We start from the raw sequence: 71122 nt of genomic DNA, 5'->3' as shown, positions 1-71122 counted from the left end.
AATACTATCTTATAAAATATTTTGCCCTTTTTTAGAGAAAAGATGATTTGAACTACCCAAAATACCTCTATTCTTTATTTACTAATTTAAACATCGCTACCTAATATACCTATAATAACCTTTAATCTCAACCACTTATTTTTTCCCTCTCCTCAAATCTCAACCACTCATTTTTTTTTCTCCATCCATAAATCATTTTATTCCTCTAATTCATTCAAAATCTTTTATTTCAAAAACCGTATATCGATAAATTATAAAAGTTGTATGGGTGTTCTTAAAATTTCATGATTTTTCATTAGAGATGTCATTTGATATACTTTCGACGAATATTTAAATCCGAGAGCGGAGCTCGTACGGCTAAGGCATTTGGCCATCATACTTTATGACTTGACCTATCACTTCCACCATCTCACAGCCGCAACGTACGGGCACTGTCTCTCGTATTAATATAATTAATTTAAATACGAGTAGTAGTTTAGTATATAGTATCTGTTTACTCACCTATTCTTGGCAGCAACATAAGCTGAGTTGATCACACCAAATTCTAAATTCCTTGATGAAAGGGTATGACGTGAGACCATCCCGGTCTTAAGATCGATCCTAACTTTTTCCAAGGATCCATGTATGAGATCCGTCCTCCCTAATGCGTGCTCTATTGATAATATATTTGATGCAATCAATACCACCGATTCTTCGGCGACATCCTCTTCCCATGCATTAACCGCATGCACAATATTCAACCCGGGCACCTTGAACCACCTAATCGCTAACTCATTTTCGGCATACCTTGGCATCACCCCTATTCTAGGCACCTTATCCATGTCTGCACTAATAAGAGACCATCCAATATCCGTTTGCTTCATGTGCATTGTGATTTGGTTCTCGGGAAAGATGGCATAGTTTTTGGTGATAGCGAAGTCGTGAAAGAAAGTTGGGCTTTTTGTTGAGAAGATTGGGACATCAGGTTGTTTCTCTCCTCTTTCATTGAACCAAAAATAGGTTAGAAATGGAGAAACTGGGCCGTAACGAAAAGCAAATGTTTCTTTTGTCATCGGATCATATTTTGGGTGAGCGGTCATGCTCATTAAAAGTTTGCCATCAAAGTCCTCGCGACCAAGAGTGACTATATCACCGTCTGGATTAATTTTAATGGCATAAGGCAAATCAGACTCCCACAGCGCGAATAGTTTGTTGCCAAATAGTGCTAAGTTGGTGTTGGCTAAGCCAAAACCTTTTTTGTTTGGGTCAAATTTACCCTTTAAATATCGAACAACTATGACTACCATATACGCGATGAGACTACCCAGGCTATCGAATCCTGTAAAGAAAAACGGAACAATTGGGAACCCTGCATCCTTCTCTGCATTATACTTGTGTGTCTTCACATAGCGACTGCACAATGTAGCTTTCCCTTTAGAGATACGAATAGCATGAAGCATGCCATCTCCATCAAATAAGTGATAGGGACCATGTGGCACATACTGTGGGTTTGGTCCATTGCGAAAGTAAGCTCCATCGAGGCAGCTAGGTAGTGTACCCTCGATAACCTCACATTGAGTAGGAGGGAGTTCATCTATTGGGGAAAAGTTACCTGACAGGACATGTTTTGGGTCAATCGCATTGAAGATATTAGTTGTTGGTAATGGCTCTTTAGTATCGAGTACTGATGATGTTGGCCTTTTAAATTGTTCATGATGATTAGAGCTTCCGGTGCTAGCTCTAATGGTTGTTTGTGGCTTTTTCCCATTATTTCTCTTAGCTAACACCCTATAAGCAAAGGATTGCAACGATAGCACTACCGGTGGCGAGGTTGGTGCATGCAACCTGATATTAGCAGATATAGAAAACATTTATAGGCATGAAAATGTAGAAAGGAAAGAGGTGTGGTTATTAAGTTCAAATTACACTTGATCTTAATATAGAGAGATGCCCACGTACATATAGAAACGAAACGAGATATATAGAAATCTCGAAGGGTCCTAATTATTGTCGATATCCCTTCCTTATGTCTTCTAGTTTCATAAGTATGTTGAAACAAAAAGATGCTAACTACTTTTTTTAAGTCAAAATTGTAAACCTATCAAAATAGGCCGGGTAGTTACACATTATACATATATACTGACTCACACTTTTGAGAGCAATCATATTCGACTGATTGATCATTTTGAGGTTGGTTTTCTCCGATCAAGTCAAGCAATGTGTGCTAGCTAGCTGTTTATTTACATCCATCATATTCAAGGGCCGGGGAGTACTTTCCATAAACATATATGTTACATCATCTACAGTGTATATATATACACGTAGTATATATCTTGATTTTGTACTATACGTAGTATTTCCTTATGTCCATCGTATCTTCGTTTTCTTTGTAGTTTGATTTGCTTTATGTAAGGTTTGTTGGTTTTATTCCAACATGTACTATACGTAGTATTTTGTTTTTTTTTTTCTGTTGGATCATGTTTAACTGATCGATCATCATATAAAAACTTTGTTGAGAAAATTAAATATGTTACAGTACTATTTAATTCAATTCGATCGGCCACCAAAATATCAAAATATTTCTATAATAAACAAAGTGTTACGTTATCGTTTGTGGCAATTCCCCTAAAAAACTTGTCGAAATATTGTAGTGTGAAATGATAGACGGTGCTTAATTTGATGTTTAAAGCAATGTACGTAAGTTGTTAAACCGGCTGGTGTCGGACAAGATTTTTTGCAACAAAAATCCAGTTCACGGTTTTTATCCTTTGTTTTTTATTTTAATTTTCTTATAACCATATCACATGTGATCTTTTGGTTTTTCTTACTTACCGTAAATCATCATATCAAAATTTTTGATCAAAAATAATGAAACAAGAAAGTAATTAAGGTGGTAAATCAACCATATCAATACAGTATTTTGGTTTAGCATTCTTTCCAATTTCCATCCCATAAGCACTCTCGATATTACCACAGTACTGATTTATTTTTTTGTACTTGTATATATATATATACGAGCTATATATTGGTTATATACATAAAACACAATGTAGATATAAAACTTTAAAGTCTTGAAATTAAAGTTTGTAAATTTGCTGAGTTAGAAGTTCCAGAATGAGTTGATTTTCTTTTTTGATTGTAAGCAGGGGGTCATAAGAAGAATTGAGAGCAGTGACTATAGTAATTATATGGGTTGATGCATGGTATATGGTCTAAATAGCGAGACATTCAGGTTATACTCATGAGGCGGAGGTTCAGATTTTGCAAGTGTAATTTATACTCTATTAATCCCTAGTTGTTGGGGGTGCCCAATGGAGTTTTTCCTTTGGTATCGTTGCTGAGCTCGTGGTACAGTATCCTGTTTAGACAACCGACTATATCCGCTGTCGAGTTAGGACCTCACTATTTGATGGTGAAGGAGTTTGTTTGTATTAAAAAGACACCTCTTAAAAAAAAGTTACGCGGGCTGAGTGATCCCTCAAATACATATAGTTTCCTTGTCTATGAGAACAACTAACAACAACTATATGGCCACGCCACCTCGGTAGTCGGTATGATACGCAGGGTACTTAGCTTATGATAAAACTCAAGTGATTATCGCAGCCTTGCTATTACTTCATTGCCAACAAGGATTCTAGTAATTCTACCACAAGTCCTCTGTTCTTGTCTCAAACCATCATATCCTGATACGTATGCCAACTAGTACCAGCTTTGCACTCACCCCCGCTCCACCCAACCCCAACCCACCTTGTCTCTGCCAGCAACTCAACAAGTAAAATCAACTTAATAAAGTATATATTTCGAGGATATACATAGTCAAACACGGCCAAATATATTGTTAAAACTTTCGGTCAACTTTGGGCCGGGCTAGTTAACTTAGTAAAAAGCTGAAAACAAAAGCCCAACATCTTGGTCTAAAGGCTTTATGAAAGTATGGAAACTCTGATTAATAATATGGGGCAAATGCAAATCACATAAAGACGCAACGTTATGACTTTTGAAAACTGAATGGACCCAAACCGGCTGCTTTCTGGCTCAATTGTCGCACCGGTCGGACCAGATTAAAAGTGTAAATGAAGTCACAATTAATTTAATGTATACCAAAGTCCAAAACAACCATGGCTAGATTAATAGATCATCACCTACCAAAGTCAAAAACATTTAGAGCGAGTTACTAGAATTGAAATCATTCAAAGAGTGGCTGCATGATTTGCATTGTAATCGATCATGGTTTTTATTTGCATTGTAAGCATCTTCTCTTTAACACTTTCTTTGGCTGCAAGTTAATTAGGAATAATTTGTGTTTCTTTTTAAAAGGTTAAAAAATTAGAAACAAGGAAAAAGTTGTTTGCTACGTACATCTTGTGTTATCTCTCACGTCTCATAACGGGTAAAAAATGATGAAATAGTGAAAATTATTGATGTGACGTTGAAATGACTAATTGCGTCAACCTAGATCCTGATGCTCTAAAAATGTGACTAGCTATAACCTGTTCTACTTTAGACTTTAGTCACGTCATAAAATTGTAACACTATAGGTTATATGAGATATCTCTCCAAGCAGCTAATCATATTCATCTATAAAACAAACGTAATTTACATACAAATGTGTGTGAGTCCTTTTTTTGAACGTCATATTATATGTACACACACATATATATATATATATATATATGTATATATGCAAAAATATCTAGTTTGGAGCTTTTTGGTGCAAGAATTATTGGACCATTCATTTATCATCACAACTTATTAATGTCACTTTCTCTAACGAAGAGACCATGGAACCCATATGGCACCCGGTGGGGCAACTTCACAGCAGCGACAATCTCGAGTGTAGGTGACTTAGCATCCATCACCACAAACCTCGATTCACCGGTGTTCTCATTATGCACGTAAGAAACTACATACCCGTCATCCTCATCCGCATTTGGGTTGTCGGGTTCCCTAGACACAAAGAATGGTTCACCACCAAAACAACCAGGCCCGAAAATCCTGCTAGCCACTATGCATTCGCGACGGTCTACTTCGGATAGCGACACATCTAGCTTGACAACTCCAGATATTTTAGGCATTGGATCCCCAATTCCACAATACATATACCTGCATACATGTACATAAGTTTCATATCACAAACCAATTTTTGGGAGGTTTTTTAAGATGACGTTTTTAAGACTTATACCTATAAATGTTTATAATTACACAATTATAATTGTTATATTTGATCCGTGTGTTCTAGTTGTAAACTTTTAATGTAGCATTTAAAAATAGTTCATATTTGTGTTAATTTTAGAAAAAGTGGTTATAAAACGTACTCCATATATAATCCATTTGCTTTAAAAGTAGAAATTCTAGTTGTAAAGCTAGATGACAATAAGTATAACTTCTTTAAATATCAAAACATCATCTTTATGTAATTACTTCAAGGAAGACAATTTGTGCATAGCTAGCTTAATTTGTCTATTTTTGGGTAACTTTCTTTTCAGAATCAGGGCAAGAATCAAGTATGTCTAAACGGTTTTGGTGGTGACTGGTGAGTGACTAAAAAACTAATGATGACAAATTATAAGTTTACAATTCATGAAAGGTTATCAAACAAACATGTGATTAAAAAATTATGATTATGTTTGGTAGAAGTCTTTGGTTTAATATTGTTAATTTGAAACAAACTATTGTTTCCAGTAAAAGACATATGATAAACCTAATCAAAACAGAATTCAACATAATATAATTATTTAATGTCACTTTCTCTTTATAATATAGTTTTATGAAGATTTTCGACTATCATATGAATAATAAAATATTAATTTGGTTTTAAAAAGTAGCACTGTTAAAATTAAACTAACCTGTTTTTTACAGCAACAAAAGCCTGATTGATGACACCAAAGTCAAGATTTCGGGTAGAAAGAGGGTGTCGGGTGACCATCCCAGTTTTCATGTTAATTGTCACTTTTTCCACCGACGCATGGATCAAATCCATTCTTTCAAGTGTATGTTCCACTGATAGTATGTTTGGGGCCACCATCACAATAGTATCTCCACCATCTTCTTCCCATGCATTGATGCAATGTATAGCATTAAGCCCTGCAGCCTCAAACCACTTCATCTCTGACTCGTCCTTAGCGTACCTTGGGATCACCCCAAGTCGTGACACTTTCCCAAGGTCCGCGCTCACGGGTGACCCTCCACCGATCATTTCCATTGGGCTCATCCCTATTTGGATCTCCGGGAAAATAGCGTAGTTTTTAGTGATGGCAAAGTCGTGAAGAAACGATGGGCTTGTCATTGAGAAGATTGGGACATCGGGTTGTTTTTCTCCGTTTTCGTTGAATCGGAAAAATGTTAGGAATGGAGGCATTGGGCCGTAGCGAAAAGCAAAAGCTTCTTTAGTTATTGGGTCAATTTTTGGGTGAGCTGTCATGCTCATGAATAGCTTGCCATCAAAATCGTGGCGTTCAAGGGTGATTATATCACCATCGGGTGCCAGTTTGATGGCATAGGGGAGATCTGACTCCCCTAGAGCTAAAAGCTTATTGCCAAAATAGGCCAAACTAGTATTGGCTAAGCCAATTCCTTTTGTCGGGTCAAATTGACCCGTCAAAAACCTGCCAGCTGTGACAACCATGCGAGCAGCAGAGGCCGTCATACCATTAAATCCTGAAAAAACATTTGGGATGATGGGAAAGCCCGCATCTTTCTCTATGTTATATTTGTAAGTTTTCACATAGCGACTACAAAACGTGGCCTTTCCATTAGAGATACGAATAGCGTGAAGCATACCATCCCCATCAAAGAGGTGGTATGGACCCCGTGGTAAGAATTGCGGGTTAGGCCCGTTACGGAAGTAAGCCCCATTAAGACAACTAGGAAGTGTACCCTCGATCACTTCACACTCGGTAGGAGGAAGTTCATTCACAGGTGAAAAGTTATCTGACAAGACGTGTTTTGGGTCAACCGAAACCCGAACAGGCGGATCGATAAAGTTATTAATGATGCTATCAAATGCATTAAAGATCGTGAATGGTATTGGTACCACCACTGATCTTTTGCGTTTCTCAATATTCAATGATGGTTTCGGCTTTTTTTGAGTTTCTTGACTAGACCTCTGGGTTGTGGTGGTGGTGGTGGTAATTATGGTTTGTGGTTTATCTTCAATTCTGACAGAGAATACACGGAAAGGGGAATGTGGCTGGAGCGACGGCGACGGAGATTGCGGTGGCAGTAGTGGCGAAACTATATAATTTGGTGGTGAAAATGGTGAAAGGAAAGATGAGGAAAGTGAATCCATATTGTTTAAGTGGCCCGCTAGATACCTTACCATAGAAGTGAGGACACATGTTTTTATAATAAAAACATGGAAAAGGACCCATCAGTGCCTTCAACTCTTCAACCACTACATTTTTCATTTGTTGCTTTAATAATAATAATAATAATAATAATAATAATAATAATAATAATTTGTTGTATCCATAAGAAAATCATTATCCAACTGAAATATAGTGTGTTCCTGTTGATAAAAATATCTATATCAACGTGGATAGTGGTATCTGGATATAATTAACGGCTAAGTCGTTATCTTTTTATTTTCCTTTTTTTAGTTTCATTGTTGGATTTAGGGATGTTATGGTTAGATTGGCTGTAAATATAACTAATGACTATTTTTCCTTTTTAATGGCTAGGAGCCTCGGATAGAATAACGGAGACTCGATGATGAAGGGTTTAACCATGCTAACTATCGGATCACTTAACAGTGAGAGTACAAAAACAAAGTGATTGGTGATTAACTTAAAAGGGAGAATTTCATATACATCCAATATTATTACCCAAATTACGTATTAAACTTATTAAAAGTTAAAATTTCATATATACCAAATTTTAATTTAGATTATATCATATCTATCCATTATAAAATGATATATTATCAAGTTTAATAACATTGAATCCGGCACAAACTATTTCTACTATATTTTCATATAACTAGTAGCATCAACTTTTTCAAACTGATCGATTTAACAAACTTAATTAATATTCAATTTTGCAACCTGTTACTAACTAAAACCAAGTTGTAGGTCATGTTTAGTTTACAGATTTTGATGAAATAATGATGAAATTGGAATTGAATTTCATTCCGTAGTACATTTGGTTAGATGATAAAACTTCATTCCACAAAATGCAAACATTTCATTTGATGTTATCTACATTCTTTGGGTTACTGGATAAATTTCATTCCTTCCTTTTTTTTTGAATTTTCAAAAAATAAAAAACATTCCATCAAATTTCATTTCTTAAGAATCTAATTCTTTTGACAAATTTCATTCCTTACAGAAATATTTTGTGAATCAAACACACTGTAATATATAATTTAACACATATATAGAGATCCTACACATCTAAAAGTAAGTAACTGCTCAATGCCGCATTTCGCCTGTTTTGAGCCCTAATACCTCGACGGTGTATAGGGGAGGTTAAGATGTAGGCAGACCTTACCGCTACCTAAGTAGAGAGGCTGCTTCCAGTTTCTACCTAAATGGTAGAAAAGACCCTCCAACCTTTGCATGGGATGAGGATCGAACCCATGACCTCTGTCTCCAGAGGCAAGGGTGTTTACCACTGATCCAACCATGCTGCTTTAGATCCTACGCATCTCTCCTTTGCTATTTCTCAAACAAATGTCAAAACCTATTGAAATATGTAACCAACAACTACACTTATCAGGAGGGGCATAGAAACACAAATCAGATACTATCTACGATCTACATTTATTTGACTATTTATATCAGTCACATACACACAAAAATAGGTTTTATTTAGAAGAGCATTAAAATGCAGCAAAGAGCCTGACGTTGGTGGTCATGGACTCATGGATATGGTGTTGAAGATTGCCCTCGGCTGCTCTTTGTGACACCAAAGAACTCAGCATCGTTTTATAGAGCCATCATCAGTGATATTGGTGGATAACTTATTAATTTGTAATTTAAGCACATATAATACAAACTAAATGAAATTTTATATTTTAATTGGTAGATATGTAATTAAAGTGTTATTATTAGGTAGTGGTTTCACGAATTGTGTTTTCTCCAACCTATATGAAACCTGTGAGTATTTGTACATCCCAATAATTCATAATACTTGCATGATAAATATCTGATCATGTGAAAGAAAGAAACAAAATGTACCATTTGTTTTGTGATAGAGCTTTAGTTTGCGAAGAACAAAATAATTAATTCCTTAGTATTGTCGTCTTTTCTTATTTATGTAAAGATAATTTATAGTATGAATTTTAAAAATAATTTATTTTGTTAACTTGTACTCCACAATAAAAGTTATTTTCACAAATTAAGTTTGATCTTTTATTTGTGTTGAGGACCACTTTCATTCATTGTCAACATAATTAGAATCCATCAAGATGTTTCAAAATCAAACCTTCCCCACTACATTACAACTCCGTATTATCCATTCATCAATAACACAAAATGCTGAGGTTCAAAATTTTGGTTAATTGATGTTCTCAAAAAAGAAATAATCAATGTGAAAAACAAATTAATGCATAAAACAGCTGGCATTATATGCCAAAATATGTCTTAAATTCTTCTAGTTCCATATTTCTATCGTTAAGAACTTTCGTTAAGGTGAATTAAATAGTTGTACACTTACCATAAAATTTAAATGACGAAATTTTAATATGAAAATGTACAATATCGTAACTAGCTCTAGCCATATTGGGGAACTGCAATACTAATGATCTAATCATTCGCAGACCCAAATCCCCAATCTCGTCTAAAGGATACCCCATAGATGAAACCCAAATCCCCAATCTCGTCACAGGTGTTCATGTGCATGCATAATCTAGATAGCTCCTACTTGACGAATCATTTTCCACTCTTTGCGTACGACGAACAATCATATCCAAAATTTGGGCAAGTTTCACATTGTACGAAGAATCAGCAAACTTTTTAACCTCAATTGATTTTAGTCTAACCATATATTATAAACATTTTTTAAATGTAGGTGATAGATACACCACAATTCGCGATACATCATAATGTAAAATTTCTATAACAATCGGTACATCCACGACATGCATAATTGTTCGTCCGTTAAGCAAACCAAAACATACGTGAAGCCCCTAAAACAATCTTCAGGACAGAAGATACAACATGTGGGTCATTCAAACAGACCTGAAATACAACCTGTATAGTTACCAACAAACTCCATAATCATACATCTAGGGTCACAGATAAACTAAACAGAATATGTAACCTATATATAAGAGGTAAACCCAGCTGGTAAATGATTTATCAGCTTTGCTTTAAAGGTTTCTAGCTACCTTTTGTCGGTTTTGAACGTGATCATTCTGCAAAATTCGTAAAGAAAATTAGCCAGGTGGAATGAAGGATGGTTACAGGTTGGCTAAAAGATCAAAATATGTCAGACAGTCGTTAAGGTCGCCTCCTCTTTATGATTTCCATCACCATCAGCCACATCTTCATTTAAGACAGAATTATCAACATTGAGGCGATCTCTTACAAAACGTTCAGAAGTATTTGAACTTGACTGGTGACATACTAGCTCTAGGGGTGCCTCGAGTGATTGTAAGAAGTTGAAGTATGCATATTTGATGTCAAACTGCATATCATACCCTGCGAGTAGATGTATCTTTTGATTAGGGATATACGGGACTGCACTTTATTATTGTAAATCTCTAGGAAAGGTAATCAAAATGAAAGTATACAATAATTCACTGCAATGGTAAGTCCCCTGTTGTCTGGAGTCTGCCGAACATGATGAAACCACATACTTGGCCTGCATAACCACCAAATTAAGAGTCATGAACATTTTTTTGACAAAGTATGGTAGAAATAAAATTGTTGGATTGGCACAAAAACAGTTGATCCCAACTATAAAATGGGCTCCTTTTTTGACCAAAAATTATTATGAAGTGCTCCTCTTTAGAAAAAAAATAACTAACTTTCCGAATTTAATTTTTAAGATAAGGTCAAGATAACCTAGATAAGACATAAGACTTGTTAATATTCCTATCATCACACAATTATTAGCAACATTTGAGTGTGCAGTTGATAATAGGGCGGGAACGTCAGATTAGAATTGTTCTGCTTCTTTTCGGATAGAGCGGGGACCAGAGGTCCAAGCAAGTTTCCTTTCCGTGAAAGCATGGATTGAAAATAAGTGTGCCTAGTTAATAATAGGGCAGCAATTTTAACTTAATCACTTATAAATGAGTCAATTTTATCTAAACAAAATAATGACTAAGTGTATGTTTTATGCTCTTGCTTTACACTGTATTTGAAAATATAACACTATACTATTATTTGAAAGTAACAAAAAAAAGTTTGTAAGTTAACCTGACCTACCCATACTAAAACCGACCAGTTTGTAAGTTAACATATTAAAGATTTTGGACTTTAAATGAATACATTTCGAAGCACCTTAACGGCTTAACCCTAAATACATTTTCCATATAGTTGTTCAAATATTTACATACTGTTCAAACTTCAAATACATTACCTTCTTAAGTGATGATTTAATTGCATCAATAGCGTCGACAAACAATGTTTTCCGGACAGCTGAAGACGTGGGGATTCGGGGTTAGAAGAGAATCAGCTTGGCCAGTGGGGGTTAAGTGGAGGGAAACGGGGGAAGCCGAAAGGGTGTTGAGAAGGTAAGTTGTGGAGATTCAAAGGTAAGTTGTGGGTACCTCAGTAAAAATAGCTAATGATTACTAATAGGCAAATAAGTAAATCTGCAAAGGAACCTTTTAAAAAGAGAGAGAGAATAGATGTGCTCGTTTTCTAGACAAAGACAACCCCAGATTAAAATTGTTCTGCTTTTTTTCGGATGGAGCGGGGACCAGAGGTCCACGCAAGTTCCCTTTCCGTGAAAGTATGAACGGAAAATGAGTGTTCCCTACTTAATAATAGGATGGTAATGTTAACTTAATTACTTATATATGAGTCGATTCTTATTTAAACAAAAAAAATGACTAAGTGTATGTTTGATGCTACTGCTTTAACATCACTGTATTTTAATATATAATACTAATATTGGAAAGTAACAAAAAAATGTTTGCAAGTTAACCTGACCTACCCATACTAAAACCAACCAATTTCTACCGAAACCCATTGCCCAACCTGGCTGACTCTCCCACCCTCATTTAGCCACACTCACTTAATAAGTTAATAAGGTGTGTTACATGAGCAAAGAGACAATGAATGATAATTTTATTTCAAATGCATCAAGATTTGATGTTACCCATGCGCATGTGTATGAAATTGTTACGGAAAAAAAGCTTACAAGTAAAGAATTTCACCAGCCTTGACAGTGACTTTAAATGGCTTCGGTCCATTATAGTATAATGGAAATTCTGATATTTCTTTCTCCTTGTTTTCAGGTAATGGGAAAGGATTTACACTGCACCAGGGGACGTATCTTGGTGGATTTTCAAGTTCTAATTCAAACTCCCCAGTTTCCTGTAACATTCCATACATGAGTAATGACTTTATGATTTAGTAACATCTGACGTATAAACTAACTTTGCAGGAAGTTAAAAAGAAAATTCTCCCTGCATTCTGATGGAGAAAACAAAAAGATAGACTTCAGATCCAAATGTCACATTTGTTATGTTTCAACATCAAAATGATGCAACTTCTAAAGTGTTGAGAACGATGTACATATTATTATAATATTATTATGTAATAACTGGATTGAAATGTTATCCAACACTATGAATGTACTATGCTTGATTAACAATTAAAGATTAATCAACCTTTCTATACTTGAAATCAACACTTTATCAATCAGCCCGTTTCAACATGAAACTAATCTTCTCTTGATAAGAGAACTAATAAAGGTAATAATTAGTATGTGAAAAGTAAATTGAATCATAGTTGAATAACATTTAATTATTTGAACAAAAATTTTAAGCCTTTAAGCCTTCCAGTGTTTGCAAGAGATGGTGTGATAGAATACCATTGAAAGAGAAGATATGAAGGAAGAGAAAGAAGATGATAAGCCTAAAGCAGATGAACCAAAAGGGAGTACATGAAGCTAAGCAAACCAAGGTATGGAGCAGGTGTAGGCCAAAGCGTTACGGTAGTCCCCGGCATCCATACAGGGTAAGGGAAAGAAAGCTAAACTGTTTCATAGAAGGTTCCGTAAAAAGAGGACCATGGCTCAGTTGTTGTTATAGTAGCTAGAGAGTCTCAGTCTTTCTTAGCCGGAAAGCGAGTTATCTGTGCATCAAAGAAGCAATCATTGGATAGGAATGGAAAGTACAGCAGTCGCTACTAGAATCTCAAACAAGAACCGAGATGAACTCGATGGCAGAACCCTCCAGTCTAGGCGGATTTCTTCCCCTATTCTAACTGTTCCCCTATTGATTCTCGATACCCGCTCCTTGGCACTAGTGAATTGCTATCAGAAGTCGCTATAATAAATGTCTCGAATTCGGTCTAACGACATCTTATTAATGCCCGGAAACTCAATAGCTAGCTTCCTTTTTTTCCCTTGAAGCAATTCCTCAAACAAGAAAGAGGTCTCTTCTTCCTACTATCTATCAAATTGAATTGTCGAAGTAAGGGCCTAGCGAACTTCTTTTGTAGGGAGAGTGAATAGATCTTTCTTTCCCGGAACTCTAGAGTAGCTCCTTAGCTGCTAACATGGAACGAGCCTCTCTACTTCACCATAACTTACTCTATCTACCACTTTATAGAATACTAATTAGCAGATATTTGGATTTCCTGGCTGACTACTGTGACCACTAAATCACATAATCACATAATTATTTATGGGTCAATATTAAAAGTTTTGAATAATCAGTTTGTAACAGTCGCAAGAAATAATTATCCAAGAATAAACAGACTTCCCCTCACAAACATCTCTTCTTTTAGTCGATTTATCTATTATAATTAGAATTTCTCAGACATTCAAACTGCAGAATCACCACCTAACACTAATTTCATGAATTGTTTTCTTACAGAATAATTATTTGAATTTGTTTATCCAATATCACATAAATTTGAACACATATCGAAATCCTAACACCTGGCAAGTATGATACATAATTACATACAATACAAATCATTCATAAAAACAAAATTACACATGCCTGTATACACAAAAAGATAGAATCCATATAGAATAGAAGCTGTTAGAACCATACCTCAGAATAAGAATATTTAGCAGCCGGATATTCCTTAATATACATTCTATGAACATCAGTAGGTGGAAGAAGCACAAAATGCTTCTCACCAGTAACAACAGCGTACAAATTCTCATAATGATCCTTATGAAACGAAGTTTCCGAATACTCATTCCCAATCCACAAATTTACAGCCTCCGGTAATTGCCCAATTGCTTCTGTGGCCCACGAAATATCCGAATCACAGTCCCCTGCCAACGCCCCATACTCTGCCCTAAAACAATCATTCTGCTGTTGTGCATATGCAACAAATCCTACATTTAACCCATCCTGATAACAAGCGTAAATATTTTAAATTTTGACAAACATTAGTATTAATATCAATATTTATTGCGAAACTGCCCCAGAGCTCAAGCCCATCACATTGTTGTTCAAATACATTACCTTCTTATGCGATGAATTAATCGCATCAATAGCGTCGGAAAACGATGTTTTCCGGACAGCTGCAGAGGCAAAACAGAGGGAGTCCGGGTTAGAAGGGAGTGGGACAAGAGAATCAGCTTGGCCGGTGGGGGTTAAGTGAAGGGAAATGGGGGAAGACGAAAGGGTGTTGAGAAGGTAAGTAGTGGAGGTCCAAAGAGTGGTGGCCGGCCAGTTGAGGGTGGTGGCGGCGCTGGCGGAGAGGATGAAGGGTTTGTTTTGAGAGAGGTAATGACGGAGGAATTGGATGGGGGTTGGTGGGGTGTTGAGACGGTCGATTTGTGGGGTGGTTCCTAATGACAGTTCACGAACTTCTTCCCATAGGTTTTCTAGCTTTGTTGTTGTTGAGTTCATTTGATTTAATGGAGGGTTTTTTTTTTTTTTGAGGGTGGAAGAAGCAAATTTAAAACATGTTTTTGTACTTATACCTCGGACACATCCGTCAGTTTGATTATACTTTTGACTAATGCAAAAATAGTGTGTTACGAGTGTAAACCTTACATTAACAATGTAAAAAGTAGATTTTAATGTAAAATTTTTGGGATGATTCCAAACGATTGCCTCTTTCTTTTCTATTCACTCATAACTCAAGAACACAACTTAAGCATTTTGTTAGCCATTGAATTAAATTCCCATGATCTTTTATTCAAAGAGCATGACCCCTACGTTTTGATGCCACAAGATCATTGGCAAAACCATTTTTTTAACCGGTCCCTAAATTGGTTGACAAGTTCTTGCTTTCATTGGTTCTACACAATCTGATGTGGACTAAATCCTGGTTTTTGACAGCAAGATACTAGTATATTTCATCACAGAATACTTAAAACCGATTTCCAAAGCATAACAAATAAATGATGGTGTAAAACGTAAAAACATAGGAAGTTGCAAATTTTGTTCGACTTGCTTAACACTATATAGAAGGGGAAAAAACACTATATAGCAAACAAAGTTGATCAAAGTACAAGCGGGGTTCTCCACTAATTGAGCAAACACCCAATCCATTAAGTTCTGGCCTTCGACTGCTGTTAGTATAAAGTAGCTGCAAAAATCAACAATTCTGGCCTTTGATTGCTGCTAAGTTCCCTACTCTGGTAAAATGATACAACACCTCTGTTTTTGATCAACACTATCTTGATCAAAAGGTCATGTTCTAAGTTACTATGCCTCATTTGTACCATCCAGTGAGAATCCACCTCAGGAAGAAACAGAAGCAGCAACCAAGGGCCTGCCACAAGCAAGTTGCGAGTAAGAGGATATACATATACAACCAATCTTTGCAATTGGTACTGAATCTGAAATTGAAAAGTAGCCTTGTAGTTTCATCTATTTGGCTGAGACACCCAAAACTTTTGATAGAAGTGTACCAAAATGGAACATGTTGATCAATTAAGAGGTTAGAGAGGAGGCATATCTTTCCCCAAATTCCGACTAGCGGTTCTTTTTCTCGACCAATTTGAATAATAAGTTAAGAGGTTTTGGCAACAGGTCAAATGGGTTCGGGTCAAAGCCCTTAAATGCTTTTTTTCAAAGTAGTGTTGTATAAAAACCAATTGATATGCCACCATAATTACAAAAAATCATCATATGTGAAATAATCTTTTGAATAAAAGCATGGTACCCGCGTAATGCGGCGGCGGTGGTGGGGAAGGCGGTCTAGTGGTGTTGGTACTATTGGTGGTGGTGGCGGTGTCAAGTGGTGTAGGTTGATGTAATTGTTATAGTGGAAATGTTTAGAAGATAAGGGCTAAAAGTGTCAATTATTAAATAAAGGTTTAGAGTGTAAATTAATTCATTAAGGGCAAATTTGGTATTTTATAAAAACTCTTTCCATAGTGGATGTTTATTAAGGGTAATTTAGTAACTCCATATGTAACTATTGTGTAACTATTTCTAAAAATGAGGGGGGTGATAATTTTTATAAAGGAGTACGAGCATGGTACCCGCGGAATGCGGCGGCGGTGGGGACGGCGGTCTAGTGGTGTCGGTGATGGTATTATTGATGGTGGTAAAGGTGTCAAGTGATGTAGATTGATGTAAAGGTGATAGTGAAATATTTTAGAAGCTAAGGGCTTAGAATGTTACTTATTAAAATAAGGGTTTAGAGGGTAAATTAATTCATTAAGGGTAAATTTGGTAATTTATAAAAACTCTTTACATAGTGAGTGTTTATTAAGGGTAATTTAGTATGTAACTATTGTGTAACACTTTCTAAAATTGGGGGGGGGGGGATAATTTTTATAAAGGAGTATATAAGTATAGATAGATGGAGTAAAGGTTTTGCCATAAAGATGCACTTTGTGCGAATTTCAACTGGTTTCACGAGTTTCGTTTTACCTACAAAATTTCATTCACCAGTCAGAGATAAAACATGACCCATAATCGGCTCATTCACAGGCAAGGATCATATTTTTACCTCTAGTAAGATGGATCACTTGTAATAAGCACTAGGATGAAACTTTTTTTAAAAAAATTGACTTCATCTTTTGATGGGAGTGAGATTCGAGAATTTTATACCAGGATGTTTTAGCTAAGATATAAATATACAGAAGGAAAAAGGGTTTACCTGGAGAACCAACAGTACAATGCATAGAGACTTTTCAGACATCCGGCCAAATATTCTCAAGGAAACATTCACAAGTGTCCCATCCTTTGTCCCGGTTAGCAGTCCTGTCTGAGGGTCGAACCTGGTAGTAAACAGGACGACACAGTAAAGTGTAAGCACCTCCAAGGTGGTCCGAACGCCCTTTGTTTAATATGTTTCCATTTTCACTGATGTATTTCAGTTTAACTATTTAACCCATTAGAGAGAAATTATAATCCGAATCGACCCATAAACAAGTAAAATTAGCCACTCTTAGAAAGAAAAAACACATTACTCTTACCTTGGCAGCCGATGGCGCGGACAGGGGATAATACCTGCAAGCTGTAGACATGAGATATTCTTAGTTTTTTAATATATCATTAACTCAACTATTTGAAGATGGGAAGAGTAAATAAGATCAGACCTGAGGAAGTGACAATAGGAAATTTATAATTTGAGGAAGGAAGAATATTAAGAGTGTCTCACTGTCAGGAAAAAAAAAAAAACAACATATTACTTAATAATGAAAGAAAGCATTCATCATGATATCTAGAATATATGGGTACTTATTTCCAAAAACATAATCATCTCCATGGTGGCCTAGGGCCTAGCTGTAACGCATCCTGAAGGTCTCAGTAGAGACCCAGGTTCAAATCTTACCAGGTGATATTGGAATGGTAGAGAAGAAATCTAGGAAACGGCCACAAGAATACCAGTTAGGAGAAGTACAATAGAGCTAAAGGCTCGACTTTCAGCCTGAATAGGCATCCTTTACCATTTTTATTTCCAAAAACATACCAATGTATATTAATATACACTCTTACGTGAATTTAAGTAAAGATAAGTATGTACACGCACCTATAGTGGCCTAAAATGCCAACAACTGCCATCGTCATTCCAGCAAAGTATGTATAGGTGTCACCAACAAAAACAGAAGACGGGTACCTACAATACCAAGTGTGACATTTAGACCCTATGATGCAGAAAATAGCAGTGATAAGACGAGCAGATTGGGTTGTAGGCTACTTGGGCTACAGTAAAACCAGGTTCAGCTTGAAATAGGTCTCTTGGATGGGTTGAATAAACGCCGGCCATGCTACTGGTAGCATTTTTTTGCCCTTTTTGTTAAGTTTTTTTCAATACATAATTAACATGTTGTGATTAAAAACAATACTGTCTCTGATAAGTGTTCGAAATAAAAACGATATAGAAGAGTATAGATTGAAAAAAGGCTTTCAGCTTCAACTAGTTTGACCCATTTAACCCGTGTGTCTTTTGGCTAACTTTTTTAAGTTGGCCCATTTGAGAAGAAAAAAACACAGCAGGGTTAAAATCAGCACCTTTACAGAAAACTAAACTCACACTAAAGACCCAGCAATATTATCAGTACCAGTTGAAAGAAAGCAATGCCAATGAAGTTGCAAGCAATGGTTGGACAAGGTATATGGAAAATGCATGGGCCTGTTTAGTTTCAGGATTGGGAGACACTCCAATTTGCATAATATTGTGAATCAAAATCTGCAAGTTACCATTATGGCATTATAAGTCAGATAAATTATATATTTTCAGCTTTTCGTATTGACATGTGAAATGGATCTTAATTTTGTTGTTCTTTTTAAATATAAAGCTTACTGCAAATGCAATAACAACAGTCTGTCCAACTTCAAGACCGTTTATGCCAGCATGAATGTTGATCGAGTTTGTGCAAAAGACAGCCAAGAGCCCCATATATAGCTTATAGATCCATCCTGTGTAGTATAAACCAGGTAAGAAATGAAGTAATCAAGCAACTCACAGCTCAAGACAGGTATCATAATCAAGCAACTATTTCATGATTACCTAGATCCAAAATTTCCGTTCCAACATACTCAACAAGGGGCTTTGGTATCATAATCGTTGTATGGCCAGCATAGGCCATCAAAAGAGGGAGAGCAGCAATTGATGGCAATACTAGTTTCCTGCCTTCACAATTAAAATTTAAGCTACTATATATCTCGTAGCACGCAACTAAATGAATTTTAAGAAGTAGAAAACTTACACTCGCCAAGGAATATCCAGGACATCATCCACAAACCCAAGCAAAATCATAAAGCACACGGATGCTAAAGCTGCATTATACTCGACAAGCCACTGCAAGCGTATATGGATTATATAAGAGCCTATTTACCATCAACAAAACTAGATGAAGATACAAACAAAAAAGATGGTGCCACGTTCTGAAGAAGCAAACATACCATTGAATCTGATGTGAAATTGAAATACTGAAATAGTATCGCCACAACCAAGAAAACAATCCCAACAACAATACCAAGCGACTCGGGCCTGCAATGAAGATAGTACTGTCTAGATTAGCAAACGAGATCTATGGTTAATCCCCCATACATACATTTAGATCCAATCAGCCTTAAAACTATACATAGGTCAGACAGCGATGGGACCATATAACAGATGAGACTGGGGCAATCAATGTAAAGATAAGGACCTTTTAAAATAAAGGCATGAATCATAAATTTTGGCTACTCTCAGAGTCTCAGCTGATGTTGAAGTAGTTTGATCTGATATCCCATTTGGATTCTTCACCACTGCAACTTATCTTAAACATTTGCAAATTACAATCTTTATCAAGTAACTCTAGATGATGCGTAAACATTTACAAACTTTCTTTTTCCTATTTAGATGGGGAATTCTACACATTTCATCACTCACATTGTTCCGAAAATATACAATTATTTAATATCACTCTTACTTATACGTCACTTCCCTAATTAATAAAGTATATATTCTAAAACAATCTCACTCTATAGATATAAACAAATTCAATTGGTAAGAAAATATATATAAATAGAGGGGGACTTACACTTTAATGAGACCTTGGGGAGTGCCTTTCTTGTTAATATCAAAACCATAAAGATTCCTTCTAATAACATATCTAGAAGCTACTGGAATCATAATTAGGGTTACTATAAATCCTCCGAAACTTAATCCACCATTTATAACAATCGATCTCTTAAACTCCCCTTCGATTTCATAATGATAAAATATCAAGTATAAATACGGAACTAATATAATCAAAGAAAACAATATGATCTTTGATGCACTGATTTTGGATGATGATGATGATTCAGCTGATTTTGAGTCAGATTCAGTGCTTTTTGAACTAGGTGTAGAGGTAGTAGAAGAAGGACCTCTTTTGCGAGCTGCCATGGCGCCGGATTTGCAGTTTCGGTTAAAATGATGATCGATCTATATATATGTGTGTGTGTGTGTGCGCTCTATTGGCCTCGTTGTATGTTCGCGTTGTGACAACCAATTGGGTAGATCCACTTGGCATTTTACACGTCAACATGGACAATTTTGTCAACCCCTAGGATTTAAATTGAGATAGGAAAGAAAAAAATGTTAAGAGATGACTTTGTTCATCCAGGTATCTAACAATGTTAAGAGTCATAGCTTAATTATTACCGGTGGATACATTTAAGGTTTTACTCCGAAGTAATGGATTCGGTCTTTATTAATAAACTAATAACATGTCGAAATTATCTTTGTATCTTTTAGAAAGATAAATCTTACAAATTAAATTGTTTTTATTTATTTATTTTGAACGGTCTTACAAATTACATTATTATTATATACATTCTAAAAACCAACATGGAATTTACAAGTTTTATATGTATAGAAGTACAACTCCTTTATGCATATTAGTAATACAAGTTTTTAAGCTTAAATTACAACACTTTTCTTTTTTACCTTTATCAATTTTCAGTTTATACCCTAAAGTTTTAACTTTTTAACTTTTAACATGACTTTTGTGTCTTTTTATTTTTAACCCCTAAAGTTTATATCTTTTAACTTTTGTGTCTCACCAATGTTTTTAATTTTAGTTTTTTCACACCTAAAAACCAACATGGAATTTACATGTCTTCTATGCATAGAAGTACAACTCCTTTATGCATATTAGTAATACAAATTTTTAAGCTTAAATTACAACACTTTTTTTTTACCTTTATCATTTTTCAGTTTATACCCTAAAGTTTTAACTTTTTAACTTTTAACATGACTTTTGTATCATTTTATGTTTAACCCCTAAAGTTTATATCTTTTAACTTTTATCTCTCACCAATGTTTTTATTTTTAGTTTTCTCACACCAATCTTTAGGTTCTCATGTTTTTATAAAGCAAGTTTAACAGATTTACGGATTTACCTTTAAACATGCGATTTTGACTTTTTTTTTTGTTCTGTTATATATAATCTTTTTTTTTAGTAAATAATAGTTTTAACCATCATTACATTTTACACTCATGTAACATTTAAAGTATTACAATATGTTACATCAGAGGTGTCATTATATACATTAATATAGTTTTTAGTTTGTTCCATGTTTTTTAATCTGTCTTATTATAACTATTATTCTTACACGTTATTCTTTTTAATTCTACATTTTTTATTGCCATTTTTAGACTTGAGTTCAAGAATTTGACATAAGTATGTTTGTAGTGTTCTAATACTACTATCAATTACAAAATGTATTTCACGACAACGCGTGGATCTATTACTAGGATAGTTTTATTTTTAACAACTTTGATATGCTGGTAACTTAATAACGAGGTTCTTTTAAACTTTTGCTTATCTGTCTTTTGTCACGAAATTTTCATTCTCTTTACTTTTTATCACAAAGACTTTTAACCTTTTACTTTTTGTCATATAACTTTAATTTCTTTTACTTTTGGCACGAGATTTTTGTTTTAATTACTAACTTTCATTCTTCTAACTTTTGTCACAAAAGTTTCATTCTCTTTATTTTTTATCACGAAAGTTTTGTTTTATTTGGTTATTAAATTTTCGTTTTCCTAACTTCTCCCACGAAAGTTTCATTTTCTTACATTTTATCAAATAAACTTTTTACTTTTGGCACAAAAAATTAGTTTTATTTACTTTTTAAACTTTTGTTTATCTAACTTTTGTCACGAATTTTCATTCTCTTTACTTTTTATTACAAAAACTTTTAACATTTTACTTTTTGTCACATAACTTTAATTTTTTTACTTTTGGCACAAGATTTTTACTCGCTTACTCTATACCACATAACTCTCGATTTTTTTTAACTTTTCTCATTATAATTTCATTTTTCTTACTTTTCACCACATAACTTTTAGATTTTTTCCCTTTGTCAACAAAGTTTCGTTTTCTTAACTTTTTACCATATAACTTTAAATTTTCAACTTCGGTCACCAAAACTTAGCAGAAAATTCAATTTCCGAAAAAATATCCCGCGGCAACGCGCGGGTTATTTTTCTAGTTATACTTAAAAATGAACCAACATAAAAAGTCGTCACATGTAACAATGTAAATATTTATTATATCGCGTTGCACATGCACTCTAATTGTATATATATATATATATAACATGGGAAAAAAGAATATAAGGTTATTCGACGCCTAAGCTTAGGTGTAAAACCCCTCACATACTAATATTTTATTATTTCTTGTTTAATGAATAAATGCATGGGCCTCATGAATTTTATGGATTAAAAAAAACAATATATAAATGTTAACACCTAAGCTTAGATACCCGACAACCTTATATTCTCATCCCCTATAACATTGGCTACAATAAAAGCTTTATCAATTATTAACTTTTATGAGAGTTGAATAAATCACGGACACAAGGTATAATCGATACTGACATTTTCAATCTAAAGACACCTTTTTTTTTTAGATTTGAATCAATTTTGAGTTTGTAAATAAATATTTTGAAAAAACAAAATGGTATCATCATGCAAGAAGAAAATTGTCAGGCCTATTACATAACTGAAAATTTGAAATGGAAAAGGTGTGGGGCATTGGCCGGGCACTTGGTGGCTTAAACTTGATCTAATCGAGCATGATGCAGGACATTACCATGGTGTTCATTTAGCTAAGCACAAGGAGTGTTGTAACTTACCGACCCAAGGAGTACCGTAGTCAAGTTTTACCATTCCAACAAATGCTGAAATTCACTTTCAATGTAAGTATGATGTTCTGGAATCTGGAGTGCTTACATATAAAAGAGTATAGATATATCATATATGTAACTAATTTTGGAGCCTAAAAACGTGTCTTCAAATATTAACAAATAAATTCCACTCAATCACTCATTCTCTATGTTTATCTTAACTATCCATCTGCCAATAAGTCTAACAAATTACCCACATTTTATCGTTGTCCAAACTCCCAAAAAAAAATTCCACAATTTGACTACTACACTAACCTAACAATACTGGCCTCTGAAATCTAAAAGTTCAACATATGTTACTCACATTATACGACTACAAAGAACATCCCTTTCAATCCTCCTCTTCTTGTGTGTCATCTGATGTTAGAAGATGGTTAAGAGCAACTTTTGTCTTCTTTGTTTCAACCATCAACTCATCAGTAACATCATCAACCTTCCTCTTATTTGACTCATCTTTCTGTTTTCCGTCATCTTCATTTTCAGAAGCCTTTGTTTGACCTTCAGCATCCACTTCCCTTTGGCCTTCAGAAACCGCTATCGGTTGACCTTCTTCCGTCTTTGAGCCAGTTTCCTTCTTAGCTGTTTCTTTCGGTTCACTTGGAGAATTCAACAATGAACGGATTTCTTCATTGCTTGCAAAGTCAAGAGGGCTTTTTCCAGCTTTATTTTTTATACTAATGTTTGCACCTTTTTTAACCAAATATTTGATGAGATCAAGGTGGGATCCCTGCACAGCATAATGAAGTGGAGTCATGCCCTTACGATTTGCGGATTTCACAGAGACCCCGGATGATACAAGTGTCCGGACTACTTCTAGGTGACCTTTTTGAGCAGCAAAGTGAATTGCACCCATGTCATCCATGGCTGCTGCACCAACATCTACCATTTTGTTCTTGCAAAGGAGATTCACTACCTGTGTCTGCCCAGCAAATGCTGCTAAATGTAGTCTAAGGTTCATTACCCATTGAATCAAGGAAATAAACAAGTCGCCATGTCAAATATGTTGTACGATGTGAAAAGTTAACATATCAATGGACAACGGTTAACCAAAGGCAGAGAACTTTGGTCCAATTTCTATTTCATGTATCCAATTTCATTTACAACCTAAAGAGCCCTCAAACTTTCAAAATTTTCACTTCTAGGTGATCTAGTAGATCAAAATGGTGTTGCACGCTCAAGAAGTGTTTGGTAATTTAGACCGATGTTGATTTTTAGCTGACACTAACAATACCAGATAAGTAGATAACCATTGTCAAGAACAAGATTGAAGATTAAATTGGATCAATTCTTTCAAAAGAGGTCTTTAGGACGCAAAGAAAGTTGTTTACGAGAAATAGAAATTGGATTGGTAACATTTTAAGCAAGTACTCCGTATAAGAAAAGCAAAGTGTCCTGAAATAATATTCAGGTGTGCAGATGGAGAAATTTAACATTAATGCAGAAAGGGAGATATTTAGACAATACGTCCTTTTTAGAAGCATTCAAGTGAAATTTAGGTGTATTCTAATTAATCCTCATGGCTGATGCCTTAATACCAAATCAAACCTAGTGCCAATTCATGTCTATCCTTGCTCTAATTGACTAGATCATACTCTGTTCAACTATATATACTTCCGGTAGATACAATTTTGGAGTCCTTTAATTTTATAGACGTTAGCTGCTCCGAGGCAATAAGGGAGGTGCGCACCTTATGCACACAAGACCCCGGTTAATCACGAAATACTTCTAAAATATATTTTCCTGCCAAATAAATGCTTAAATGTAAAAAGACTTCACTTGCAGCCTTACTTACCTATAGTAGTCAAAAACATGAACTGAATATCATAGTTGCCACATCAGCTATAGCAAATAAGCAAACATCAAAGTTATCGAGTCGTGGAGTATAATGTTTGTCAGCATGACAAGGTACCCGCCCAATGAGTGAAGGTCCAGGTCCGTTAGACTTCGGGAGAGTTTCACATTATTAGGCTATAATAAAAGACAGCCATATAAAAAGCCAGCAGTGTTCTATTCAAAAAGTTAATTGCCTAAGGTGCACTTCTTGGGATGGTCTTGCCTCACCTTGACATACTGAATTGTTAATTGCCTCATAGCTCTTAGATGCGCTTTTTAAAGCAAGTTGTGTTATAAGCAAAAAGTTAATCAGGCTGGTAAACAAGTAAACGTCATAGAAAAATGCTTTCAAATTGTTGGTAAAATACTACTGGAAGATATCCTTGGCCCAGTTTCTATTTCGAATATCCAACTGATTTTACACCCTAAAGAACCATCAATATTTCAAGTATTTAAATGATTTTACACCTTAAGGAACCATCAAACTTTCACTTTATGGTAATCTGGACAGCATACCAAATCACTATATGGTATTGTGGTTAACCCTCTATGCAATCACCCCGTGTTAGAAAATCAATATTTGTAAGAATATAATTACACTAGCTGATTTCCTAAAAATTCCCATACAGAAGCATTCCAAGTGAATTTACCACATGAATGATGCAATAACTCGCAATGAAACCTGGTAAAGCTCAACTTATGCCTATCTTTGCCTAATATGACTAGATAATGCTTTATTTCAACTAATCTACTTAAAATACTTACGCCAAAAATATTTCGGTTATAAACAAGCAGCCAAACTATTAAACAAGAAAATTACTTGTCTACACATGAACACAAGTACCCAACTAGAATCATCTCTTTATGCAAACAAAACAGCTACAAAATACAATATTATCTCCTATAAAGTTTCCAGTTAGACGCTTTCACTCTATGCCAATTGGGGATTGAAAAACATAAGCAGACATTATTCTATGACACCGTCACTTTACAACAAGAAAAGAAAATGTTACCGCCTGATCCCAGCATTGCAAGGAGAAATAGATAGAGCAATACTGTATAACTCGATCCATAGTCTACAAGAAAGATTAGGTTATGTACACATTAAATGAAAAAAAGAAAATGAAAATGCTAAAAAAAGTTCAATAAAGGCCACAGAAAGTGCTTAATCTAGAAACACAGTCTAATACTCTGATGCACCACAATCAAAATTTTCAATCACAAGTAATATTCTTGCCTTACTTGAAAGCTTTCGCAGGTTCTCTAGTTATTTCTCACTGAAAAACGTATCATTTTTTGTACGCAAAAGAAAACGATAACCGGATATATTTACAGCTTTCAACTATACTATGTACTAAAGCAAGACCCTACCCCTATATTCAGATTGACACCAACAGAAAGAAAACGTCCCATCACCCATTTTCCCCAACCTAAAAAGAAAAAGTGACACATCACCATCACCAGCCGAAAACGAATTTATTTGATATCTAAATTTAGATATGAAAAAACAGAGACACTGCCTAAATCTATCTTGCCACTGCTGTATTCTATTCTAGTTGTTAACAATTTTAACATCCTTTACCGATAAATCTCTTTAAACGAAAAATGCATGTTCCGCTTAAAACATTGCATAAAAAAGGGGTAGTATCTATTAAATTTAAACGCCATCAGTTACATTCGTTAGTTCGTTACACTATCATAACCCAAAGTCCGTTAATCGCACCCGACTCCGACAACAAACTAATCATCCATTACCTATAACATTCTTGTTACTAACTTCCTAGCATCAACCACTACACACACACACATAAGACACACTAAAACTACACTAAAATAGTAAGTAAATATATATATATATATACCCTATATATAGGGTGACAATCAAATGAGAACCAACTTAAAATGAGAACACTTAAAAACTACATTTTGATGCATTAAAAGTCCATAAAACTGACATAGTGCATAACTAATTATCATTATTTAAGTGTTTCACAACACATGATCCGTCAAAATCGAAAAAAATCACGTTTTTTTGTTGGATGCATCATTTTGATAATATGCATCCAAGACGGATGCACAAAACAAAAAACGTGATTTTTTTGATTTTTAAGGATCAATGTGCTGTTAAACACTTAAATAATGATAATTAGTTATGCACTATGTTAGTTTTATGGACTTTTAATGCATCAAAATGATATTTTTAAGTGTTCTCACCGTTCTTATTTTAAGACTTGTTACCCTATATATATATATATATATATATAGCATAAAACTTTAGCTAAACTATGAAATTATAACTGTAAATTAAATATAAAAAAAAAGGATAAAAAGGATACGGTGTTCTGGAGTGTTTATCTCTGGAATTAACAGATAAGGGATTAGAGTTAATAATAGTTTGTACGGAAACTATATCGCCTGATCGAGCTGCACCGTGAATATCACCTTGTTTCGAATTTGAATTCTTTCCCATTTTTCACTTTTGGAACAATTAACTGATTAGGGTTTTTTGATTGAGCTTCAACCCGTTTTCCTAGGATTCGACTCGATTTTTAAAGGGATGACAAAAAATAAATAAATTGCCGTAGTGGATGGAAAACTCCAAAATTACGGGTTATGGTTAATGTTTTGAAACCGGGCTTTTAACCGGATCGGCCCACTCAAAAATCATGTTTAAATGGTTGAGCCGGTTGACTCGTTAAGTATGTATATATTTTTTAATAAAAATATTATTAACTCTATTACAATCAAACCATAGATGGAGCCCGAAAATCTTTAGCGATGGGGCAATTTTAAAAGTTGTTTATCATACTTATAAGAGTCGTATCTGATAATGTAAAAAAAATTAGGCCCTAACTCGGAAATAGAAAATGGGCTCTCAAAAGAATTTCGATCTTCACACCAGATATAACACTCATATTTAATCTCAGTTTTTTTAAAAAATAAAAACCACACCTGCCATATAAGGTCTTATTGAATGAAAACATATTCAATCATAATGCAAGAAACCCAAAAAATATATTTTTTTTATGAAATAATTAGTTTGTGTGATATATCTTTCCTACATAACTATTATGATTATCATAATTAGTTGTTTGTGATAAATATATATAATAATTTGAAATAAAATAGTTTTGCCATAAACAATACACTATTAATGTATTATACATTTATATACCAAAAAAAAAAAAACTTTTTCTTTAACCTTTCTTCAATCTTTCTATTAAAAAATTAAAACAATTCAGGTTTTTTATTCTCCCAATGCAGAGATCTATCTCAAAATCAATGCTTCTATGACTAATTACTCGTAAAGAATAAGCTTATGACAACGAATATAATATATGATTATATGTATGTATTTCGTATTTATTTTTTCTTAGTTTTAGAAAATTTTTTCCAAATATACCATTTAATTTCTAAAAAATTATATTGTACTAAAATTGGAGTAGGTGTAGCTGACCCCATTGCCCCTATAGTAAACCCATCCATGAATCAAATGATAACTAAAAAAATGTTTGTGTGTTGACCAGATTACAGTTATCATACGATATTTATGAGTTGCATTAAACAAAAAAAATGAGACCAAACAGATCAAATTAACATAAATGTAAACGTAAAAAAAATAAGATATATATAAAGATTAAAGACATGATCAAAATACATACCAAAATATAAATATAACTATTATAGTATCCACGCAATACGGCAGCAGTGATTGCGACGACGGTTTAGTGGTGTAATCGTGTAAGTTGATGTAATGGTGATAGTGGAAATATTTTAGAAGATAATGATTTAGAGTGTAAATTAGTAAGATCAGAGTTTAAAGTGTAAATTTAATTCATTAAGGGCAAATTTGATAATCTTTAATAACCTTTTTCCATAAGGGATGTTTTTTAAGAGTAATTTTGCATCTAACCATTTTCTAACACTTTTCAAAAATAAGAGGTTGATAATTATTATAAAGAAGTATAGGTATGTGAACCGGTTGACCCGTTAATTTTTTTTGCTTCTTTGTTATAAACCTATTATTAACGCCGATAAAATCAAACAAAAATATTTAAATATAATTATTTCCATTCAAAGATAATATTAAACAGTGATAATAATAACAGAAACAAAAGGAAAAAATACATAAAACGGTAACCTATGTACCTAAAATTTCTAAAAATGAGAATCTATTTAGTTTTAATTTATTTAAAAGATCCACTTTTCATAAATTTCCTAATAAGATGTACATCGTTAGTTTTTGACGTTAGGCCTCCGTTAAGTGTCACGTTACCCATGCCACGTCATCATTTTTGCTTACGTGGCATTGACAACATAAAATATATTAAACAAAAAATCCACCATTTTTCATGAAACTTGAAGAGAAATATTGATATTTATATACAAAAATGAGAGAATCCTTGCAAATAAGTTAATCCATTACTGAAAATATGGTTTCCATTTTGGTTTGACTACTTCTTTCTGCCCTTGAAACCCACCTTCACCACAATCAGCCACCACCCCCGACGAGCACCTCTTAAAAGACCATCTCTAATTTTCGAAGACTATCTCTATTTTTCGACGTCCTCCTCCGTGACAACCATCGCTTTTTACCGGCGGTTCTATTTATTTCATATCTAGTCACATCTTTCAGATCTAGAAGATAAATTTGTTTTGATCTGTTTTAGCATTTCACGGATGGGAAAGATAACGGCAGATGGTGGTTCGACTGGTGGCAGCCACTAGCTCGCCGGATTCCGGTGATAGATTTGGTACAGGAACACAGATGGGTTGTGTTTAGAGTTCAAAATGTATGGAATGGATTGTGATTATTTTTGAGAAAAAGCAATTTGTGATGTGAAATGATACAGGATTGTGATTCTGTATTTATTTATTTTTATTAAATGATTGAAGTTAGAATTAGAAGGAGAATGATGGGAAAGGGAAATATAGAGAACTAGATTAAACCCGTACGGGGCTAACGATAAATGTAAATAAAAACTAATTGATGGTTATATTATTATTCATAGTTTATAATAATATAAAAATTATTAGATTGCTCTAAATAATAAGATAAATGTTACTTATGTTAAAGCATGACTACTTTAATTAGGTTTATAAAAAGAAATTTCTCCCTATCTATACTATATATACTATCTATACTATATTATATTATAAAGCAGATTTTTCCTATATTTTCAACATTGAATTTGAAATTTTCAATAATGATTTTAAGTACTTCCCCAAAATGTCCATCCTATCTATTCTATATTTATCTAAAATAACTATAATACCTTTTCTCTATCTTCAAATCTCAACCAATCATCTTTTTTCTCTCTCATCCATAAATCATTTATTCCTCCAATTCATTTAAAATCTTTTATCTCAAAACCGTACATCGATAAATTATAAAAATTGTATGGGTGTTCTTAAAATTTCATGCTCTTTCATTAGAGATGTCATTCGATATAATTTCAACAAATTTTCAAATTCGAGGGCGGAGCCCGTTCGGCTAAGGCATTTGACTATCATACTCTATGACATGTCAACTCCTATAACCTATCAAACTCTATGACCTATGTATCACCCCACCATCTCACCGCCGCAACGCGTGGGTACTTGCTCTCGTATTATAAAGCAGATTTTCCCTAGATTTTCAACATTGAACTTGAAATTTTCAATATTGATTTTAAGTACTTCCCCAAAATGTCCCTCTTATCTATTTTATATTTATATTATAAAGCAGATTTTCCCTATATTTTCAACATTGAACTTGAAATTTTCAATATTGATTTTAAATACTTCCCCAAAATGACCCTCCTATCTATTCTATATTTATCTAAAATAACTATAATACTATTTCTCTCTCCTCAAATCTCAACCAATTATCTTTTTTCTCTCTCCTCCATAAATCATTTATTCCTCCAATTCATTCAAAATCTTTTATCTCAAAAACCGTACATCGATAAATTATAAAAATTGTATGGGTGTTCTTAAAATTTCATGCTCTTTCATTAAAGATGTCATTCGATATAATTTCAACAAATTTTCAAATTCGAGGGCGGAGCCCGTTCGGCTAAGGCATTTGACTATCATACTCTATGACATGTCAACTCCTATAACCTATCAAACTCTATGACCTATGTATCACCCCACCATCTCACCGCCGCAACGCGTGGGTACTTGCTCTCGTATTATAAAGCAGATTTTCCCTAGATTTTCAACATTGAACTTGAAATTTTCAATATTGATTTTAAGTACTTCCCCAAAATGTCCCTCTTATCTATTTTATATTTATATTATAAAGCAGATTTTCCCTATATTTTCAACATTGAACTTGAAATTTTCAATATTGATTTTAAATACTTCCCCAAAATGACCCTCCTATCTATTCTATATTTATCTAAAATAACTATAATACTATTTCTCTCTCCTCAAATCTCAACCAATTATCTTTTTTCTCTCTCCTCCATAAATCATTTATTCCTCCAATTCATTCAAAATCTTTTATCTCAAAAACCGTACATCGATAAATTATAAAAATTGTATGGGTGTTCTTAAAATTTCATGCTCTTTCATTAAAGATGTCATTCGATATACTTTCGACAAATTTTTAAATTCGAGGGCGGAGCCCGTACGGCTAAGGCATTTGACTATCATACTCTATGACATATCAACTCGTATAACCTATCATACTCTATGACCTATGTATCACCCCGCCATCTCATCGCCGCAACGCGTGAGTACTTGCTCTCGTATAACTAAAAGATGGATACTTTGCGCATGTTAAAACCGTTAACAAATTTTATGGTACGAAAAGCTATAGTCTAAATCAAATCTTAATTTAATGTTGATATCTATCACCTATTTATTTGACATTTAGTTATTGCTTAATATTCATTCAACATTATTTTAGGAGAAAAAGTATTAATATTAAGTATTAAATTAAATTTAAAATAAGGAAAATTTATAACAATACACAATAAAACCGATACAAAATGTATATAAAAGTCATTGATACATATACTTGTAAATAAATGTAAATTCTATTTAGTTGTAAATAAATTAATATAAACCATTAAAAAAAGCCGGTCAACAATTGTTTTGGTATGAAAAGATATACTGTAATTCGAATAATCTTAATTTAATCATGAGATATGTATCACCTATTTATATGACATTTAGTTATAGTTATTATCTAATATACGCTCAACATTATTTTAGGGGAAAAGAATATTAATATTAAATATTAATTTAAATTTAAAATATCAAAAGTAAGCAAAAATTATAAGAGTTTGACAAATAAGCAAAAATCCTAATTGTCATCCAAAAAACAATGCCACATAGACTATTTTATATCTTCTCTTAGTTATAGAGAGATGATTCTTATTTTTGCATAATGACAATTTTGACTCTCATGTGACACGTAAGCAAAGATAATGACGTGGCATGGGTGACGTGACACTTAACAGAGGTCTGACGTCAAAAACTAACAATGTTCCCCTTATTAGGAAATTTATAAAAACTGAATCATTTAAATAGACGAAAACTAAATAGGTACCTCTTTATAGGAATTTTAGGTAAATAGATTACCTTTTTATGTATTTTTCCCTAAAAAAAAGTATATGTTTTAATGTTCATAAATAACCAAAATTTAACATTGAGTACACATGTCATCATATAAAAAAATAACAATTTAAAAGCTTAAAAAGACCATAAAAGCGATTAAACTAGACCGGTTGAACCAATAAATATAAAATAGAGAGTATGCTTTTAAATTGCTAAGGCTTTTTTTTTTCCTTTCCATCAATATCACAAGGCATGACATGCGATCTTACGAAATACAAGTATGCTTTTAAATTTTTACAAAAATGGTTGTGATTTTTAATACAACCCTATGTTCATTAGCAAACTAATTACTTATAATTTAAATACAAAAACACCTTGGAGATATTTGAAATGGAAAAAGAAAGTTGGATTTTTTTGAATATCTGAAAGATTATTTTCTGGTTATTTTTACGTAACTTCATACACATAGCATCTTACAAAATTTTTTATCTTCAAATGGATAACTTGCGAAGCATTCCTTGCTATTTTTCCATCTTTGCGATTCTGGCACAATCGTAAGGCATGACATGCGATTCAACAAAATCGACAGAATCGCAAGTCATGCCTTGTGATTTTGATAAATATTTTGTAAAAACTTAAAAGAAAAAAAGAGTACGATAATATAATTTCAAATTTTTAATAATTGTGGAGTATATAAGTTATTTTCATCCACTCCCGTCCTTTGCACACGGTACATGTATTGTGTTAATACTTAGACCATCTTCGATTGTGTGGTCATTCTTTACATCTTTTAACTTTCATATCATAGGTTTGAAAATCCTAACAATACTTACAAATATTTAAAATTTCTTAATTTTATCTCCAACTATTTAAATACTCTTATAAATCCTTATATTTTTACCCTCACGACCCATTAGTTATATAAATTTCACAAACAAACAAAACAAGCCAAAAATATCCTTGAAGAATATCTTTAGATAGATTTTTCTTACATATATCAAAGTATGGATGTGCTTCAATAGTTTAGAAACAAATTTTTGACAAATTTTTAAAGATATCCTTTATGTTCTTATGAATTAGGTGGTTCAAAACCACCCGATGGGCGACGTCAGTTTTTTATAGCGTATGTGTTAAAAAGTCCGAGATTAACAAAAACCAAAAACATGTAAGGAATGTGGGTGTTCATCTGGTTCAAAATAAAAAAATGTTTAGACAAAATCAAGTTTTCACATATCTGTGTTTATTTTCATGGCAATAAAACAACAACACAATCATATTTATAATTACTTTAAAAAATACTAAGTGATAAAAAATTCTAAAAAATTATGTAAAACTAAAGTTGTTGAGAAAAAAAAATAATAATAAAGAAAACAACTATTAAGAAAGAAAAAAAATATAATTACAAAAATTATAAAAAGAATTTAAAATAAATTGTTATAAAAAAGACCAAAAATAAAATCAAAATAAAGATTGTTTTTAACAAAAGAAAACAATACAAATTTGAAATCAAAACAAAAAGTTCAAAATTCTTAGATTCTAAAAAAGAAAAAATAAAATAAAGGGTTTAAAATGTAATATCTAAAAATCCCTCAAAAAATCCAAGCAAAATGGATAAACACATAAAGTGGTTTATTGGTCTTGAACAAGCAACCTCTCTTTTATTAAGTGGACAACCAACCTCTCTGTTTTATTTTTCCTAACCCAAATATCTTAATTTTAATATATACTATAAGACAGTTGAACTAATGACTTATTAACCAATCACATTGCTCGATTTCATTAAATTAACTTTTGATGATGTCATCATTTAGATAAACTACAAATAAAAAAAATCCTAATAAACATTATCCAAATATATTATTATATTAGTATTTATATTGATTTGTAGAAAAAGTCTCATTAATTTACACTTTTTTGTTTTCCATTAATAATTTACATTTTTAGCCCTGAATACTTAATTTATATTTATTTTTAGCCATCAACTTGAAAGAATTTTTTAAAATTTACAATCATTTAATTAAATAAATTTTTTTTCAACATATGAAATATTTTTTACAATTTTTTTTTTCAAAACCTAATGACTTATTAACAAATATTAGATTAGAATTTTATAATTATAAATATTAATATTTAGTTTAATATTTGATATAAATACAATGTGACATCTAGATACATATCCCAAACACGATTTATAACAGCGGGTTACTTGAATCCTAAATCCAAATCAAAAAGGTTAATTCTATCACTCAATCAGAAAGGTGCATAATTTTCTCCTTTTTTATATATTAGTTTTGCTTATTAATATTTAAAATTACAGTTGTCACTCAAATCAAGAGTCCTAATTGTTATCAAATATATAAAATCAATCCTAATTGTTATTATATTATCATAGAATAAGTGATTGAAAATAAACCTATGTGTGTTATGGACGCGCAACATGATTAAATACATATACTTGAATGTCAAGTACAAGATCACAAATATGTTTATATCTTTTATTCTTAATTATCTTTCATAATAATATCACATTATGAGTACAACTGGTTTCAAAATATTTTATAATGGAGAAATTATTATATATAGCATGTGACTTGTGGAATGATTACGGCAAACAATTTTATCAATATGTCGAGGCTAATAATGACAGTGACAAACATATGATTATTGTACTACAACTTGCAAAATATAACACTTAGAACCGTATTTCTTCAACATTATAAGCTTTTATGACTTAAATGTATGAACATTTAATATTGATAATATTGTAAACCCCGTGTCCAGTGTTGGACACGGGTCTAAAATCTAGTATATAAACTAAAATTTAGATAAAACCAAAAAAGTCACTGTTACATCAATTGTCATGGTAAAGAAATAATATAAATTCACATATGGACCCATGAGTCGATGACAAATGCTTAACTTGAAGTAAAATGGAGTTTCAGTTTACTACTATATCTTTTATCGTTTTCATTATCACTCTAATGTTCTTCATCATGGATTTCAAAAGCTTACACTCAATTGATGCAAACAAAAAACTTCCTCCACAGCCATGGAAGCTCCCATTTCTTGGGCACTTGCATCATCTCTCGGGATCACAACCACACCGAGCTCTGGCAAATTTAGCCAAAAAACTAGGACCGGTGGTTCATCTACAACTCGGGGAGGTGTCCACCATCTTAATCTCGTCTCCTCCTGTTGCCAAACAAATCATGAAAACCCACGATCTATGTTTCGCAAGCAGACCCAAGCTTCTAACTGCTGAAATCCTTGGATACAACTATAGTGACATCGTGTTTAGCCCCTATGGTGACTACTGGAGACAAATGCGTAAGATATGCGTCATCGAGCTTCTAAGTCCAAAAAAGGTTCAATCATGTCGATCTCTTTGTGAAGAAGAGTCATGGAACCTCATTGCATTCATCATGACGACTGTACATACACAAAACAAAATCAATCTTAGTGTGAAGATATGTACAATTATGAACACAATCATATGTAGGCTTGCTGTTGGGAGCAAATGCAAGGATCAAGCACTCATCATTGAGCTTATCAATGAGGCTCTTCTCCTATCTACTGGTTTTAATATAGCTGACTTGTTTCCATCTATAAAAGTACTACATCTATTTAGCAGCTTGAGGAACAAGTTGATGAAGTATCGCACTATATATGATAACATTATAGAAAACATGATCTCCGACCACCAAAAAAGACACTCAGACACATTGCAAACATGAAAAGGAAGATCTTCTTGACGTTCTATTAAGAATGAAAGATGAAGGTGGCCTTCCATTTCCATTGTCGTATGATAACATCAAAGCAGTCATCTTGGTTAGTATTTATTATTAGAAATCAATCAATTTAAGATAATCATATCAACTGGGAAAAGTCATCAATTTTTATTATACAAGGCAAACGAAAAGGATAATTTCAAGTACCTTCGATCTTGCCATTTGTCTTGATCCGATTCTTATGCAAATTTCGGCTTATGAAAAATTATATATCATCTTTCTTTCAATTAAGCATCTTCACGGCATTTCTCCTGTAAAACTAATTATCAAAATGGAAATATGAATGAAGCTATTAATAAAAGTTGTTGTCATAACCTTAAAAACTATGACACAGGATATGTTTGGAGCGGGAACAGATACTTCTTCGACGACGATTGAGTGGGCAATGTCAGAACTGATAAATAATCCAAGGGTGATGAAGAGGGCACAAGCCGAGTTGAGAGAGGCACTTAAGGGAAAGAAAAGGATCCATGAATCAGATATCCAAAACCTAGACCACCTCAAACTAGTGATTAAGGAAACCCTAAGGCTGCACCCTCCTCTTCCGCTCTTACTACCGAGAGAAAGTAGTGACAAGTGTGAGATTGGCAGATTTAATATTCCCGCCAATACCAAAGTTCTTGTTAATGTGTGGAAAATAGGACGTGATCCAGAATACTGGACCAATCCTAACACCTTCATACCAGAAAGATTTGACAATGATATGGAAACGGACTTCGAATATCTTCCATTTGGGGCTGGAAGAAGAATGTGTCCAGGCATGAGTATGGGCTTGGCTAACACCGGAGCTTCCTCTAGCCATGCTCCTTTACCACTTTAATTGGGATCTCCCTGATGGAGCAGCATTTGGAAATCTTGATATGAGTGAGTCTTTTGGACTCACTCTTAAGCGAAAAAATAATTTGATTTTAAGTGCACAGCCATATGAGATAAACTAACGATACACAACAGCTAATTATTTACATGGGATCCAATAATCACTACTTGCGCAACTATATATACTGTGTTGTATAATATACTCCTTATGTTATTATGTTATTTACACATGTAAGGGAAGTGGGCGCCAATTTTATTAACTAAGAAAATTGTGTCAATGTACAAATAAGAACTCTTGAAGGGAATATATTTTGCTTAATCACTTACTTGAAACTTCTACCTGCCATAGAAAAAACTTTGTAAGTTGTAGAAAAATAAATCCATAAACCGCTGAAGTTACATAATGGCTAAAGCCATAAACCTTGTCCGAATTGCTTGAATACATTAGTGCAAATGAAACAGCTTTAATAGCCCTGTACCAAACCTCATATTTAACCCATCTAGAACTGACACCAAACGACAGCTTGTGGTCCACAAGAGTAAATGGCAAAACACTACATCCGAACACCCATAGAGACTTGAAGCTTTATATTTTCGACTAGTTTCAGAAAACGGAAGCTCAACATCCATTACATTGAAAAATGGTTATGAAGCCACAACTGATGCAAACTTGAAAACATCCTTAAAAGAGTCGATACTTACATCAACAGCTAGAAACTGAAACCAGCCAGAAAACAAGAAAGCGAAATTTGGTGGTATTCTTGGAAAACCTCGAGCTTTCAAATGTCGTGGGTAGCGTCAGTTATGTTAAGAGGATTAGAAGATGGGATCTGGTCCAAGCAATTGAGACTTCCTTGAAAACCGCAACTGATCGGCGATGGCAATGAGTGAAATGCTATGAGATATATAGAAGTCTTGAAGAACTCCCTACAAAACCAAGGCTGAAAGAGATAAGGGTTATTTGAGGGAGTGAGGGACATGGAAAAAAATCTTGAGACGAATGCCGGAAAAGATCGGTGATTTGCTTGCTTGTTAAGATGTAGGAACTTGGAAGGTGTCATACTCTTTCATATGGCGAGATGCATACTGAAAGCATAAAAATGGACACGATAGACGGATCTTGAGAGATTTGAGGTTGAGAAGTAAGAGAAAAAGATCCCTTCGGACCGCCTCCAAAATACCGAAGACCGGAAGCATCTTAGTTTACTGTTGTTGGGCTTTTTGTTGAGATAAGATCTAGGGCCAGCAGTATTTTTGTTTATGATGAAGCTGAATGGTCCAAAATCAAGAAATAACAATTAAGACACCTCGACTCCAGCACATTCTTTGACCAAGGAATCAAAAAGCCTCTCCGGGCATGACCAGTACCTGATTCATGTCTTGTGCATACTAACTCCATTAATTTGCAAACACTTGTTACCTTAAAGGTGGCCTAGTGGTTATTAACCTGGACTTATTTACAAGAGATCCCGAGTACAAATCCTGCTATTGGGTAGTGAGTGAAAGGTACAGAAATGGTCATGAGATACTCCGGTTAGTCCGCATACATCCGGGTCAAAAAGACTCGCCTGCCTCGGGTAACCTAAATAGAGAAAACCTCATCCGTATATTATACTACTATCATTTTCAGATCCTAGTTTTTTCATATAGTAAAACGTAGCACCCTTTTTGAGTTTTGAATGTCCATCAGGTGATTTATACAAGCAAAATCATTTGTATTTAGCTTATAATAGAGTAGCAAGACATGGATAAAAAGGACCTTAAAGCACATACCTGTGAACAATGTGCCTTTTGTCAACTAGAAAAAGAGGATCACATGTGACAACAAATTATGAAGGGATTAATCAACTAAACACAACTTGTAATCATTAATCAACTTCTCCTAAAACTTTAACGACTCATTGCATCAATGTAACATTGAAACCAGTAACATGATGAAGTATTTGTATCACACTACTCCATCAAATTACCTAAATATTCTATTGTCGAAGATAAAGATAACATAACCAAAATACTCGGACATATAAAACAGGACCAAGTTGTAGAGCTTACTTGTTTTATACTTGTAACACATAACCTGTTTCGTATTTGGTTCTCTAATGTTGAAAATTTGTGTGGGTTAATTGTAACTTTCAATACAAAGGAACTTTATCAGATCCAAATATGTGCAAGTTATTTTCTTTCTTACAAACCTAATCAATCTACGGTTGAAACATATTTTGTAGTTAGTTTCGTAAATAAGGATCGACTCATACTCTGTGAGGCCAACCAGTCCCGACTAGACCTAATAGCTGATATATATCATGCTAGTTTGTAACACTGCTTGGTAAACCAAGTCTTCTATTGATAGCTGATATATCATCTAATACCAAATATACTTCCAGGCATACAAATAAATCTAAAGTTTTAAACATTATCAAGAAGCATATAATGGCTGTTAGAAAGCATAACTACTCACACGTGGGGAAGAATCAGAGCAGCACATGTGGCAACTTCCAACAATGTTCGCCTTGTCACCTAAAGAAGTAGGATAGCATATAATAGCAAATGATCGATAATTCTGCAGAGTTGCAACAATCATTGAGGACAAGGGAATGACTAAAACGAGGCTGAATCTCTGAAAGCATGTATCACCAGGTCACACGTAATACCAAAAAAGTCAAAGGTATCAGAACTTTGGAGCAGAAGCTACACCAGAGAACAGCACAAAAGATACACCGGAACTTAGGTACCTCTTTACTACAATATATTTGACAAAAAAAAAGAGTCAAAGGTACCAGAGTCGATATAGATTCTGTATGAAATGAAGTTCCCAACATTGCTACAGTATTAAGTATTTGGTGTGCCAACAATTAATATGGGGATTAACGAACTTAATACAGCTGGCGTTTATTAATCAACTCTTACATCTTTTTCTAGTAGTTACATTATTGTAAGATCAAAACCAGTTATATAGAAAAAAGCAATGGTGTTAAACTATCACATTACCAGTATTATAACTCTTTACAGATGACATATACGTTTTGGAGGTCTTTGGATGTGATTAAATTGATATTGTAAGCTGAATTTGCAATAAGCCAATATTACAGTTGACTAATTGAAAATCCAAATTTCATAACACAGATTAGAAACATGTACACAAACTTTTAACACATGAAAATGATCTCTTCTTTCTCTATAAGTTCAACTCGAAAACCTCTCAGAGCATTGCATAATACATCTTTCCAATATGTAAATCCATATAATAATTATCAATTAACTGTCGAAAAAATGAAAGAAATACTAACAAAGTATGCATATCAAGCTATTCTTACAACCATTTTGTTCTTCTTTCCAGCAGACAACAGCAAAACTTTTCCATCCACAATATCATCAGCCTCAAGTTTTTTCCCCTCATTATCAACTCTCACATTATTTAAATACAACCCGCCTTGCTTTAATAACCTCCTAGCAGCCCCCTTACTCTCAATCAAACCTGTAGAAACCGACAAATCAACAACCCCAACGTTCAAAACGTCATCATAAGCCAAAGAGCACGACGGCACATCCTCTGCAATCCCCTCAATCGTCTTCCAATCTAACCGCGTCTCAGAACCCGGTCTCAAAGCTTCAGTCGCTTTTATAGCTTCCTCCAAACCATCAACCCCATGAACAAAACGTGTCACCTCTTCTGCCAACCGCCTCTGAGCCGAATTCGGCAGATACCCATCTCTCTTCATCTCCATTTCAATTTCATTTATCTCATCCAAGCTCAAAAATGTCAATATCTTCAAAAACCTCACCACATCTGCATCAGGAACCGAAAAGAAATACTGATAAAACTTATACGGCGACAACATCTTTGCAGACAACCAAACCGCCCCATCTTCAGACTTCCCAAACTTCGTCCCGTCAGACTTCAACAACAACGGAAACGTCACACCATACACTCCACCCACACCATCCACTCCATCCGCATCGCATAACTTCCTAATCAAATCCGTCCCAGCCGTAATATTACCCCATTGATCCGACCCACCAATTTGTACACTCACATTCTCATTCCTAAACAAATGCACAAAATCATAACCTTGTAACAACTGATACGTAAACTCGGTATAACTCAAACCCTGATCACTCGATTCCAACCGTCTTTTAACGCTTTCTTTAGCCATCATAGTATTAACCCTAGCAAACTTACCAACATCTTTTAAAAAATCCAACAATTTAACATCTTTCCACCAATCATAATTATTCAAAACAACAACATCATTATTCAATATCTTAACAATAATATCATTAATACCACTAATATTTTTTTCAAGAATTTCAACATCAAGTTCAGGCCTTTCAAGGGACTTACCAGACGGGTCACCGACACGGCCAGTGGCGCCGCCGACAAGGGCAACAACATTGTGACCACATTTCAAGAACCAAGACAAAACAATCAGACCAATGAGGTTACCAAGGTGAAGACTTTCGGCTGTTGGGTCAAACCCACAATATACTTTGAGGAGTTTTTGGGTGCAAATGGATTTAAGGGTTTCGTTTGTTACAGATTCAAGTAAGCCTCTTTGTTCAAGAATTGTGATTACGTTTGGGCGAGTGGTGGTGTGAGATTGTGAAGAGAATTTGCGGGTATGGGTTTTGAGGGTTCGGGAATGGAAGAGGGAGAGAGATGAAAGGGGGTGTTTGGGAATGGGTTTAAGGAGGAAGAAAGTTGTTCTTAATAGAGCCGCCATTTGATGTGGTGTTTGAGAGTGTGAGTATAGGATAAAGGGGATAGACAGGGTCAGAGCTCAGAAGATATTTGAAGTTGGCATTTTGGACACAAAATTTACAACGCTTGGGTTTATTTGTTTACAACCATTGTCTAGGGTACATGTTTCGAGTTGAATTATGACCCAAAATTACTAAATTTACACAACATGGTTATCAATTATATATGGCATGAAATGTAAACGAATCAACAAAGGAATACCATGAAGAAAGATAAGTTCTGATTATAATTTTTTTTTTTTATTATATTGGAGATTAGGCCTCATAATTTTGGTTGAAATTATATTACTAGAATAGCACGATTAATATAGTGAAGATAGATGGTGAGGGAGAGTGAGATGTAGATAATCTTATGTGTATTTAAAGGTAAAAAGATTGCTTATATAAGAACCCCAATTAAACGAAAGAATATAGAAATAAATTTTTAGACACATTCAAACAAAATCAATAAACTTTTATCTAAACTATCTAATAAACAAAAAAAACAAAATTACTCTTTATTTTTGGAAAAGAGTTATGTAATGTTTTCACCTATATCCTTTAAAATATTTTTGCTCATATTTCTTAATATTAATCTCCTTAATATTAATATTAAATTACACTATCAATCATTTATATTTTAAAATGTATCGATTAACCTTAACATATTAAATTATCTACATCATTTAGTCATTTACCACCAAATGCCAATGCATTGAGTGGATCCTGTGCCCGTACCAATAATATTTAATCAAAATCAAGATTAATAAATCTTGGTTACTCATTTTAAACAAGACTTTGTGCAAGAAAAAGTTCCCTTTTACATCCCTCACTCACTTTGAAAACAAACAAAACAATGGCGTCCTGCATCTCTTTGACAGCCCCATCTTCTTACAATCCCACCACCGCCACCATTTCCAAACCCAAATTCCTCCGCCCATCGCCACCGCCACAATCCACCCTCACTTTCCGGCCATCACAACCCATCAAATGCTCAATTACTTCTAGTCCTAGTCCCTCATCAAACTCAACTTTACAACAACAATACGTTTCGGCTTCTTCGTCGCAGTCGGCCCCGACCCGAGGGGCTGACTCCGATGCGATGGGGTTGTTGTTAAAGGAAAGAATTGTGTTCTTAGGAAGTACCCAGATTGATGATTTTGTTGCTGATGCTATTATTAGTCAGCTGCTTTTGTTAGATGCTCAAGACCCTAGTAAAGATATTAGGCTTTTTATTAACTCTACTGGTGGTTCTCTTAGGTATATATATATATATACTTGCTTTTCTTAATTTAGGCTTCTTTTTATACTATTTTCTAATGTTTATTTACTAATGGGGTGTTGGAATTGCTTATTTTTATGCCAAATGAGCAATAACAAACACTCACTTTTTGTCTGCTTAAGTTAGAAGGAATAAGTTGTTGAAAATAAGCACTTTAAGATAATTGTTTAGGACATAGGATACTTGATACTTGCCTGTTTTACCTCTAACAATAATGACAATTAATTACTTGTCCAAACTAGTTGTCTGATATTGCTAAAGCAATGGAATGTACAGAACAAGAGAATTAGGCACGTTAGTCGGTCAACGTGGGCAGTTACGGCTACAAACCGAAATAGGCAGTGTTTTGTTCAAGTGAAAACTGTCCTGGTCAGGTTGACCCGGAATGCTGTTTGTCCAAAATCAAATAAACTCTTACGAGTATTAATATTAGGGTGTCAAGATGTAAAGTGTGACTCCAAACTTATACGAATTATACAAGTGGGATTTATATAAATTGATATAAGAGGTTTTTATACTTTATGCATTCAGTAGCTTATGGGCAAATTTCAAGTTTCAACCGGTTTAACACTTTGACACATTTTGATCCCTTTCTTTAAAGCGATTTTACAGTTTTGCTCTTTTGATGCTATAATATACTCATTTCGTACGTATATCGGTGAAATTGTCATCTTAATATTTAGGAGCTGTTTATGAATATGTAATGTTGTGTAAAGGACACCTTTGATCTACTCTTAACCTTTGGGGGCTGAATATGTGATGTTTTTTGTGTACATATTGTTCTGTAGAAGTAAACTTTATGCTTTTTTTACAACTTTATGTGTGGTCTGTCTGATGCAAAGTTGGTGTTATTTTATCGACAGTGCATCAATGGCAATTTATGATGTTTTAAAGCTTGTGAGAGCTGATGTTTCAACAATTGGATTGGGCATTTCCGCTTCAACAGCATCCATTATCCTTGCTGGTGGAACTAAAGGTAAACGTTTGGCAATGCCTAATACAAGAATTATGATACATCAACCACTCGGTGGTGCCAGTGGACAAGCAATAGACGTTGAAATACAGGCCAGAGAAATGATGCATAATAAGGAGAATGTGACCCGAATCTTAGCCGAATGCACTGGGCGGTCTTTTGAGCAAGTTCAGAAAGACATCGACAGGGATAGATATATGTCTCCTATTGAAGCAGTTGAATATGGCATAATTGATGGTGTTATTGATGATGATAGCATCATCCCACTAATGCCCGTTCCAGACCGAGTCAAACCTACACTTAGTTATGACTCTATAGCCGAAAACCCAGGGAAATTTTTGAACCCTGATATACCTGATGATGAAATTCTCTAGATTGTTACACTACACAGGTAATAGTTTATGTTCGTTATTTTGTTGAATTTCTAGATTGATTCATTATCTTACTCAAGACTGTTTTATTTTTTAGTTAATGAGAATAAATACGACATTGAGACTTTCTGTACCTGTGTTTAACCACATCTTCAAACTGTACCTGGCTTCATAAGGTTCATATCTTAAAAGTGTTTATTGTAGGGCAAACTGGGTGGGTTGGACTGGTTGTAGGGTTCATACGGGCTCTATTTAATTTTAATCTACATAGGCCAGTGCAGGTTGGATTGGGTTTTGTATAAAAATAATGTGTTTAGTGTGATTAGAATAATAATCTGAATATTTGAGTTATATAGTATTGGATGTTGGATGCATGGAAAATGGAATTTCAAGACATTTAACATGTTCCCTTCTATAGAACCTTTCTACTTTGACCTCTTGGATATAAAAGACAACCCGGATTGACATGCTCAGAAGTAAATGGGTTAGATTTACAACCTCTAGTACCAATACACCTCTTTTAGCACATTCATGGCTAAAAGAAATCATAACCAAGTTGATGTTATAAATTACAACAAACATTTAGGAAATACAGTCCATCTGAAAAATTTTAAGCTTTCGGGTTAACCACCGACTTGGAAAAAGAAAAGTCAAGAAAATTCGTTATCAGTCATTGCTCTTGAAGAACCACTTTCGTCACTTACACAAGACGAGGATTCCTCGTCACTGCCCTTCTCCTTTAGTTCTCCGATCTTCTCCACAGCCATCTTTAAATCCCACCTCCTCTCGATATTCCACTCGCAACAAGACATCCCAATCTTCAAAAGCTTAAACATCTCACCCTCACTGTTCCTCGTCCCTTTCATATCTTTATCAAACACTTCACCAGTCCACTCTTCCCGGACCACCGAGTTGACCCATGTCTCCAAATCTGAGCTACCCCCTTTCCCTTGTTTAAGGTAATTTGCTGGAAACTTCCCTGTCAGCATTTCCAGAATAAGAATCCCAAGGCACCAGACGTCTGTCTTGTTCGTGATCCGATCATGGTAAGTGAATTCAGGTGACTTGTAAGCAACCATAAAGTCTCGGGCATGGTGCCTGTTGACAACTGGAACCAGAGCGTAATCTGCCAGAAGTGGATTAAAAGCTTTGTCGAGAAGCACGTTGGATGATTTTAGGTGACCATGAGGTATTGATAGGTGTGAAAGCTGCTTGTAGAGATAGTCAAGACCCTGTGTTACACCCTTGATTATGTTTAGCCGAGTTGGCCAGTCTAACCCTGGCTCATTAGGCTTTCGTTTACCTGTAAGTTGCATAACAAGATTAACCGCTCCAGTCACGTCACATATATAGATTAAGTTATGGACTCAATTTCAAGCCTTATAGATTGAACCTGAACCATTTAGCTGGAGGTTGTAATTAGGATCAAATTGCCCGGGTCAGGTTATGTTTTATCTATAATATAGGTCAATATTAGCTAAAATGGGTCGAATGGCACCTGAAGTTTATTTTCATCACAAAGTGAGCCAAGTTATGTTGTTAATTTTTTAGATTATTGTCATAACCTTTGCAACCATGCTTAACACACTATTCTATGTTTCTTTTGAAGATGCTCTACTTAATACACTAAGGGTTCCTAAAATTCTTGAAATATTAGATAAATAATTCTATTTCGACCTTATTGAAACTAAAGTATATGTTCTGAATATGTTTTTACCCAACCCGTCCATATTGCATTTCCAACTGTACCTTAACTAACATACCATGAAGGTGACTAGCCAAGCTGCCATTTTCTGCAAAATCTGTGATCAAAAGCTTCTCATCTTTCTTGTAATAGAAGGCCACCAGAGGAAGCAAATTAGGGTGTGAAAATCTTCCAAGCCTTGTCATATGAACATAAAACTCTTCTTTTCTCACATTATTCATCTCCTTAAACCTCTTAACCACCACTGCTGGACCATCCAATAACGCCGCCTTGTATGATGACCCAAAACTCCCACCACCCAAAACTTCAGCAGAAGCTCGTAAAAGGTCTTGTAACTCGAATCGTCCCCTGTCACTCCTCACAAACTGAAGCTTCCCTCCGTTTTGAGGCCGTTTATAGGTCTCTTCTTCATCACTATTCGTCTGCATTTCCTTTGTGCTGGTTCTGTAAGGATTGTTCTTGTTTAGCGTTTTTGTTTGGTGGTTTTTATATTCATTTTCTGGTCTTCTCTTGGTCCGAAGGATGAGTATCGAGGCTAATATGATTGCTATAGCTCCAATGATGGCTATTGTGACTATTAATGGCTTTTGAGTATGTTTCTTCCGGGAGATTTTACAAGGGTTGGTTACCAGTAGACCACATACACTGTTACCTGCATCACCCGAATATAGATCATCCAATCAAGTTTGTAAACACATTCCAAGTATTTTTATTAGAGCATTGATATATTCTTTCAAAATATTCTGTGCAACAAGATTACGACACATGAAATATTTAGCGGAAAAGATTAAAAGAGAAAATAAGCTGTTAAGTTTCATCATTTTGTTTAGGAGGATCAATTTGGATGATTTGTTAAGAGGATGTAGCAATTTTGTTCGTCTTAATTAAAAAGTGAAAATTGGTGGTTTTTAACACTGTTAAAATTTAATATAAATTTGTTCCTGTATTTTTTTAATATAAATATGTAGATTAAGTGGTTATAATATTAAGATTTAGTACATATTTAAAGTTCCCTCACGTATTGCTATTTTAATTTTTAAGTCAAATATTGGTATATATGTGCGACGTGCTTTCCACTTTCAAAGCTTTTAGATTTAGTCTTAAGTCATAACTTTATGTTTGCTTTGATTTTCTTTTTGCAATTTAGAATATAAAATTATTCCTAATTTCTTTGAGGTTAAGGAGAGTATTTATATATATTTTTAAAGTTATAGTTTTGATTTTTTTTTTATACATAATTAAAAGTTGATGCATCTTTCTAAAACAATTCAAGACTAAGATAAAAATGAACTTTAAAATGATCTAGATTACATTTTACGTTACATATAGAACGGGTAAAATTGTATTACTCAATTTTTACCTGCAAATGAGCTCGGATCCTGGTTTCTGAGTCCAGGAGGTATCGGACCTGAAAGTCTGTTATTAGCAAAATTCACTTTCAAGTTTTCCTGCTTAAAATCCGGAATCTCTCCTTCAAACTGGTTATCTTGAATTTGCAGCTTAACAAGAATACTCAAACCCGTAAGCGATCCTGGAATTCGTCCAGTAAATTTGTTGTTCTGGAGCTCAACTCTCCTCATTGAACTCATCCCCACAAACATATCGTCCCTAATCATCCCTGAAAAGTTATTTTTGGATAGATATATGCCTCGTAACAGACGAACTTTACTCACATCTGGCATCGTGCCTCCAAAGGTGTTGTTGGCAAAACTCAAGGTTCGAATGTGAGGTAACTCAGCCAGCGTGTCCATGTCTATCAACCCGCTTAAACCCATGTTCTCGAGCTGTAACCCAAACACACTTCCATCTTTTCTACATATTACCCCTGTCCAATTAGCTTTATCAAGGTTACACGGCTCGACATTTTGTACCCAATCGTTTAGTGCTTCAGCATTCACAAGCGACTCCTTGAACTTGATGAGCTTTGTGATTTCATTGGTATCGGATAACACAAAGGTAAGCGGAAGTGATACGTAAAAAATGAGCAGCATACACCAATACGGTCCTTTTTTGGAACCCATATTGGGTTTGGGTCAATGCAGCAGCCCGTGACGGAGATTGGAGATAGAGAGACAAAAAGAATGAAATGAAGGGGGAAGGAGAAATATTGTGGGAAGTGGAGATAAAGACATTTGTGATGGTGAGATTGACAAAGTCATTTAGACTATTAGCTGTAGGTAAGAGCCGGCTAAAGAAAGAATGTTTATATACATATATGCCAGTTTGTTTCATGTCCAAGTGTCAAGGAGTTCGTAGTTGTCTATTATACAAAAAGAAAACCAACAAAATCGCGATCTTCTGACAGGGAATATCAATTTGTTTGTAGAATGGTGTAACAACTGTTGGTTGATATCGTCTTGTTTGACATTGTGATGTGAAACAAGTCATTTATTTGGGATGATTTTGTGTTTTAATGTGTGTCAAGGCTCGTGATCACATATAAATGTTTTTGTTTGGTTTCTGCTCATTTGAGTCGTTACCAATGCATAGCTCAACTGTTATGTGCGGATGTGCTGGTCGGTTGTAATGTTCATATGAAGCTTTATTGCTTGATGTTACCTCCTTGTCACTAGCATATATAGTTAGCATCGATCTCTAGTAGGATGATGTTAACTATCCATATATATATATATATATATAGGGGTGAGATATTTTGAGATCACCTCTTATTTTAGGACCAACTAAGACCATTGATTTTTGTACACCATCATCATCTACTACGATATACAAGAATTTTTTGTAAAAACACTAAGACTTTCCGGCGACGGACCCACCAGAAAATCATGTGTAAGTTAACTTAAGTTAACTTAGTTAACTTACACATGATTTTCTGGTGGGTCCGTCGCCGGAAAGTCTTAGTGTTTTTACAAAAAAAGTCTTGTATATCGTAGTAGATGATGATGGTGGTGTGTAACTTACGAAAATCAATGGTCATTTTTTGGACTTTTTTTAGTTGGTCTCAAATTATCTTTCCCCTATATATATAAAGTATACACATATATACTAGGTTTTTGTCTCATGCATTCACGAGCTAACACAAATTTCTAACGCATAATTCAACAAAATCTCAATATAAAAAAGCAAGCTTTAATTGAAAAACTAACATAAATTTTCGTGAAAAAGTAAAATGTTAAGAGCACAAAATAATTAACACTATTACAATAAAAAAAATGTGAATATCAAGGTGGGTGAAGTGCTTCCCAACTTTTTTTCACTTCTTCATTCTTTCTTCATCTCTCCACACTTAAAAGAAAACAAAAAACCAAGAAAAAGATAAACAAATAAGGTGAGAGGGTGGGGAAGAAACCAGGCACCACCATCACCACTATGCTCCCCACCCATAGTACTAATAGGGCGGGGTGGTGTTCCACCCGGTCACCCGTTGGTTACCACCTTGTTCCCCTACGTCCCCCGTCCACCCTCAAAGAACTATATATAGAGTATATAAAAAATAAACTCAACTTAAGTTAAAACAACATTTTCGCGCTTTCTCGTTATGTAACAAAACAACTAAAAGTCACGGTGATTAACAGTTTACAAATCAAAAGGGAATAATTATAACTTATATGTTTTCTATACATTTATAAACAATTTTAATCATCTTACTCTTCTATATAGTAAAGTTGTTTATGAGGTTACACATTTCTATATGTTTACATACACTCTAATAATTTTATTTAAATAAATCCATCTTTTATTTTTATAGAACATGTAAGAAATTAGTAAGTAAGACTAGAACTGGTTTTACCGTGTAAAGACAACAAACCCACAAAAATAAGAAAAAGTAAGAAATTAGTGAGTAAGACTAGTTCTGGTCTTAAAGAAAATGCAATATTTGCGGTTTTCAAGTGGCTATAACTTCTTGGGTATATTGTTTCGGTAACATCTAAAAATAGGTAATTTTAGCATGTGATTAGGCCTTTCACTTAAAACGGGTGTGTTTTGATGGGTCAAATACGAGTACCAAAGTAGCCCGTTAGAGCTTTTTGCTAGATTTCCAAATGAGTTTAAAAGGTTGGAATCTATGGTATACGTATGTAATCATAAACATGCTTATGTATATGTTGATAAAGAGTGAAAACAACAAAATTGTCATTTTCCGATCGCGTCTTACCGTGTAAAGGCAACAAACCCCCAAAAATAAGAAAGAGTATGAAATCAGTAAGTAAAACCGGATCTGGTCTTAAAGAAATGCAATTTTTGCTGTTTTCAAAGTGGCTATAACTTCTTGTGTATATTGTTTCGGTAAGATCTAAAAATAGGTAACGTTAGCATGTGATTTGGCCTTTCAAAACAAATAAGACTCACTTAAAACGGGTATGTTTTGGTGGGTCAAATACGAGTCCCAAAGTAGCCCGTTGGAGCTTTTTGCTAGATTTGCAAATGAGTTTAAAAGGTCATAATCTATCGTGTACGTATGTAATCATAAACATGCTTATGTCTATGTTGATAAAGAGTGAAAACAACAAAATTGTCATTTTCCGACGGGTCTTACCGTGTAAAGACAACAAACCCCCCAAAATAAGAAAAAGTAAGAAATTAGTAAGCAAGACCGGACCTGGTCTTAAAGAAATGCAATTTTTATGGTTTACAAGTGGCTATAACTTCTTGTGTATATTGTTTCAGTAAGATCTAAAAACAGGTAATGTTAGCATGTGATTTGGCCTTTCAAAACAAATAAGACTCACTTAAAACCGGTGTGTTTTGGTGGGTCAAATACGAGTCCCAATGTAGCCCGTTGGAGCTTTTTTGCTAGATTTCCAAATGAGTTTAAAAGGTCATAATCTATCGTGTGCGAATGTAATCATAAACATGCTTATGTCTATGTTGATAAAAAGTGAAAACAACAAAATTGTCATATTCAGATCGGGTTTTACCGTGTAAAGGCAACAAACCCCCAAAAATAAGAAAAAGTAAGAAATTAGTAGGCAAGACCGGATCTGGTCTTAACAAAATGCAATTTTTGTTGTTTTCAAGCGGCTATAGTTTCTTGTGTGTATTGTTTCGGTAAGATCTAAAAATAGGTAAGGTTAGCATGTGATTTGGCCTTTCAAAAGAAATAAGACTCACTTAAAACGGGTGTGTTTTGGTGGGTTAAATACGAGTCCCAAAGTAGCCCGTTGGAGCTTTTTGCTAGATTTCCAAATGAGTTGAAATGGTGAGAATATATCGTACTGCTTGGATGTCATCCATTTCTTTCCACGCGTCTCGATCTAATGGCCTCTGCTTGATTAGTAGCCGGTGATAGTGACATTGTCCTTTTTGTAGCCTACTTGCTTACCAAGGTTGATCGTGCAACAACAATACAATGGACACCTCATAGAATGTTTACAATCAACAACTGACACTTCTAGAATGTCCGTTCTGATGCTTATCTAGTTGATTGATGATATATATATATAAAGTTATAACTACTCTGGAGCACTTGCAATACTCCGGTAAATATACCTTCCAAATTGATTTCTACCCATGAGCTTGGCCTTCTATCCTTGTTCTTCATCTTTGATTTAGACCAAGTGCTTGCTCTTCTTTTGTTGCAGCTTAAGAGATACCATCTTCTGATGAAGCTCATCTTAGAGCTTTCCAAGCTGACTCAGCTTCAGAAACAAAGACTTAAGTATTTCTTGAGTTTGTTTTTCATCTTCAAATTTTGTACTGTATGAGTAACTTGACTCCAATAGTGGTGGCTCATAAACTATCTAGGGTACAAGGGCTTTCTTTGTTACAGATGGGGATTAGTACAATGGATCCTTTATTGTTGGATAGAATTGAAGCTTTTTGGCAACAAAATATTGAGATTAAAAAGGTATTGGAAGTTTTGGAGCAGGAAGGAGTTGTTAGAAATAGGTGATGAGATGGTCAATTGTTGTGACAAGAAGGGTAAATTGGTGATTGGCATGGTACTTGAATTAAGGAATGATATTATCTAATTGTTTCATGCTTTTGTAGTGGGTGGTCATTCAGGAGTGATACACAGAAATTCTGACTTATTTTATTGAAAGAGTTGTACTAAAGAAGACAAGAAATTTGTAAAAGAATGTGGAATTTACCAAAGATCCAAAAATGAATTGGATTATTGCAGCCACTACCAGTTCCTCAGTCCATATTTACTGACATCTCTATGGATTTTGCCTGCCAAAAATCCAAGGAAAAGACAACATTTTTGTGGTGGTGGACAGATAACTAAATTTGGCCATTTCATTCTTTTAAGTCATCCATTTTCGGCTGCTACAGTTGCTAAGGCCTTCATGAATAATGTGTTCAAAGTTCGTGATGCTCCAAACACTATTGTTTCAGATACGGATCCAATTTTTGTCAGTAATTTTGGGAAGAGTTTATGAGACTGCAGGGTATATATACTGGCCATGTCTTCTGCTTATCACCCTCAGTCAGATAGGCAAATTGAAGTATTGAATAGATTCTTGCATGCATATTTAAAAGCAATTTGCATTGATACTCCAACTGATTCGGTCGAATGGATTCCCTTAGCTAAATGGTGGTACAATACTTCTTGGCATTCAACCATTAAAGATGTCTCCTTATAAAGCTTTGTTTGGAGTTGAAACCACCCACACATATTCCATTTATTCCTAATATACCAATAAGGGAGGGGGTGTTTCTGTTACTATTTTGAATGGTTTGTTAGTGGCAGTTAATCGAGTCAAAGGTCAGTCAAACTTGTATAAATACATGAATATTAATGATAATACATCTGGATAAGTGATTTGATATTTCTTCTCTAATTTCCAAATTCTCTATAGTGGCAACTGACAACTGACACAAGTCACAGAACATTATGATGTAAGGAACAGAACAAACTAACCTCTGGAACACTGCAGATTTTATAAACTTCATCCGCTTCACTGTAGAAGAGCACAGCAAAATTCAGTTACCACATTCCCCCAAAACGACATGAAAAGAATAGAGACGGTGAACACCATTAAAGTTATATGACATCATCAACACTAACTAAAACACGCAACATAGCCAAATCTGTTGACAGTTTCAGATTTATATGCAGGATGAAACACTAGAGAAAGCTAGCAAAGAGTGTTTACATCTACATTCGAAACTGATTATTACTACTTGAGGCGTAAGAATCGATATTTGGGGTTTGGATAAACAGATCCCACTTTTGAGTATCTGATGATACTAAGTTTGAAAAAAAGTACCAATCCAAACAGTGGTTACCTATATGTGTCCTTTTTGTACCAACTTTGAAAAGAAAAACTTTTTTTCTTTTCTTTTTAAAGTTTAAACGGCACAATGATCATGTTATAAAAACATGTAAAATCCAAGATTCTAACCACGGACAGTATAGTTAAAGGATGGACAGTTAACCAACTCTTCTAAATTGAATTGGTAGTGGCAAAGCTAGTTAATGTAAGGGTATTTTAAAGTTACCTATATATATGCCCTTTTTATACCTACTTTACTCTTTAACTCCTATTAAACAAAACATCTCCTATTTCCACAATTGTGTTACTTGGTCTAATAATCTACCCACCTAGTAAATACATTAAATCGCCAAACACCTGATTATTACAACTTTAAATAGCAACCGCATACAAACACAGCTTTCCAGAGCCTGTTTTGGCGACTACTACACCTAAATATGATATTCTGATTGCTAAGTATCATACTATTGTCAGCAAAATGTGCATCCAAACACAATTTAAGTTCACCTAATACTGGTAAATCTTTCTTGAGGAGATCCATGACATCTATTTAGAGGGGGGAGACCATATATACTGTAAACCAGGCAAAAGTGACGGAGAGTAAATAATTCAACCATGATTAAACCCATTGCCCATAAGTCTGTGATCGAGATGTGATTAACACATTAACTTCACAACCTGATACATCTTAGGAAGTGTCACTATACAATAAGTGCAACTTACCAACTGCAGAGCCATATTTTGGCGACTAGGAGAAGTGCCTCTGGGGATCAATATCTAAAAATCCCATTTCTGTAATTAGAAGACATGAAGCATGGAATTATAAATAGACATAAAGTTGGAGTATCATGACAACGTTGAATTAAAGAACACTCACCAGCGTGTTGAAACATACTCGGTGTATGATGGTTGGGATTTAATCTCACGAGCAAGACCAAAATCAGCTATTTTTATCACCCCCTTGGAAACAAATAAGTTCTCTGAAAGCATAGATACAGACAATGTGATAATCGAATAAACCAACATACCACAGATTTAACAAAAAGAAATGCAGAATGCTTTAAATGTTATCAGCAAAAAGTTTTAAAGATGAGCTCATATACATGCATATTATTATTAATCTCAATGAGGAACTAAAACATAAAAAATAATAGCAAAGCAACAACAGATGCATGCAAACAAAACCAGACACCCAAATGATGGGGAAAAAAAAGTCTTGAAGATGTACCCAGATATACCCTTTCTTAAGAATTTATCTTGCTTCCTTGAATTGCTCCTTTCAGAGAATGTGAAACAGGTGTGTAAGCGTTTGAAAATTATGGGTTCTTGAATGTAAGGTATCACGTTTTCAAATAAAATAGGACTTGCCAAAATAACTTTGATTATTTATATATCTACAGTACTAGTAATGCTTGGTAAATACAGAGCATAAGACATTAGCCATTCCTACCGAAAAATATCCAAATAAAAATTTAAGATTTGCATAAACATTATGATCATAGTAATTAAACCTATTTGAGAAAGATCTCAAAAAAATCTTCACAAGAATACTTAATAATATGTTTATGATACTGAGTTAAATTAAGAAAAAATCATTTGGATGAAGTAAAGTAGGTAGGTAGGTAGGTAGGTAGGTAGGTAGGTAGGTAGGTAGGTAGGTAGGTAGGTAGGTAGGTAGGTAGGTAGGTAGGTAGGTAGGTAGGTAGGTAGGTAGGTAGGTAGGTAGGTAGGTAGGTAGGTAGTAGGTAGGTAGGTAGGTAGGTAGGTAGGTAGGTAGGTAGGTAGGTAGGTAGGTAGTAGGTAGGTAGGTAGGTAGGTAGGTAGGTAGGTAGGTAGGTAGTAGGTAGGTAGGTAGGTAGGTAGGTAGGTAGGTAGGTAGGTAGGTAGGTAGGTAGGTAGGTAGGTAGGTAGGTAGGTAGGTAGGTAGGTAGGTAGGTAGGTAGGTAGGTAGGTAGGTAGGTAGGTAGGTAGGTAGGTAGGTAGGTAGGTAGGTAGGTAGGTAGGTAGGTAGGTAGGTAGGTAGGTAGGTAGGTAGGTAGGTAGTAGGTAGGTAGGTAGGTAGGTAGGTAGGTAGGTAGGTAGGTAGGTAGGTAGGTAGGTAGGTAGGTAGGTAGGTAGGTAGGTAGGTAGGTAGGTAGGTAGGTAGGTAGGTAGGTAGGTAGGTAGGTAGGTAGGTAGGTAGGTAGTAGGTAGGTAGGTAGGTAGGTAGGTAGGTAGGTAGGTAGGTAGTAGGTAGGTAGGTAGGTAGGTAGGTAGGTAGGTAGGTAGGTAGGTAGGTAGGTAGGTAGGTAGGTAGGTAGGTAGGTAGGTAGGTAGGTAGGTAGGTAGGTAGGTAGGTAGGTAGGTAGGTAGGTAGGTAGGTAGGTAGGTAGGTAGGTAGGTAGGTAGGTAGGTAGGTAGGTAGGTAGGTAGGTAGGTAGGTAGGTAGGTAGGTAGGTAGGTAGGTAGGTAGGTAGGTAGGTAGGTAGGTAGGTAGGTAGGTAGGTAGGTAGGTAGGTAGGTAGGTAGGTAGGTAGGTAGGTAGGTAGGTAGGTAGGTAGGTAGGTAGGTAGGTAGGTAGGTAGGTAGGTAGGTAGGTAGGTAGGTAGGTAGGTAGGTAGGTAGGTAGGTAGGTAGGTAGGTAGGTAGGTAGGTAGGTAGGTAGGTAGGTAGGTAGGTAGGTAGGTAGGTAGGTAGGTAGGTAGGTAGGTAGGTAGGTAGGTAGGTAGGTAGGTAGGTAGGTAGGTAGGTAGGTAGGTAGGTAGGTAGGTAGGTAGGTAGGTAGGTAGGTAGGTAGGTAGGTAGGTAGGTAGGTAGGTAGGTAGGTAGGTAGGTAGGTAGGTAGGTAGGTAGGTAGGTAGGTAGGTAGGTAGGTAGGTAGGTAGGTAGGTAGGTAGGTAGGTAGGTAGGTAGGTAGGTAGGTAGGTAGGTAGGTAGGTAGGTAGGTAGGTAGGTAGGTAGGTAGGTAGGTAGGTAGGTAGGTAGGTAGGTAGGTAGGTAGGTAGGTAGGTAGGTAGGTAGGTAGGTAGGTAGGTAGGTAGGTAGGTAGGTAGGTAGGTAGGTAGGTAGGTAGGTAGGTAGGTAGGTAGGTAGGTAGGTAGGTAGGTAGGTAGGTAGGTAGGTATGATGAGCTTACCGAATCACGATGATATCTGGATTTTGAACTGAAGATGTTTCTTAAATGAGCATAGCCGAATCAATAAACTTAACACCATGTTGACCATCCTGTATTTTCTGGACCATCATCAGAAAGAGACAGCTGACAAACCCTACTCCTCAAATGAAAACAGCTAACATCTCCCCATAGTTTCCCGTCCAGAGACTCTTACAGGGACCTCACAAAGAAAAAGATCAGTAACAAAAACATCTATATCAGTAGCAGCCCAAGCATTATGATCATGCATTAGTAAGTAATAACCAGTCACCGTGCGTGAAATTCATATTGTGCCATGTGCCTAAATTGGATGATCCATTATTAACTGTTTTTAATCGACCTAGTTTTAAAGCTAAATACATATGTTATAAAACAGTCTATGTCATTTTATTTTATGCGGATCACATGTTCAAGTGTATACGACTAAAAAAATAGAGCTTGCCTCATTAGCTTTTTGATCCACTCTAGTTTTAAAGCTAAATAAACAAGATATGAGATCAAACAGTGTATTTCTAGTCATTTTATCTTTGTTGATCACAAATACAAGTGCAAACCACAGAAAAAAGAACTTGCCTCATCCATATTCGAATCAGACTTGTTTTTAAAGCTAGTTCTATCGAGTTGAACATCTCTAGTCAGCTTTTTGCAAGACAACTAACTGATTACATAGATACTTCTAGTAGGGCATTTCAAAAGTAAATGAAAACATTAGTAATGCAACCCCGATAATAAAAACGTAAAAATCAGACAACTGAGGAGAAGTCAAACGCAGATGCAATCCACATTACAAGTACAACCTACATACAGATGATCAACCCTCGAGTACAAGCCTCAAAGTACAACAAAAGTTGAAACAACTGTCTAGGTGCTCAAGTATGCGAACACAAAAGCAATTGAACAACTCAAAGACATTATGTAACCTCAATATTAGAGACATCAAAACCACATAAAGTAGAAAATGTCAAAAGCTAAAGCAGTCTCCACTACAAGAACCTACAGACAACCGATCAACGGTCAAGTACAAGCCTCAAAGTACAAGAGAAGATGAATTGGCATGAGCACGGTCAAAAGACCGGACCGGACCGGACCGATGTGGACCGAAGACCGAAATGGCATAAAAACTCAAACCGAAGACCGGACCGAAACAAGCTCGGTCGGTCCGGTTCGGTCCCGGGTTTCCTCGGGTCGGTCCCGGTCTATGTAGGGTTGGACCGAAAATGAGAGATGGGCTTGAGATGTTGGACTTGTGTGGCTTTGTTGGGCTCATTTTTGGAGTATTGGACTTTTTTTGGATGTTGGACTCTTTTTGTATGTTGGACAGGAGGCTGCAAGTTGGAGTTTTGGACTCAAATGAAGACTAAAGCCCATAATAAACCCATTAAATACTTAAGCCCACAGTCAAAGTCGGGTTTCGGTCCTGGACCGGCATTTTCCGGGTTTTGCAGGAAAGACCGAAGACCGGACCGATTGTGGCTCGGTCGGACCGGTCCGGGTCGGTCTCGGTCGGGTCTTGGTCGGGCTTCGGGTTTCCGGTCCATATGCTCATGCCTAAGCTGAAACGAATGCCCGGGTGTTCTAGTAGTGGGGTATACAAAAGCAATTGAACATTTTAAAAACATATCAAACCAATTAATAGAAAATGGAAGAAGCACATTAAGTAGAGGAAGTCAGAAGCTAAAGAAATTCCAAGTACAAGAACCCGCATACACACGATCAACCCCTCAAGTACAAGCCTCAAAGCACAAGAGAAGTTGAAACAAGTGTTCGGGTACTAGTGGATGGAAAATACAAAAGCAACTGAAAACTCTACAAAATATGTAAAATCACTCCCCATTAGTAAAACATCAAAACCACATAAAAAAAAGGGAAATTAAAAGCAGATGCAAAGTTGCAAACCCCACCACAACAACCACCTAGATACACAAGATCAACTCTCAAGTACAAGCCTCAAAGTAGAAGAGAAATTGAAACGAGTGTTTTAAGTGTTCTAGTAGTGAGAGCTGCAAAAAAGGTTGAAAACTTGAAATTTATATGTAACCCCAGATTCATAATAGACAAAGAAAACGAAAATAAACAGAAATACCCCTTCCTAAGAATGCATCTTGTGTTGTCAAAGGGCTTGTTTCAAAGAATATGAATCAGGTATCACGTTTTCAAATAAAATAACTTTTATTATATTATACATCTACAGTTCTAGAAATTCCTACCGAAAAATATCCAAATAAATTTTTAAGAAGGCGCCAGGGATGTTAAGCGGATGATTTTACCCAACATTATGATCATATAAATTAAACCTGATTAAAATAGATTCTTCACAAGAATGTCCTACTTAATAATATGTTAATGATATTGAGTAAAATTCAGAATTAATCATTCGGATGTTGTAAAGATAACAAATAAATAGATAGGTATAGATAGATAGATATGGTGAGCGTACCGAATCACGTTGATCTCTGGATCTTCGATGTTGTAGTGATTGAGTCTTCTTGCGATCTGACAAGTTAATTGGGAATTTAATAAAATTAGGGTTTCGGACTAAAAATTGGGATTGAACATATATAATAAGAATTTATTATTTTTTAAAGAAATTCCAAATGCTGTTGAAGTGATTGAGTCTTCTTGCGATGTACGGAGTCTATTTGTAATCTGCTCCTCACTCATATGTTATTGGTGGTATTTTAATAGATCTGAATTTCCAGAAAACGAAAAAAGGAGAGAGGAAATAGATAATCTGACGAGTTAATTGCGAATTCAATAATTTAGGGTTTGGGACTAAAAATTGAGATTCTAACATATTTAAGAAGATGAAAGAGGGGATGTGTGATTAGATGACCGTTAATTGTTTATGGCGGTGGCGGGGGATATCGCGTTACATATAAGCACACGGTTTTAAAAAAATGGAAACTCAAAACACAAAAATCATTAGTGATTACCAAAACCAAATAAACAAAAATAAACAGAATTACCCCTTCTTAAGAATGCATCTTGCGTCATCAAATTGCTCCTTTCAGAGAATGTGAAACAGGTGTGTACGCATTTTAGAATTATGGGTTCTTCAATGTAAGGTATCAAGTTTTCAAATAACATAGGACTTGCCAAAATAACTATTATTATTATATTATAAATCTAACAGTACTAGTAATACTAGGTAAATACAGAGCATAAGACATTAGCTATTCCTACCAAATAAATATTTAAGAGGCCACCAGTGATGTTAAGTGAATGATTCTACTGACATTATGATCATATTAAAACAATTTGATATAGATCTTAAAAAACACTTCACAAGAATACTCAATAATATGTTAATGATATTGAGTTAAATTCAGAAATAATCATTCAAATGTTGTAAAAATAACAAATAGATGGATAGATATGGTGAGCATACCGAATCACGATGATATCTGGATATTGAACTGAAGATGTTTCTTGAATGAGCACTCTTGAACTGAAGATGTTTCTTGAAGATGTATTTTCAGGACCATCATCACAAAGAGACAGCTGACAGACCCTATTCCTCACTTGGAAACAGCCAACCTCTCCATAGTTTCCCATCCATGCACTCTTAGAGGGACCTCAACAAGAGAAAGATCAGTAACAAAAACATCTATATCAGTAGCAGCTCGAGTATTATGATCATGAATTTGTAAGTAACAACCCAGTCACTGGTGTGTGAAATCCATCTGGCCTAAATTGGCATTCCTTTATTAACTTTTTTAAATCGTCCTATTTTATAGCTAAATCCATATGATATAAAACAGTCTATGTCATTTTATTGATGTGGATAACATGTTCAAGTGTATATGACTAAAAAAGAGCTTGTCTCATTAGCTTTTTAATTCGATCTGGTTTTAAAGCTAAGAACATATGATATCAAACAGTGTATTTCTAGTCATTTTATCGATGTTATCACAAATACAAGTGCAAAATTGCAAACCACAGAAAAAAGAACTTGCCTCATTACATATTTGAATCAGACTTGTTTTAAAGCTACTTCTATCGAGTTATACATCTCTAGTCAACTTTTTGGAAGACAACTAACTGACTACATAGATTCTTCTAGAAGGGGATCTCAAAAGCAAATGAAAATTTTAGTAATGCAATACGAAAAATAAAAATGTAAAATCAGACAATTGAGGAGAAGTCAAACGCATATGCAATCCACATCACGAGAAACAACCTACATACAGATAATCAATTCTCGAGTACAAGCCTCAAAGTACAAGAAAAGTTGAAACAAATGTCTAGGTGCTCAAGTATGTGAACACAAAAGCAATTCAACAACTCAAAAACATGTGTAACCTCAATATTAGAACCACATAAAGTAAAAAATGTCAAAAGCTAAAGCAGTCTCCATTACAAGAACCTACAAACATACGATCAACGCTCAAGTACAAGCCTCAAAGTACGAGAGAAGCTGAAACGACTGTCCGGGTGTTCTAGTAGTAGGGTATACAAAAGCAATTGAACATTTTATACACATAAAACAAATGAATAGAAAACGTAAAAAACACATTAAGTAGAGGAAGTCAGAAGCTAAAGCAATTCCCGGTACAAGAACCCACATACACACGATCAACCCCTCAAGTACAAGCCTCAAAGCACAAGAGAAGTTGAAACAAGTGTTCGGGTACTAGTGGATGGAAAATACAAAAGCAACTGAAAACTCTACAAAATATGTAAAATCAATCCCCATTAGTAAACATCAAAACCTTATTAAAAAAAAGGAAATCAAAAGGAGATGCAAAGTTGCAAACACCACCACAACAACAATCTAAATACACACGATCAACCCTGCAAGTACAAGCCTCAAAGTACAAGAGAAGTTGAAACGAGTGTTTAAAGTGTTGAAGTAGTTAGAGAAAAAAAAACAGTCTGGGATTTTTTAAAATATAATATCGAATCACAAAAAGTGGGGAAAAACCACAAAAGTGGGGAAAGTCAAAAGTAAAGCAATTCTCGCTACAACAACAACCTAGATACACAAGATCAACTCTCAAGCACAAGCCAAGTACGACAGAAATTGAAACGAGTGTTTAAGTGTTCTAGTAGTGAGAACTGCAAAAAAGATTGAAAATGAAAATTATATGTAACCCCAGATTCATAATAGACGGAAATATGAAAAGTCAAACAGCGAATATCATTGGTGAATACCAAAACCAAACAAAAAATACACAGAAATACCCCTCATAAGAATGCATCTTGCTTTGTCAAAGTGCACATTTCAGAGAATATGAAACAGGTATGTAAGCGTTCCCATAGTTAAAAATTATGGGTTCTTGAACGTAAGGTATCACGTTTTCAAATAAAAATAGGACTTGCCAAAATAACTACTACTATTTTATTTATATTATATTATATATCTACAGTACTAGTAATACTTGGTAAATATGAAGCATAAGACATTAGTAATTCCTACCGAAAAAATATCCAAATAAATATTTAAGAAGCCTGCAGTGATGATGTTAGGTGGATAATTCTACCAACATTATGATCATACTACACCTATTTGAAGTAGATCTCAAAATATTCTTCACAGTGATGATATTGAGTTGAATTAAGAAAAAAATCAATCCAATGTTGTAAAGATAACAAATCGAAAGATAAATATGGTGAGCGTACCGAATCACGATGATATCTAGATCTTGAACTCATGATGTTTCTTGAATGAGCACAGCCGAATAAATGAACAACTCAACACTGTGTTCACCATCCTGTATTTTCTGGACCATCATCACAAAGAGACAGCTGACTGACCCTATTCCTCATATGAAAACAGCCAACCTCTCCATGGTTTCCCGTTCATGCACTCTTACAGAGACCTCGCAAAGAGATAAATTAGTAACAAAAATATATATATCAGTAGCAGCGTATACGACTAAAAATACATGCGGATCACATGTTCAAGTGTATACGACTAAAAAAAGAGAGAAAGTAATTTTAAAGCTAAATCCATATAATATAAAACAGTCTATGTCATTTTATTGATGCGGATCACATGTTCAAGTGTATACGACTAAAAATAGAGCTTGCCTCGTTAGTTTTTTGATTTGTTCTAGTTTTAAGGCTAAGTACATATGATATCAAAGAGTGTATTTCTAGTCATTTTATCAATGTTGATCACAAATACAAGTGCAAACCACAGAAAAAAGAACTTGCCTCATTACATATGCAAATCAGACTTGTTTTAAAGCTAGTTCTATAGGATATCGAGTTGTACATCTCTAGTCAGCTTTTTGCAAGACAATTAACTGACTACATAGATACTTCTAGAAGGGGATTTCAAAAGCAAATGAAAACTTTAGTAATGTAACACCAATATTAAAAATGTAAAAATCAGACAATTTAGGAGAAGTCGAACGCATATGCAATCCACATTACAAGAAACAACCTACATACAGATGATCAATTCTCATGTACAAGCCTCAAAGTACAAGAAAAGTTGAAACAACTGTCTAGGTGCTCAAGTATGCGAACACAAAAGCAATTGAACAACTCAAAAACATATGTAACATCAATATTAAAAAAGTCAAAACCACATAAAGTAGAAAATGTCAAAAGCTAAAGCACTCTCCTTTACAAGAACCTACAAACAAACGATCAGCGGTCAAGTACAAGCCTCAAAGTACGAGAGAAGCTGAAACGACTGTCCGGGTGTTCTAGTAGTGGGGTATACAAAAGCAATTGAACATTATAAAAACATATAAAACCAATTAATAAAAACAGAAAAAAACACATTAAGTAGAGGAAGTCAGAAGCTAAAGCAAATCCCGGTACAAGAACCCGCATACACACGATCAACCCCTCAAGTACAAGCCTCAAAGCACAAGAGAAGTTGAAACAAGTGTTTCGGGTACTGGTGGATGGAAAATACAAAAGCAACTGAAAACTCTACAAAACATGTAAAATCAATCCCCATTAGTAAAACAGATGCAAACCCCGCAATCTAAATACACACTGATCACAATCAACCCCACAAGTACAAGACTCAAAGTACAAGAGAAGTTGAAACGAGTGTTTAAGTGTTGAAGTAGTTAGAGAATGCAAAACTGTCTGCGGTTTTTTAAAATATATGTAATCTTATTGTTTAGTATATCAAATCACAAAAGTGGGGGAAAGTCAAAAGTAAAGCAATCCTCACTACAACAACAACGTAGATACACAAGATCGACTCTCAAGTACAAGCCTCAAAGTACAAGAGAAACTGAAACAAGTGTTTAAGTGTTGAAGTAGCGAGAACTGCAAAAAAGATCGAAAACACGTAACCCCAGATTCATAATAGACAAAAATATGGAAAGTCAAAAAACGAAAATCGTTAGCGAATACCAAAACCAATTTAACCAAAAACAGAAATACCTCTTCTTAAGAATGCATATTGCGTCATCAGAGTGATCGTTTCAGAGAATGTGAAACAGGTGTGTATCATATATATGGGTTCTTGAATGAATCTAAAGTATCACGTTTTCAAATAAAACAGGACTTGCCAAAATAACTTTAATTAAAATAGGACTTGCCAAAATATGTAAACAAAAATTCAAGAGGGCAGCAGTGATGTTAAGTGAGTGATTCTACCAAGATTATATGATCATATTAATTAAACCTACTTGAAATAGATGTCAAAAAATACGTAATAATATGTTAATGATAATGAGTTAAATAAAGAAATAATCATTCGGATGTTAAATAAAGATAACAAATAGATAGATAGATGGATAGATAGATAGATATGATGAGCGTACCGATGATACTTCCAAACGTTGCTGGAGTCTATTTCTTGCCCCATCTTCTGCTCCTCACACATATCTTATTGGTGGTATTTTAATAGATATAAATTTCCAGAAAAAAAAAAAAAAGAGAGGATCTGACGAGTTAATTGGGAATTTAATAAACTTAGGGTTTGGGGTTAAAAATTGAGATTGAACATATATAAGAAGAAAGAAATTTTTTTTCAGGAAATTAGTGATTAAGTCTTCTTCCTCTTCTTGCTTGCTAGATATGTATTGTACGGAGTCTATTTAATCTGCTCCTCACTCATATGATACCGGTGGTATTTTAATAGATCTGAATTTCCAGAAAACGAAAGATAGAGAGAGGAAATAGATAATCTGACGAGTTAATTGCGAATTCAATAATTTAGGGTTTGAGATTCTAACATACTATTTAAGAAGGTGAAAGAGGGGATGTGTGATTAGATGACCGTTAATTGTTTATGGCGGTGGCGGGGGATATCGCGTTACGTATAAGCACACGGTTGAATCTTATGGCGGTTGCAGCGGATTAAAATTAATTCAACTATTTTAACTATAATTGATTTATACATATCTATACTCTATTACTAGATTTTAGACACGTCCAACACTGTATACGAGACTTACGATTTTCTCAATGTTAGATGTTCATACATTTAAGTCATAAAAATTTATAATTTTGAAGATATACGGTTCTAAATGTTATACTTTGCAAGTTGTAATACAATAATTACAGGTTCGTCACTGTCATTATTAGCTGAGACATATTAATAGAATTGTTTTCCATAGTCATTTCACAAGGCATGTGTTACAATGATTTAGCTATTATACCATGTTTATAAACCAGTTGTAATAATAATGTGATATTATTATGAAAGATAATTAAGAATTAACATATAAACATATTTGTAATCATGTACTTGACATTCAAATATATGTCTTTGATCATGACGCGGGTTCATAACATGAATAGATTTATTTTCTATCACATGTCCTGTGATATATAGATAACGATTAGGATTATTCATATTCTTTGATAACAATTATAAATTCTTGATTTGAGTGACAATTGTAACTTTAAACATTAATACGCAAAACTAATAGAGAAAATTGTGTACCTTTTTTATTGAGAGATATAATGAATCTTGAATAATGTTCATATTAATTTGAATTTAATATATAAGTAACTCTCTGTTGTAAATCGTTCTTTGTTCTGTGACCGTCCCATGTTATGTGATTCTTATTATGTTTCGAATAACGATGTTGTATATTGTCATCTTTTATTGTGTTTGGGATAGGTATTTAGAGTTCATATTATTTTAATATTAAAAATTAATATATATAATTTATAAAAATCTAATCCAATATATTATTAATTTGAACGTTATTATCAATATTGTATGTACGCCATTTATAGGTATCAATTTATGATATTTTCTTATAAGTTAATATTTATCATTAGTCGTGTAATAGACATTGATATTTATAAGTGCAAATCTGTATTTATTTATATAATAAAAAGTCAAGAAAACTCAAAATTAAAAATTTGAAAAAATCAAGAGATGTGATTGCCTGGATTGTTTATAACATTTTAATGATAAGATGAATATCAAAATATATAAATTTAAGTGTAAAAAACTGTAAGTAAAAAACAAATTTAAAAGAATATATTTCTAGAACATTGAACAGATAATTGTATTTAATCTTTTGAAATAATTCTTTTTTGATAATATTTCATATGTTGAAGTTATTTATAATTAATTAAATGATTAAAAACTTTTCTGATCAAGTTAATGATTAAAAATATATACAATTAAGAGTTCAGTGCTAAAAAGTATAAATTATTGATGAAAAAAATGTAAATTAATGAGACTTTTTATATAAATATTAATATAAATACTAATATAATAATATATTTGGATAATATTTATTAAAAATTTTAATTTTATAATTAAATTAAATAATGACATAAGCAAGATTCAATTTGATGAAATTGAACGATTTAATTGGCTAATAAGTTATTAGTTTAAATGTCTGTATTTCATAAAGTAGAATTTAGTGTTGGATTTAGGATAGAGATTTGTAGTTTTTATTGTGATTGAAATTTTTATAGTTCATATTGTGTATTTTTTTTTAGGGATTAGTTTCCTCGAATGTAAGAAACTTTGAACGAATGTGTATCGTAGGAAATAACTAAAGTTGTGTATATTGTATGTAAACAACTTTGAAATAATGTTTATTGTGTGTAAGAATTTCGTTTCAACCAATTAAAATATGACAAGTGGCACCTGTATATGGTTGTCACGTATGTTTTTTTACATACAATAAACATTTTTTCAAGTTGTTTACATACAATACACATAACTTTAGTTTTTTCCTACTATAAACATTCGGTCAAAGATAGTTACATTTCAGGAAACTGATCCCTATTTTTTATTAGATATTAAATATTTATTTTTTATAGTTGATAATTATCCAATCTAAATTATTAGTATTATACATTTGGATGGGAATTGATTTATCTTAGATACACGTGAACAATGTAGTTTAAGACTAACGTTGTACTCGCGCGATGCAACGGGGAATAAGAAAAAAATGTCAGTGGTTTGATGGTGGTTTGTGGGGCGGCGGCGATGAAAAAGAAAAAAAAAAAAACAAGCCGACGGCGGTGGATGGTGGTTTGATGGTGGTTTTTGGGGCGGTGGTGGATGGTGTTTATGGGGGGATAACGTACATAGAAGGTGGAGTGCGGCGATGGATGGTGGTATTTGGGGCGGTGGTGGATGGTGTTTATGGTGGGAGAAAATCAGAGAAGGGGGAGGGAGAGAAAATCGGAAATCGGATGAACGTATGTGTGTGTAATAAGCATGATGGAGAAAAAATAGGGTAGTGTAAATTAGGAGGACATAAAAAACATTTTAAAGGTAGATGTGTTAAAAGAGGGGTGGGGTAGTTTGCTTATTAAGGGAGTATAGATTAATACTATAAATTTTTAATACTTTTAATAACCTAATTTTTATCTAAGGACATAAGTAGTCGACATATATATCTATAAATTTATTTATTTATATATTAAAAGTCAAATTTGAATTGAGAAAATCAAGAGTTGTAACTGGTTAATAAATTATTATAACAACTGTGTTTTAGTGTAATCTATACTATATTATAAAGCAAATTCACTTTTCAACTTTCAACATTCAATTTCAACAAGGTACACATGATAATGCATGATATACCATACATCAATGCATACTACTTTCTCTCTCCTCCATAAATCATTTTATTCCTCTAATTCTTTCAAAAAAAATTTATCTCAATAACCGTACATCAATAAATTATAAAAATTATATGGGTGTTCTTAAAATTTCATGCTCTTTCATTAGAGATGTCATTCGATATACTTTCGACGAATTTTTAAATCCGAGGTCAGAGCCCGTACGGCTAAGATTTGGATATGACACTCTATGACATACCAACTACTATGACCTATCATACTCTATGACTTATCATGCTCACTACTACCGCCACAACGCGCGGGTAATTGCTCTCGTTGTCTATTAAAACGTTAAACAACAATTTTATTTCTTACCTACTATTTAAAAGTTAATGTTTTTTTTTTTGGGAAAAAACAAATAAAAAGTAACCTATTTTCACCTATTTAGTTTTTATCAATTAAAAGGATTTCATTTCTAAAAATGTATCAATAAAGGTAATGTCGTTAGTTTTCAACGTTAGTCAGTCGTTAAGTGCCACGTCATCATGATATCTGATCAAAAGTTACATGTGTATTGCCTAGTCACTTGGTCAAGAAGCAAATCCTTTTGTTTCTTCCGCTATACATATCTACCAATATATATATATATAAGGATTTTTACCCCGCACGATGCGCGGCTCTTGGATTATATTTTCAAAACTTTTAATATTGAATCAATAAAATCTCTAATAAGCAACGTTTCGATAAAAAAATCATATAAAATAACTGAAAATATTTAAAAATCAAATATTCAAAATTTTCTTAATAGTCAAATCCATTGCAAAAATGAGTGGACAAACAAAATATTAGAATACATACAAACAATTAGCAACAACAATTTTGTGAAATAAACTTGTTATATTGATTTAGTATAAAACACATATTGATATAGACGCTTCTATATGTTAGTAATTAACAAACTTATATATAAGAAAAATGGTGCTAGCAATTATTTATTTAGAAACAAATTAAAAGTTGATTATTTTATTCATAATATGTGATTTTATTTTATTGATATTGTAACAAAAAAGGAATGTAGTATATATTAAATGAGAAAAATTCATAAAGATGACACATAGGATTTATCTTATGTGGTAAAATCTAAAGATAGTTTTAAGTTAAGTTGGATGACTTTAAAAAGCTAGGATAACTATTGTTTTATTAGAGATATAGATATAGATATAGATATATATAAAACAAGGTACTAAATTCATTATTAAACAAATAGAAACCCTTTGATGAATTCCAACTTTGATTTAGAATCTTTAGATCAAATTTAATTATTTCAACTTTTATTAATGACAATACTAATACTTATATTTTATATGATTTGTCAAAATATACCTTTCTTAATTTATTAAATACCATAGTTAATTAATATATAAATAACATATAATATAATAATAACATATATTGTTATTCGAACTCCTTGATGTTTAACGTATTCCACTAGAACATTGTGATGCTATTATAAAATTATCAGAATTATGTTATTTTTATGCCTTTTTTAACTAAGGATTTAGTAATTCAATGAAGATTCTTTATTTAATTTTTTTTTATTTACACATTTTAAGTATTTATTTAGTTTTTATTTATAACAATTATAATAATTACTCACTTAAGTTGGGTGAAAAATCTTTCACATACATTTTTTTAAATCATAAAAATCACAGGGGGCCAAACATTTATTCAAAATATTAAAATATTGGGATGTCAAGGGTTTTTAACCCAAGTTGGGTGCATAACAGCCCCATACTCACTTTTCTATATATATATATATCTACCAATATATATAACAAGGTGGTAAATTTATTCTTAAACAAACAAGAAACCTTAAATGGATTTTATCTTTGATTTAGAGCCATTATATCAAATTTAATTTTTTCATCTTTAATTAATGACAATAATAATACTTATACTTTATATATTTTGTCAATATATACCCCTTTTAATTATATTAATATACCATAAATAATAACATCTCAATAATAATATATTATTAAGAGATTACATAGGAAGCCATAGATAGTTCGATCAGTGTAAACGTAATGAACCAATATATATTCATGTTTCATATTGTAACTGTATTGTATAATAACTTAATTAAAAATTATTTACAATTATATTATATACATTAACATTAATATAGTTGTTAAAATTAAACTTATGTGTTGCATGGTAAATATGTTGTTGTAATAGAAATAAATAGTACTCCATCCGTTCCATTAAAAGTGTTCACTTTAAAATTTTTAAAGTCAAACTTTACGAACTTTGACTTTAATTATTTTTGTTTGTGTTATATAATATTTGATAAAAATTATATGGATTAATTGTGTTTTAGATTTGTGTTTCATTGGTATAACTTTCATCAACTATCATGTCACAAAAATAGAAATATTTATTGTCAAAGTTCGTAAATTTTGACTTTGAAAATTTAAGGTGGATAAGTTTAATGGAACGGAGGAAATACATTTTTTAAATTTAAAATTATACAACTACAATATTATAGTAACAATATCGTCAAATGTAAACTTTTTTATTAAAGATAGTTACATCATATATAAATAAATTTAAATGCTTATCAAAAATATGTAAACAACACGTAGGTTGTATCAGCTACTTGTAAAATCGTATTTTTAATCCTAAACAAAAATAATTTCTATCCATGAAAGTTAACACTTTGATTAAATAACAATTATGTTTTTAAAATATATTGAAAAAATAATTTAAAATGAAGGTGAAGTTAACATTGATATAATAAAATAAAGATTTGTATTTAAAAAAGTAGTAATTAATTTATATTTAAAGATATATTAATTAATTAATTAATAATAGATAGTAGATGATAGATAATATATTTATATTTAGTTAGATAATGGAGAACTATCTTATTTTAAAAAGGGCTAAAAAACCAAAAAGTAACACCTAAGCTAAAATCCAAGGTAACAAACAAAAAGAATTGTCACATAATCAAAAATATATCCGTTCTTAGTTATATATAGTGACAAGGTCTTAAATTTATTTTCTTAAACAAATAAAGACCCTTGGATAGATTTCATCTTTGATTTAGTACCATTAGATCATGTTTAATTATTTTATCTTTTAACAGTAACAATATTAATACTTATACTTTATATAATTTAAATATATGCTCTTCTTATTTATTATAGTATCCTTTAAATTACTAACTTAATTAGTAATAATAATAATATGTACACCTAGAATATCTCAACCGTAAATAGTAAGAATAATAATATATATACGCCTAAGCACCAAAGTTTTCACTTAATTAATATCGTTGTCTTTCAACAATGTATTTATGTGACACATTCTAGATATACGGCCTTGAATGTCTGCTCTTTGAATACGAATTGAAGACTAGTTACGAAATAGATAGCAACCCTTAAATAGATTTAATGTTTGATTTAAAACCATTAGATCAAATTTAATTATTTCATTTTTATTAAATGACAATATTAATATTTATACCTTATATGATTAATAATATATATACACCTAAGCACCAAAGTTTTCACTTAATTAATACCGTTTTCTTTCAACAA

General features: G+C 33.7%; 8 protein-coding genes, 2 long non-coding RNA genes and 1 pseudogene across 13 annotated transcripts in view; 2 read left to right on the top strand and 9 right to left on the bottom strand.

The window, feature by feature from the left end:
• Window positions 1-1966, bottom strand: part of LOC122578151 (probable carotenoid cleavage dioxygenase 4, chloroplastic) — a 3702-nt gene extending 1736 nt beyond the window's left edge. The window contains exon 1 of the mRNA XM_043750050.1: window positions 502-1966. Coding sequence (XP_043605985.1) covers window positions 502-1850 — 1349 coding nt within the window. The 5' untranslated portion in view covers window positions 1851-1966. The remainder of the gene's footprint in view (window positions 1-501) is intronic.
• Window positions 1967-4530: 2564 nt separating this feature from the next.
• Window positions 4531-7271, bottom strand: LOC122599400 (probable carotenoid cleavage dioxygenase 4, chloroplastic). Its single transcript, XM_043771908.1, has 2 exons — window positions 5826-7271; window positions 4531-5082 (listed from the first exon to the last, which is right to left on the bottom strand). Exons 1-2 carry the CDS (start codon window positions 7265-7267, stop codon window positions 4722-4724), a joined length of 1803 nt encoding a protein of 600 aa, XP_043627843.1. The 5' UTR covers window positions 7268-7271; the 3' UTR covers window positions 4531-4721.
• Window positions 7272-9882: 2611 nt separating this feature from the next.
• Window positions 9883-14995, bottom strand: LOC122581393 (bifunctional peptidase and (3S)-lysyl hydroxylase JMJD7). 2 transcript variants are annotated; one of them, XM_043753620.1, is made up of 5 exons: window positions 14582-14995; window positions 14159-14467; window positions 12292-12467; window positions 10712-10782; window positions 9883-10619 (listed from the first exon to the last, which is right to left on the bottom strand). In XM_043753620.1, the coding sequence occupies exons 1-5, from the start codon at window positions 14969-14971 to the stop codon at window positions 10408-10410; spliced, it is 1158 nt and encodes a 385-aa protein (XP_043609555.1). In that variant the 5' UTR covers window positions 14972-14995; the 3' UTR covers window positions 9883-10407. The 2 variants fall into 2 exon arrangements, with proteins under 2 accessions (XP_043609555.1, XP_043609563.1); XM_043753628.1 differs by having other exon boundaries at window positions 10555-10635.
• Window positions 14996-15437: 442 nt separating this feature from the next.
• On the bottom strand, window positions 15438-20505 carry LOC122609528 (UDP-N-acetylglucosamine--dolichyl-phosphate N-acetylglucosaminephosphotransferase-like). Its single transcript, XM_043782566.1, has 11 exons — window positions 20056-20505; window positions 19433-19520; window positions 19237-19328; window positions 19038-19156; window positions 18831-18946; window positions 18589-18716; window positions 18057-18143; window positions 17623-17683; window positions 17500-17540; window positions 17181-17301; window positions 15438-15842 (listed from the first exon to the last, which is right to left on the bottom strand). Exons 1-11 carry the CDS (start codon window positions 20400-20402, stop codon window positions 15783-15785), a joined length of 1260 nt encoding a protein of 419 aa, XP_043638501.1. The 5' UTR covers window positions 20403-20505; the 3' UTR covers window positions 15438-15782.
• A 2769-nt stretch (window positions 20506-23274) lies between these two features.
• Window positions 23275-27597, bottom strand: LOC122584828 (protein phosphatase 1 regulatory subunit 12A). The gene is made up of 2 exons (XM_043756892.1): window positions 27361-27597; window positions 23275-24138 (listed from the first exon to the last, which is right to left on the bottom strand). The coding sequence occupies exons 1-2, from the start codon at window positions 27492-27494 to the stop codon at window positions 23523-23525; spliced, it is 750 nt and encodes a 249-aa protein (XP_043612827.1). The 5' UTR covers window positions 27495-27597; the 3' UTR covers window positions 23275-23522.
• A 7781-nt stretch (window positions 27598-35378) lies between these two features.
• On the bottom strand, window positions 35379-39960 carry LOC122585242. The gene is made up of 3 exons (XR_006321673.1): window positions 39638-39960; window positions 36511-36614; window positions 35379-36004 (listed from the first exon to the last, which is right to left on the bottom strand). It is a non-coding gene; the product is annotated as an uncharacterized LOC122585242 (long non-coding RNA).
• LOC122585241 lies at window positions 35785-37478 on the top strand (annotated as a pseudogene).
• A 285-nt stretch (window positions 39961-40245) lies between the features above and the next one.
• LOC122606815 (tyrosine--tRNA ligase, chloroplastic/mitochondrial) lies at window positions 40246-41973 on the bottom strand. Its single transcript, XM_043779683.1, has one exon. It carries the CDS (start codon window positions 41898-41900, stop codon window positions 40479-40481), a length of 1422 nt encoding a protein of 473 aa, XP_043635618.1. The 5' UTR covers window positions 41901-41973; the 3' UTR covers window positions 40246-40478.
• Window positions 41974-42706: 733 nt separating this feature from the next.
• On the top strand, window positions 42707-44671 carry LOC122600539 (ATP-dependent Clp protease proteolytic subunit 4, chloroplastic-like). Its single transcript, XM_043773272.1, has 2 exons — window positions 42707-43176; window positions 44062-44671. Exons 1-2 carry the CDS (start codon window positions 42773-42775, stop codon window positions 44543-44545), a joined length of 888 nt encoding a protein of 295 aa, XP_043629207.1. The 5' UTR covers window positions 42707-42772; the 3' UTR covers window positions 44546-44671.
• A 338-nt stretch (window positions 44672-45009) lies between these two features.
• LOC122600522 (pollen receptor-like kinase 4) lies at window positions 45010-58200 on the bottom strand. 3 transcript variants are annotated; one of them, XR_006324062.1, is made up of 5 exons: window positions 56541-58196; window positions 54303-54405; window positions 54149-54217; window positions 53071-53110; window positions 46865-46899 (listed from the first exon to the last, which is right to left on the bottom strand). XR_006324062.1 is itself a non-coding variant. In XM_043773254.1 (3 exons), the coding sequence occupies exons 1-3, from the start codon at window positions 48266-48268 to the stop codon at window positions 45193-45195; spliced, it is 1908 nt and encodes a 635-aa protein (XP_043629189.1). In that variant the 5' UTR covers window positions 48269-48385; the 3' UTR covers window positions 45010-45192. The 3 variants fall into 3 exon arrangements, 1 of the variants encoding a protein (XP_043629189.1); XR_006324063.1 differs by lacking the exon at window positions 46865-46899 and having other exon boundaries at window positions 52916-53110; window positions 54149-54202; window positions 56541-58200; XM_043773254.1 differs by lacking the exons at window positions 53071-53110; window positions 54149-54217; window positions 54303-54405; window positions 56541-58196 and adding exons at window positions 45010-45845; window positions 47608-48385 and having other exon boundaries at window positions 46306-46899.
• Window positions 58201-59009: 809 nt separating this feature from the next.
• On the bottom strand, window positions 59010-62374 carry LOC122597453. The gene is made up of 3 exons (XR_006323431.1): window positions 62181-62374; window positions 59947-60122; window positions 59010-59051 (listed from the first exon to the last, which is right to left on the bottom strand). It is a non-coding gene; the product is annotated as an uncharacterized LOC122597453 (long non-coding RNA).
• Window positions 62375-71122: the final 8748 nt, after the last annotated feature.

Source organism: Erigeron canadensis, chromosome 1 (genome assembly GCF_010389155.1).
Source record: "Erigeron canadensis isolate Cc75 chromosome 1, C_canadensis_v1, whole genome shotgun sequence".
NCBI classification, from domain to species: Eukaryota; Viridiplantae; Streptophyta; class Magnoliopsida; order Asterales; family Asteraceae; genus Erigeron; species Erigeron canadensis.
Note: the sequence above shows the minus strand (reverse complement) of the source record. Positions and strands in the feature narration are given on the sequence as shown.

Coding starts and splice junctions, on each gene's coding strand:
- LOC122599400 (XM_043771908.1), bottom strand. CDS start 7,267: ATGGATTCACTTTCCTCATCTTTCCTTTCACCATTTTCACCACCAAAT. Junction 5,083..5,825: donor TTTGTTGCTGTAAAAAACAG/GTTAGTTTAATT, acceptor ACATGTATGCAG/GTATATGTATTGTGGAATTG.
- LOC122581393 (XM_043753620.1), bottom strand. CDS start 14,971: ATGAACTCAACAACAACAAAGCTAGAAAACCTATGGGAAGAAGTTCGT. Junction 14,468..14,581: donor TTAATTCATCGCATAAGAAG/GTAATGTATTTG, acceptor GCTTGTTATCAG/GATGGGTTAAATGTAGGATT. Junction 10,783..12,291: donor GCTGGTGAAATTCTTTACTT/GTAAGCTTTTTT, acceptor GTGGTTATGCAG/GCCAAGTATGTGGTTTCATC.
- LOC122609528 (XM_043782566.1), bottom strand. CDS start 20,402: ATGGCAGCTCGCAAAAGAGGTCCTTCTTCTACTACCTCTACACCTAGT. Junction 17,684..18,056: donor GGCATTTTAGGCCACTATAG/GTGCGTGTACAT, acceptor TTTTCCTGACAG/TGAGACACTCTTAATATTCT. Junction 15,843..17,180: donor TTGTACTGTTGGTTCTCCAG/GTAAACCCTTTT, acceptor TGCTTGTGGCAG/GCCCTTGGTTGCTGCTTCTG.
- LOC122584828 (XM_043756892.1), bottom strand. CDS start 27,494: ATGGGAAAGAATTCAAATTCGAAACAAGGTGATATTCACGGTGCAGCT. Junction 24,139..27,360: donor GATAAACACTCCAGAACACC/GTATCCTTTTTA, acceptor AATGAACCTTAG/ACTACATTTAGCAGCATTTG.
- LOC122606815 (XM_043779683.1), bottom strand. CDS start 41,900: ATGGCGGCTCTATTAAGAACAACTTTCTTCCTCCTTAAACCCATTCCC.
- LOC122600539 (XM_043773272.1), top strand. CDS start 42,773: ATGGCGTCCTGCATCTCTTTGACAGCCCCATCTTCTTACAATCCCACC. Junction 43,177..44,061: donor TCTACTGGTGGTTCTCTTAG/GTATATATATAT, acceptor TTTTATCGACAG/TGCATCAATGGCAATTTATG.
- LOC122600522 (XM_043773254.1), bottom strand. CDS start 48,268: ATGGGTTCCAAAAAAGGACCGTATTGGTGTATGCTGCTCATTTTTTAC. Junction 46,900..47,607: donor GGATCCGAGCTCATTTGCAG/GTAAAAATTGAG, acceptor CGGGTGATGCAG/GTAACAGTGTATGTGGTCTA. Junction 45,846..46,305: donor CTTGGCTAGTCACCTTCATG/GTATGTTAGTTA, acceptor TGCAACTTACAG/GTAAACGAAAGCCTAATGAG.